The 72089-nt window shown below is 44.4% G+C and overlaps 1 protein-coding gene across 1 annotated transcript; it reads right to left on the bottom strand.

Moving 5' to 3' along the window:
• Nucleotides 1–30593: 30593 nt before the first annotated feature.
• Nucleotides 30594–60910, bottom strand: LOC132890109 (zinc finger C4H2 domain-containing protein). The gene is made up of 5 exons (XM_060926898.1): nucleotides 60682–60910; nucleotides 60059–60230; nucleotides 46416–46588; nucleotides 46137–46299; nucleotides 30594–31256 (listed from the first exon to the last, which is right to left on the bottom strand). Exons 1-5 carry the CDS (start codon nucleotides 60732–60734, stop codon nucleotides 31143–31145), a joined length of 675 nt encoding a protein of 224 aa, XP_060782881.1. The 5' UTR covers nucleotides 60735–60910; the 3' UTR covers nucleotides 30594–31142.
• Nucleotides 60911–72089: the final 11179 nt, after the last annotated feature.

Below are 72089 nucleotides of genomic sequence, written 5' to 3'. Positions count from 1 at the left end.
TACAGTGGTGCTGAAACCCGGGCTTGAGCACAGGAAAAGAACAGCCCCATGGAGTCCTCCCCCTTCACAGACCTGGTCCACGCCCTCGCCATGGCCCAGCAGAGCCAGCACTAGGCGCTAGTCACCCTCTGGAAGGAGAAAGAACACTGGTTCGAGGCCCTGGTGCTGGCGCAGCAGGAAGATCGACAGGCGTTCCGGCACCTCCTCGCGTCAGCGGGGTCCACCATCTCCACCGCTGCGGGCCTTTCTTCCCTCACCCTAACTAAGATGGGCCCACATGATGACCCCAAGGCCTTCCTCACGCTCTTCGAGCAGGCAGCAGAGGCCTCGGGCTGGCCGGTGGAACAGCGCGTGGTGCGCCTCCTCCCCCTGCTAAAGGGCAAGGCGCAGCTGGCCGCACTACAGCTCCCCACCGACCGCCGGCTGGCCTACGCAGACCTTCGCCGGGCCGTCCTCCAGCAGGTGGGTCACACCCCCGAACAACAGTGACAGCGCTTCCGTGCTCTGCATCTTGAGGAAGTCGGCCGGCCATTCGCGTTTGGCCAGCAGCTCCAGGACGCTTGCTGGCGGTGGTTAAGGGCCGAAAACCGCGACGCCGAGGGAATCATCGATCAGGTGGTGCTGGAGCAGTTCATCGGCCGCCTTCCAGAGGGAACCATGGAGTGGGTCCAGTGCCACCGCCCAGAGTCGCTGGATCAGGCCATCGAGTTGGCAGAGGACCATTTGGCGGCTGTTCCGATGGCAGGACAGCGGATATCCTCTTCTCTCCTCTCCTCTCTCTCCCCCTCTCTCCTCCTGTGTCTCGTCCTCGCCCCATTCCCCCATCGCGGAGGCGGGGGCCGGCCCCACCCCAGCCGGCCCATCGTACCCGCGGTGCCCTCCTGTTTTTCCCTTCTGTGTCTGTCTCTCCCCCCCCTCAGGTGAGTGAGCCCCAGAGCACCGGTGCAGAGAGGAAGCCCAGGCCGGTTTGCTGGCGCTGCGGGGAGCCGGGCCACCTCCAACAGCAGTGCTCGGCAATGGAAGTGGGCGCGGTGGTTCAGATCCCCGATGCGCCAGGAGCCACCCTTGATCGGGCCAGAGCGTATCGCATACCGGTGAGTGTCCTTTGTCATATTAGGAAGAGCAGACAGGTTCCCAAGCCTAGCAAAGATGGTGTGACAGTGGCTGTGATTTCGGAAGAAACCCTAGGGATGGAGTCAAAAATCTACAGCAGAACTCCAATGGTTTATCTTGACATCCGGCTCAGTGAGGGCACGAACCATGTGCAGCCAATACCTTTGGGTTGGACTGCTTTTATCTACACACTCTCAGGAATTGTGCATACTGGGCCAGAAGACAATCAGAAGAAAGTCGAACCTCACCACACTGTAGTAGTTCGTAGGAGGGGGAGGAGCACAGAAAGACGGCAGGCCAGAACAAAGTTCAATAACTTTGTTTATTTTGCTCTTTTCAGATGCAAAATCACTCTCTCAGCCATGCACGCACACACGCACGCACACGCACACACGCGCACGCACGCATGCACGCACGCGCGCGCACACACACACACACACACACACACACACACACACACACACACACACACACACACAAGTCGTCTGGCTGGGGAGAGAGCTCACTTCCTCTGCTCTCTCTCTCTTTATATAGGGCGCGGTCACTGGGAAGACACACAAACACAGGTTAATTGACATCAGGTGTAGTGATTCTGCCACTTACCTTCCCTGACTCCGCCCTCCGGTCACAGACCGGCGCTTGACCACACCCCCGCTGCCACAGTAGGCATGGGGAGTCATAAGACCAGAAGTTCACTCAGATACTGTGGCACGAGACCATTCAGTGCTTTTTCACTCAAGAGTAGGATTTTATAATGAATGCAAAATTTGACTGGGAGCCAATGCAGAGTGGATAAGATAGGAGTGATGTGGTTATGTCTTCTCATTCTAGTAAGGACACCTGCTGCTGCATTTTGGACTAGCTGTAGCTTTTTTATATGCCTACTGCAACATCCAGACAGTAACACATTACAATAATCCAACCTAGAGGTAACAAAGGCATGAAATAGGTTTTTCCGCATCATGTACTGACATCATACTTCTCATCTTGGCAATATTTCTTAGATAAAAGAAGGCTATCATTGTAATATTATCGACATGAGTTTCAAATGCAAGACTGGAGTCAATGATCACCCCGAGGTCTTTTACTGCTGCACATGAAGAAACAGAAAAGCCATCTAGAGTTGCTATGTAATCAGAAAACTTGCTTTGTGCTGCATGTGGTCCAAATCCAAGTATTTCTATCTTGTCAGAATTAAGTAAAAGGAAGTTAATAAGCATCCAGCAACTCATGTTGTTTACACGTTCCTCAATTTTATTAAGCTGGTGTCTCTTATCTGGCTTTGCTGAAACATACAACTGTGTGCCATCAGCATAACAGTGGAAGCTAATACCATGCTTATGAATAATATTACCCAGGGGAGCATATATAAAGAAAAAAGTAGTGGACCTAAGACAGAACCTTGTGGAACACCAAACTTTACCTTAGTATGCAAAGAAAAATCAACATTAACATCAACAAACTGATAATGATCAGTTAAATAAGATGTGAGACAGGAGCGGGCCATTCCCTTCAGTCCAGTGGCATTTTCTAGTCTATAAAGGAACATGGTATGATCAATGGTGTCAAAGGCTACACTAAAGTCAAGTAACACAAGCAAAGAGACAGAGCCTTGATCAAAGGCCAATAGGAGGTTATTTACTACTTTAACCAGTGCTGTCTCTATGCTATGATGTCTAAATCCTAACATACATTTCATGGATGTTATTCCTATGTAGATATGAGCATTACTGCTGTGCCACAGCTTTTTCTAGGATCTTGGAGTTTTAGGAGAGGTTTGATATTGGCCATTGGACAGCTGACAGGGGTCGAGGTCAGGTTTTTTAAATCAGGGGTCTGATAACAGCTTGTTTAAAGGACCCATGGCATGGTGGTTTGTTGATGCTTTTAACGGGCTCGTGGAGGTTTCCGGATGTTATATCCGCAGCCTTTCTCAAAATGAACCCTCAGCACGTAGAAATAGCCTCCTGGGAGAAAGCCCCATTTCAGCCCTTTTCCCAGTGCGTCGTTTTGCTAATGAGAAGCATGGAGGCGGGGAAGGGTAGAGGGTGGGGGCGTTCTCCCTCGGACTCCTTTTGTAAACTCAACGTGACACAGAGAACAGAGAGTGAGAGTGTTCGGAGTGGTAGTTTACGAACGTATAATACCCTAGGCTTGAACACGCACTCCATAACCAAAGAGGATAGAAGCAGCAACTACAGCAACATATCGCTTATCCAACAGAAGACATGCATTGCGGAGCAATAGTCAAACATAAGCTCATAAGTTACAGTCAATTTCCAGACTAAACTCAGTTTAACAGAGCATGCTGCATGCTTTTTGGTTTTGTAGCGCAGAGTACCTGGCTAACTGCAGGAAGCGGTTAGCTGCACAGCTAATGTAGCCATTGCAAGGCTAATGCACCGATTTTAAAACACGGCAAAATGACTTAACAGTTATACACTTACTTGTTCGGTGTTTGTGGCTGATGTGGCAGGGATGCTTGGTACAGACCTAGGCTTCAGTGACAGTTGATGTGCAAAACCTGCCCTGTACTGTCCCAAGTTGTGGAAACATTCCTCAGGAAAATGCTTCCGACAAACATACACCGTCTTAGGTAGACTCGACAGCGTATTATTGGAGTAAATAAAATTAAGCCACTGCGTCTTCAGGGGCTCTCCCGTCGGCAGTAAAAACAGACTCCTTTCTGTGTTGTCACATCCATGTACAGTGCAATTTCCATGTTTCGCTCGCTTAGGTGGTGCCATGTTGTTGTGTCCTCTATGGTCTCCTCACTACAAAATTGAAGTGACGTATCTATGGTGGCAACTTTTGAGCTGGGCGGGCAATCCATACAGTGGGTGGGAATCCAGAGGGGGGGCATGGGGATCATCTCCCTTGCTGACGTAGTAAAGGGAAGAGCCTATCAATGCGCCATTTTGACGCGCCATTCTCAAATGTTGACAAAGGGTGGGCATAGTTTGGTTTACACATTATGACATTTCTAGCCACTGGGGTGACTTAAGAAGATCAGAGGAACTGATTTTAACGTTAAAAAACATCAGAAAGTGAAAATTTCATGCCATGAGACCTTTAAACAATTTAGGTGCATAGCCAGTGCTAAGGGAAGAAGTGATTATTTTTAGAAAAGGTTTGGTTGCTTCTCACATCTGTTTGAAGAGTCATGTAGGTAAAGGATCTTGTACTCAAGTTGAAGATTTTGATCAGGAAATTAGTGAAGTTAATTTGATTTCTCTCAGGGAAGGAAAAACATGCTAATTGCTGATCTGATACAGTTATATTGTTATCTTAAGGGTTATTTATCGAATTGTCTGGCTTTAAATTAATAGTTTGAATTACTTTTAGTCATTACTACTATATGTTGAAGGTGTGTATGTTTCTGTGGTGGTCTTATTCCTAGTTAATTTTGCAATAGTATTAAATAATTATCTAGGATTATTTTTGTTATCTTCTATTAGGTTGGAGAGATACATTGATCTCACAGTACTAAGAGCTTTTCTATACTTCAAGAGGCTATCCTTCCATGCTAATTGGAATACTACCAATTATGTTTGACACCATCTTATCTCATCTCATCTCATTATCTCTAGCCACTTTATCCTGTTCTACAGGGTCGCAGGCAAGCTGGAGCCTATCCCAGCTGACTATGGGCGAAAGGCGGGGTACACCCTGGACAAGTCGCCAGGTCATCACAGGGCTGACACATAGACATAGACAACCATTCACACTCACATTCACACCTACGGTTAATTTAGAGTCACCAGTTAACCTAACATGCATGTAGGCACCACTACACCACCGTGCCGCCTGTTTGACACCATTTACATTCTAATTTTTGGGTATCTGTTTTAAGGTGTGTGTGTGTGTGTGTGTGTGTGTGTGTGTGTGTGTGTGTGTGTGTGTGTGTGTGTGTGTGTGTGCGCACAATCATTATACCAGGGTGTTAGGGTTTTTTTGTTGTTTTTTTTTTGTTTCTACTTGTTTTTCTTTTAAGTGAAGCTACATCATCTAATGTTTAGCAGAATATTGACTCAAAGCATTCAATTTCCTGATGAAGTTCTGTGGGGTCTGATGGTGAGCCAATCAAAGTTGATAACTGGGGGACTATTAAAAAAAATTCTGTGCAGTACTTGATGTGTAATAGAGATATTTGTTTGGCATGCTTGAAAATAGTACAGGCTGTTCTGATTGCTACTTGAGGCTTCAAACTGGAACAGGCTTTTCTGATTGCTACTTGTTTTAGCTAGTTAAACCCTTGAGATTTATCTTCGCTTGCAAATTCTGCTCTCTGCTTAATGAAGGTTATGTTGACCAGTAATGTCTTTCTTCTTTCATAAGATTATGATCCTGATGGGTGATGTAATGGTACATAGTGTCTCTCTTCTTTCATAAAGTAGTGTAGTCTAAACCAATGATGTAATGCATCATCACCTATTTATGTTATCCTGTCATAAATTGATAATTTAGCTTCATCAATTAAATCATCATCATCCAATCACATAGCTACAACACACTCTTGAATGTGAACATTTGTTTGTCCTACAATACACTCAGAAACATCTCTGAATAGCTGTCTGTGTCAGTGACTGTTTGCTCCCAGGTATCCATGAGGCAGAATCTCTTAGGGCCTCTGCATGCTCTTGCGACAAGGCTTTCGCAGATACACTGTGTGCACAATTATTAGGCAAGTGAGTACTCTGACCCTACCATTATTTCTATGCATGTTTTGCAGCCGCAAGCTAGATACACTTGAATGCTAATTGGATTTAAGCATTCTCAGGTGGTATTTATTTGTGTAATGAGGGAGGGTGTGACCTAAAGTCATTAATACCCTATATTAAGGTGTGCATAAATATTAGGCAGCTTCTTTATCTCAGTCAAAATGGGCCAAAAAAGAGATTTAACAGACACTGAAAAGACAAAAATTGTAAAATGCCTATCAGAGGGATGCAGCACTCTTGAAATAGCTAAGCTATAGAAATGTGAGCACAGAACAATCAAACGTTTTGTTGCAAATAGTCAACAGGGTCGCAAAAAATGTGTGGAGAAGAAAAGACACAAATTAACCGCAAAAGACTTGAGAAGGATTAAACATGAAGCTACCAGGAACCCATTATCCTCCAGTGCCACAATATTCTAGAACTGCAACCGACCTGGAGTGTCCAGAAGGACAAGGTGTTCGGTGCTCAGAGACATGGCCAAGGTAAGGAAGGCTGAAACACGACCACCACTAAACAAGACTCACAAGTTGAAATGTCAAGATTGGGCCAAGAAATATCTGAAGACAGATTTTCCAAAGGTTTTATGGACGGATGAAATGAGAGTGGCTCTGGATAGACCAGATGGATGGGCCCATAGCTGGATAACTAATGGACACAGGGCACTTTGACTCAGACACCAGCAAGGTGGTGGAGGGGTAATGGCATGGGCTGCTATTATTAAGGATGAGCTAGTTTGACCATTTCAGGTTGAAGATGGACTTAACATCAACTCCCAAACCTACTGCCAGTTTCTAAAAGATACATTCTTCAAGCAGTGGTATGGGAAGAAGTCTGCATCATTCAAGAAGGCCATGATTGTTATGCAGAACAATGCACCATCACATGCACCCTAGTACTCCACTGCTTGGCGAGCCCGCAAAGGCCTTAAAGATGACAAAGTAATGACATGGCCCCCTTCCTCACCTGACTTAAACCCTATTGAGTACTTGTGGCCCCTTCTTAAGCATGAGATTTACAGTGAGGGAAGACAATACACCACTCTGAATAGCATTTGGGAGGCCGTGGTTGCTCCTGCACAAAAAGTTGATCGTCAACAAATAAAAAAACTAACAGACTGGATGGAAGGCTCATGGCAGTTATTGAAAAGAAGGGTGGCTATATTGGTCACTGAATATTTTTGAAATGCTAGAAGTGTTTATTTGTTAATTCTGAGTTGTTTATTTGTTACACTGAAAATTAAAATAAACAAGTGAGATGGGAAACTTTAAGCTTTTCATTTAGTTGCATAATAATTCTGCACACTAAATGTTGCCTAATAATTGTGCACACTTATATATTCCCCTGAGAAGGCCTAAACTCCCCTTTCCTTTGTTAATCATTCTGGTTTTAGGTTTATTAACAATTTGGATTGACTGAGAGCACTGTATTTGTTCAACGATAAAATTAATCATCAGGAATACAACTTGCCTAATAATTGTGCACACAGTGTATTATTGCGAAAATATATTTTGAATGAGATGAGCTATTGATCTGAGGTAGCTTCAGACTGTGGAAGTGTGACAATATATTTAATCCAAATGTTAGTATTAGTTTGAGAGTGTGACCACCATTATGAGATGGTCCTATGATGTTCTGATTAACCCCTAGTGAATCTAGAATGGACACGAATGCTGTTTTCAGAGGGTCTTCCAGGATATCAAAGTGAATCTTAAAGTCAACAACAATGAAAGCTTTGACAAAGGAAACAACCAGGTGTGAGATGAAATCCACAAATTCAAAAAAAAAAAATGTGGCTACGTATGTTAATAGAAGGAACTACAAACATATTGAATATATGACCAGGTTTCTGTGTGATGTCTCAATTATCATTATAAATAACTGCGATGCGGTTAGCGCTGTTGCCTCACAGCAAGAAGGTCCGGGTTCAAGCCCCGTGGCCGGCGAGGGCCTTTCTGTGTGGAGTTTGCATGTTCTCCCTGTGTCCATGTGGGTTTCCTCCAGGTGCTCCGGTTTCCCCCACAGTCCAAAGACATGCAGGTTAGGTTAACTGGTGACTCTAAATTGACCGTAGGTGTGAATGTGAGTGTGAATGGTTGTCTGTGTCTATGTGTCAGCCCTGTGATGACCTGGCGACTTGTCCAGGGTGTACCCCGCCTTTTGCCCATAGTCAGCTGGGATAGGCTCCAGCTTGCCTGCGACCCTGTAGAACAGGATAAAGCGGCTAGAGATAATGAGATGAGATGATAACTGCGATGCCTCATCCTCTGCTCAGCCTCTGCCAGACAAGGCTGGTGTGTGTAACTGTGTGACAATTTTTATGCTGGGGTAAATGGGAGGGTAAACTGGGAGGCACGCTTTAGAATACAGGTGTGTTCTTTTATTTTATTTTGTTATCTTTTCACTTCTCAGTGACATCTACCATGTATAAACACGACACAAACACAGGTGTGGAGACACAGCTCTCTCTTTCTCGTTACTGGCCATCTGCAAGGCACACAGATGCCCCTTTTCCACCAAAGCAGTTCCAGGGCTGGTTCGGGGCCAGTGCTTAGTTTGGAACTAGGTTTTCTGTTTCCACTGACAAAGAACTGGCTCTGGGCCAGAAAAAAACGGTTCCAGGCTAGCACCAACTCTCTGCTGGGCCAGAGGAAAGAACCGCTTGCGTCAGCAGGGGGCGGAGTTGTTAAGACCAACAACAATAACAAGACCATGAAAGATCACCATTTTTAAGCGACGAGAAGCAGCAGCTGTACAAACGCGAAGTCATCCATTATTATTATTATTGTTGTTGCTGCTGCTTCTTCCGTGTTGTTTTTGCTTCAATATTCGCGCCAAGGTTTATGCAAACGTAGCGATGTAACTGACGTATACAGCGATGTAATGACGTATACAACAACGTAACTGACGTATACAGCGACGTAATGACGTGTCTTCCCTTGGCACCGCGAGCTATGGAAAAGCAAACTGGTTCTCAGCTGGCTCGCAAGTTGAACGAGTTGTGAACCAGCACCAGCACTGGCCCCAAACCAGCCCTGGAACTGATTTGGTGGAAAAGGGGTAACTGAGACACCTTAATAGACAGCCAGTAATTAGACACAGGTGTAACTTGTCACATGCTGGTTCTGTCTGACTCCCTGCCATTCACTGAAGTAGGGAATGGTCAGAACAGAGGGTGAAAGGGTGTCATAGCAAGTAGTACCGGAGAGTGAAGACAGCCCAGTTGATGGCCAGATGCTCCTTCTCAATGGTGCTGCATTTTGACTCTTGCATTGAGAGCTTGCTGCTGATGTACAGTACTAGGCACTCCTCACCTTCCACCACCTGGGACAAAAATGCCCCCAGCCCTCTGTCCAACACATTGGTCTGCAAAACAAAAGGGAGAGAAAAATCAGGACAATGCAACAGCAGGCCCGCACACAAAACTGCTTTAACCTGTGCAAAATCCTGTTCACACAGCTCTGTCCACTTGACCAGCTCTGGTGCTCACTTTTTAGTGAGGTCAGCCAGTGGGATGGTGACATCTGAAAAATTAGGCACGAACAGCCTATAATAGCCAGTCAGCCCCAGGAACTGCCTCACCCCCTTTTTGGTCAGTATCTGTATGGTCTTGGGCAAGCCGCAATTGCTGCAGTCTTATCAATCTGGGGACACACCTGCCCATGACCCAAGTGGAAGCCCAGATACCATACTTCCACCTGTCCAACTGAACACTTCAGGTTTGCTGTGAACCCCTCATGCCTCAGCAACTTCAGGACACCCCTTAGATGTTGTAAATGTCACTGCCAATCATTAATATAAATAATAATGTCATCTGATTGGCAGCAGCATACATTACATTACATTAACAGCATTTCGCAGACGCTCTTATCCAGAGTGACATACAACATGCCCAGAGCAGCCTGGGGAGCAGTTGGGGTTAGGTGCCTTGCTTAAGGTCAATTTAGTCATTCCTGCTGGTCTACTAGGTATTCGACCTGGCAACCTTTTGGTCCCAAAGCTCCTTCTCTAACCATTAGGCCATAGCTTCCCCATATGCATTGTGGGGACAGAGGATTCTGTCCATGAGATGCTGAAATGTCGCGGGGGCCCCAAACAACCCAAAATGAAGGGTGACTAATTGGTTTAACCCAAACAGAGTGGATAAGGCTGTTTTTTTTTCCTGGGATACTGGAGTCAAGGTGATCTGCCTTTGTCAAATTCAGTGTCAAATAAAAGTGAACCATGCCTAAATGATCAAGCACTTCATCAATGTAAGGCATTGGATATGCATCAAATTTAGACACTGCCTTGACTTTTCTATAGTCCACACAGAACCAGACCATCCCATCAGTCTTGGGAGCTATGACCACCAGGCTGCTCCAGTCACTGTGCGACTCCTTAATTGGGAAGCCATGGCCTAAAGGTTAGAGAATTTTTAGGACCAAAAGGTCACTGGTTTGATTCCCTGGACCAGCAGGAATGGCTGAAGTGCCCTTGAGCAAGGCACCTAACCCCCAACTGCTCCTGAGGCTGCTCTGGGTATGTTGTATGTTGCTCTGGATAAGAGCATCTGCTAAATACCTGTAATGTAATTACTCCCATGTCAAACACTGCAATGAGGTCATCCTGAACCATGTTTTTCTTGTGCTTGAGGAGCCAGTACAGGGGGCTGTGCACCACCACACCTGAGGGGGTCTCTGTGGTGCTTCATGAGGTCAGTGCAACCAGGGCGGGGCAAAAACACAGCTGGTGATTGTAATACTTATGCGTATATGTATTACGCTATTGTTACACTCATATTTACAACATGATGATATCGTGAGATCACAATTCACTGTTCTGGAGATTGTAATGCTTATGTGCTATTGTAATCCTTATGCGTATGTGCATGCGCAGTGCACAATTGTTACACTCTTACATTCTTACAGCACAATGACATAGTGGCTACCATCTCTATATGAGGTAGTAGCCACAAAAAGGAGGTGAGACAGTTCCTGGGGTTGGCTGGCTATTATTGTAGGTTTGTGCCAAACTATTCAGTTGTCACCAGCCCGCTGACTGATGTCACTCAAAAGGGGGCACCAGATCCAGTCCAGTCCAGTGGACAGAGCCATGCCAATGGGCTTTCACCCAGGTATAGGCTGTACTATGTGGTGGGCCACTATTACACTACCCTGACTTCTCTCTCCCCTTTATTTTGCAGACTGATGCATCAGGTATCTAGCTCTGCAGCCCTTTAAGTTCAAGGTGGTCCACAGGCAGAGGGTGCAGATGGTGGCGGCAGATTACCTCTCCCACCAGGGGGAGTCAGCTACAGGCTGTAAAGCTCCCCGGCCTGAGTCAGGTGGTGGGGGTATGTGGCAGTGGGGTATGTGGCAGCAGGGGCTCGGTTGAGTGCCAGTTTGTGACTGGAGAGTGAGGCCGGGGAAGGTGAGTGGCAACACGATCACACCTTTGTCAAATTAATGGTGAATGTGTGTCTTGCAGTGACAGCTGGGGGCTTCTGTGTTGAGAGGAAACAGAGAGCTTCCCTGCCTGCTGTGTTTGTGTATACGCGCACATATGTGTGTGAGAACAGTTTAAATTTCAAGCTGAAAAGCTCAAATAAAAGCTACCTTAAAGTAACTACCCACCTGTCCCAGTGCTTCAGTGTCCCACCTCTCCTGACTGAGTGCTAAATTCACTTACCCAATCCCCCCACCCAGCAACAATACCACTACTCCACCGCCTATGTGTGTGTTAGTGTATGTGTTAATTTTTTTCAGAATACTGAGTCAGCATTTGTAATTAACTAGAGACAGAGTATTTAGGATCTATAACTATAGTTGACAGCTTGTTGATCATAAGTATATAATTACTTCCTTCAGTGGAACTTGCTAAACATCTGTAGTCAGCAGTAGTTGAATGACTGACATGTTGTTCATTAAAAAAGAACACAAGTTAATATCTGTGTGTGTTAATTGTTTCAGAATGTTAAGTCAGCATTTGCCATTAACTAGAGACAGAGTATTTAGAACCATTCAGCTATCGCTATACAGGACCACTTTCATTCATTAATTCATTTTCTATACTGTTCATCCATTGTGGGTGAGCTAGAGTCAATCTTAATTGACAATGGGAGAGAGGCAGGGTACACCCTGGACAGGTTGCCAATCTATCATGGGGCTTAGAGAACCATTTGTTGAACATAATTTCATACTTATTTTTTGAGTGGAACATTATACCTCATTGACATTTGACCTGTCATTAAGACAATTATGATTATGGCTGACGTTTGACCTAGACCTGTCAAAATAATTATGATTGATGATTGCCTTTGACCGAGACCTGTCAAATTAGACAGTTAATGAAAATCCTCCTCTAAATCTCTGACATCATCACATTGCTTACATTTACAGCATTTAGCAGAAGCCCTTATCCAGAGTGACTTACAAATGTTCTTTTGTAGTCTCTATCAAAAATACAAAAATACATACTCCTGCTACTTTTGGACTAAATCCCTGTTAGGGAGGTTATTACAGTATGATAAGAAAACACAAAACAAAGATTTATTTTAAAATGGAATATAAACAAGTACTAGTTCAAGTGCTTGGTGAAGCGCGAGCTCAGTCCAGTGACTCAGCTATTTATATAGGCAGGGGGTGTTGGTTCCTTCACCTAGGTGTCAGGACAGAGAAGAAAGAGTTTTGATGCATGTCATCCTTGTACCTTGAGAGACTATGGGTCCAATTGAGTCATGCTAGTGTCACACTTCCGGGCTCACCCTCTGTCTGCACCAACCCTCAGGACTCCATTTCCCATAATCCCCCTCACACACCAGTTACTATCACATGTGCCTGTTTTCTGACACCGATTTGTCTTGCCCACATTACTGTTCTGGTTATTCTCGGTTTTGACCTGGCTTGACTTTTGTACACTGACTTCGGATTACCCTTCTCATATTAAAGCCTTGATTTTATTGAAAATCTGCGAGCATCTGGTTCGTCACAGCCACATTACAGAATACTGTGCCGCCATGCAGACAGCAGATTACACTGAGCTACAGGTAGCGATTAGCAGCCAAGGACAACATCACCAGTGTTCTGATTCTGTGACTCAGTCCATCAATACTCTCATGAAACAGCATGGTGAGCAGCAGAAACAGTTAGCACAAATTGTTGAAAGCATGAGAAAAATCACCACCCAACTCCAACTACTCAGCTCCTCTGGCTCTCCGGTGGTTTCTACCCATGCTGCTCCCTCTATGGCTGTTACCAGTACGTTTGTTGTAAGTAAGCCGGATAAATTTGATGGCACGCCTAATCAGTGTAGAGGGTTTTTGTTACAATGTTCTATATTTTTTGCTAATTCCCCTCTGAGCTCTGATAAGGCTCGTATTTCCTTTCTGATATCTCGCCTTATGGGCAAGGCATTAAATTGGGCTCCAGCAGTTTGGCTCACAGTCCAATCCAATACATATGATCAATTCGTTAAAGAATTTAAAGCAGTGTTCGATCACCCCAAATGAGGGCTGCTCTCAGAGGGAATTACTCACCCAACTGCATCAAGGTAATTGCTCAGTTTCCAATTACACCTTAGAATTTCGCACTCTGGGAGTGGTTGGAATGAGCCTGCATTATTAGTGACATTTTGCAACAGACTGAGCTCTGACATCCTGTCTGAAATGGCTTGTAAGGACGATGGTCTTTTGCTAGAGGAGCTGATTTCATTGGCCATTTGCCTAGACCAACTGAAACATGAGAGGTCCACGTAAATCTCCTACTGCTCCATCTGCTGTGTTAACCCTTCCGCACTCAAATCCACAAATGACCTGGACTTGTGAGGATCCAGAACCCCCAGAACCTATGCAGTGTGACACATTTCATCTGTCTGCGGAGGAAAGGCACCAACGTCTCCATAGTGGTTTGTGTCTCTATTGCGGAACTGTTGGTCACGTTTTACATGACTGTCAAATCCGTCAACACAGAACTCCAATGCCACGCGCTAATGTGGTGAGTACACCCACTAAGGGGTTGGTCTCCAAGTCCTTTCTCCTACCCATAACAGTTAACTGCCCGCAGTCTGTCTCTGTGTTTTCAGCTTTAATTGATTCTGGAGCAGAAGGAGATTTTATTCACATTGAGTTGGTAGAGCAACTTCAGATTCCTGTGGAGCCTCTGGAAACACTGCTGAGACTGACTGCTATCGATGGGGATCCTGTTGGAGAGGGAGTTGTTAACCGGGTCACAAAACCTATCAATATGACTGTTAGTGCTTTACATTCAGAGGAGATAAGTTTTTTTGTATTAAACTCTTCAGAGTATGTTATCATCTTAGGTTTGCCCTGGCTTAGAAAACATAATCCAGTTATATCTTGGTCTGATAAAGAAATACTCTCTTGGGGATAGTTACTGTTATGACACCTGTCTTGCATTCCCCACTGTAACAGTAACTTCAACTACTATTGAAAGCCCCAATACTAATGTTGCAGTCTCTGTTCCCCCTGAATACAGAGATCTGATAGAAGTGTTTAGCAAGAAAAGTGCTACTAAACTTCCTCCTCACAGAGAATATGACTGTTCCATTGAGTTGATAGATGATGCTATTCCACCTAAATCCAGAATTTATCCACTCACTCAAGCAGAGAAGAAAGCAATGGAAGAGTATGTTCAGGAAGCTTTAGAACAGGGTTTTATCTGTCCTTCTACATCTCGCGCAGCTGCAGGATTCTTTTGTGTAAATAAGAAGGATGGGGGGCTTAGGCCCTGCATTGATTATCGTGGTCTTAATCTAATTACTAAACCCTACTCTTACCCCTTGCCTTTGGTCCCCGTAGCTCTAGAACAACTTCATGGAGCATACATTTTCACTAAACTAGACTTAAGAAGCGCATACAATCTAGTCTGTATAAAGGAAGGTGATGAGTGGAAAACTGCATTCCTCACCACAAGGGGGCACTACGAGTATTTAGTAATGCCCTTTGGGTTGCGTAATGCTCCATCAGTGTTCCAAGCATTCATAAATGATGTCCTAAGGGATATGCTTGGTCATTATGTTATTGCCTACATTGACGATATCCTGATTTATTCCCCCAATCTTGAAACTCACATTCAACATGTTCATTCTGTCCTTACTCGTCTGCTTGAGAATCAGTTATATGTGAAGGGGGAGAGGTGCGAATTTCATCTCCCTTCTACTTCTTTTTTAGGTTATGTCATCAGTCCGGAGGGTGTTGTTATGGATGATAGGAAGGTGGAAGCTGTAGCTAACTGGCCCATCCTTACTTCCATAAAGGAATTCCAATGATTTCTTGGGTTTGCTAACTTCTATCACCAGTTCATTCGTAATTTCAGTCGCATAGCATAGCAGCCCCTCTTACCACTTTGTTGAAGGGAAATGCCAGAAAACTAACATGGAACCCTCAGGCACAGGAGGCGTTTGAAACCCTCAAAATAGCTTTCACCTCAGCCCCCGTTCTGAAGCATCCTGATCCCACTCAGCCTTTCGTAGTAGAGGTGGATGCCTCTAAGGTAGGCACTGGAGCTGTGTTGTCCCAGTGCGTAGGTAATCCCTGTAAATTACATCCGATAGCCTTCTACTCCCATAAACTAACCCCTGCTGAACGCAATTATGGTATAGGAGATAGAGAATTCCTGGCCATGAAGCTGGCTTTTGAAGAATGGTGCCATTGGCTAGAGGGATCTACATATCCTTTCTTAGTTTCGACAGATCACAAAAACCTTGAATATTTACTGTCGGCTAAACGGCTCAACCCCAGTCAGGCTCAGTGGCCCTTATTTTTCTCACGTTTCAATTTTTCCATTACATATCGTCCTAGTTCCTGTAATACTAAAGCAGACGCCCTTTCACGTATATATCCCAAGCCCAAGTCCTCTACTGAGGTTTACAATGTGTTACCTCCGTCACTTGTGGTTGCCCCCATTAGATGGGAAATAGATGAAGAAATTGATCAGGAATTAACTGTCACTCCTGCCCCTAAACAATGCCCCCATCTGAAAGAAGTATGTGCCTATCCAATGCAGGGACAAATTAATTACGTGGGCTCACTCCTCGTTAACTTCTGGCCACCCGGGGGAGATATGTACACACCAGTTATTGCCTGGAAGATATTGGTGGGAGAATATGCTGTCAGATATTCATAGGTTTGTTTCCTCATGTACCACTTGATTGAAATGCAAAACACCCAAGACTCTCCCTGCTGGTAAACTAATGCCCTTGCCTATCCCTTCTTGTCCATGGTCTCATTTAGCTATAGACTTTGTCACTGATTTGCCCCCCTCACACACCTACATGGTCATCCTGACCATTGTTGATAGGTTCTCATGAGGAGTTAGATTTATTCCCTTCGTTAGCCTACCTACAGCCTTTCAGACAGCCGAAGCTATTTTCAACTATGTGTTCCATATATTTGGTGTTCCTGAGGATATAGTGTCAGATCGAGGGCCTCAATTCACCTCTCATGTGTGGACAGCATCTTTGAGAGACTGGGAGTTAATGTAAGTCTCATGTCCAGTTACCATCCTCAGTCTAATGGTCAATGCGAAAGAGTGAACCAAGAAATAGGAAAATTTTTGAGAATTTATTGTTACGATAATCAAGCTGACTGATCAAAATATTTTAAATGGCTCAAAATTCATTAATTAGCTCTGCTACGGGTTTAATGTCTTTTCAATGTGTGCTGGGTTTTCAACCACCATTAATGCCATGGTCTGCCATGCCCTCTGACAATCCTGCCATTGACAGTTGGATGCAGCGGAGTGAGCAGGTCTGGGAGCAGACGCACCAGTGGATTGAGAACATCCTCCGCTGACACAAGAGGCTGGCAGTTCATCACAGAGGTGACACACCTACCTACCTCCCTGGGGACCGAGTGTGGCTGTCGACCTGGAACTTCAGGTTTCCTGAGGGAAGTAGAAAATTATTGCCCAAGTACATTTGTCCGTTTAAGATTCTCCAGAGAATCAATGAAGTTAATTACAAAATAGATGTGCCTGTGCATTACTGTGTTTCTAACTTGTTTCATGTATCTCTCCTGAAACCTGTTGTCTCAGGTCCATTGGACGAGGCCACACCCAATGTTGCACCCCCACTTCCGGTGTACATGGAAGGCACCCTGGTGTATGCTGTTCATCAGGTGCTAGACTCCAGGAGGAGAGGATGGACTCTGCAGTATCTAGTGGACTGGGTGGGCTATGGGTCCAAGGAGCGTTGCTGGGTTCATGCACAAGATGTCCTGGATCCGGGGTTGGTGGAGGAGTTCCATCAGCATTATCCAGAGAAGCCTGAGCCTTGGCCTAGGGGCCATCCCAGGCACCGTGTGTCCAGCCCTCCTGGTAGTCTGCGTGACAGTGGTTCCAGAGGTTATCCGCGGCGACAGCAGCAGTTCTGGTAGCTCACTCAAGAGTGTTCCCAGCAGCGTGGGCGGCGGTCATCGTGGTTGTCCTCATCCCTTGGCCTCCTTGGACTCTGGGGGGGTGGCGGGGGATGTACTGTCACGCTTCCGGGCTCACCCTCTGTCTGTACCAGCCCTCAGGACTCCATTTCCCATAATCCCCCTAACACACAAGTTACTATCACATGTACTCCATCAACCAATCCAGAACCACAACTTAGAAGCGCATCACCTGAATTCTAATTGCAATCACCTGTACCTATTTGTCTGTGTTTGTATTTATACCCCTTTATCTTTCTTGTCGGGCGGCTGTGTCTGCGTGGGTTTCCTCCGGGTGCTCTGGTTTCTTCCACAGTCCAAAGACACGCAGGTTGGGCAAGTTGGTGGCTCTAAACTGACCATAGGTGAGAATGTGAATGGTTGTTTGTCTCTATATGTAAGCCCTGCGATGACCTGGCGAATTGTCCAGGGTGTACCCTGCCTCTCGCCCATAGTCAGCTGGGATAGGCTGCAGCTTGCCTGTGACCCTGCACCGGATAAGCGGTAATGGATGGATGGATGGATGGATGGATGTACTGAAATGTCATTACGGCCATGTGTTTAAATGGGGGTTAGTTAAATCTGAATGAAAATAATTGTTATTTTTAATTTTATTTTCACTTTTCTTTCTGGGTGGCACGGTGGTGTAGTGGTTAGCGCTGTCGCCTCACAGCAAGAAGGTCCGGGTTCGAGCCCCGTGGCCGGCGAGGGCCTTTCTGTGTGGAGTTTGCATGTTCTCCCCGTGTCCGTGTGGGTTTCCTCCGGGTGCTCCGGTTTCCCCCACAGTCCAAAGACATGCAGGTTAGGTTAACTGGTGACTCTAAATTGACCATAGGTGTGAATGTGAGTGTGAATGGTTGTCTGTGTCTATGTGTCAGCCCTGTGATGACCTGGCGACTTGTCCAGGGTGTACCCCGCCTTTCGCCTGTAGTCAGCTGGGATAGGCTCCAGCTTGCCTGCGACCCTGTAGAACAGGATAAAGCGGCTAGAGATAATGAGATGAGAATGAGATCTTTTTTGTCTATTGCACAGTATTGTCTTCTATCCTCATAAGCGTACTGAGCGTTCTTATATGGTTTGTTTCTATGTGTATGACCCTTTTTGCCTTCTGGTTTTTCCCTCTTTCCTAGCCCTTTTCTTTTGGTCGCCTGTATCTCTTGATTCCTGGTTTTTCGACTACTGCCTGTTTTCTGACACCGATTTGCCTTGCCCACGTTACTGTTCTGGTTATTCTTGGTTTTGACCTGGCTTGACTTTTGTACATTGATTTTGGATTACCCTTCTCATATTAAAGCCTTGATTTTATTGAAAATCCATGAGCATCTGGTTCGTCACAGCTGCATTACAGCTAGACACTTAAAGGGGGCGTGGTGCAAAGTGGGGTATGAGAGGTACTCAGTGGCGGCTCCTGAATTTTTTTTCAGGGGGGGCAATTTTCCCCCATTATGTCTACACGGACCATAAATGTCCACAGGACTGAAGTAAAGTGACCTAGGTAGCAAGTCAATAGTCAACCAAACCCAGAAAAACACCACGGTGACTGGAGCCCTCAGTTTCGTCTTTGCCTCGTAGAGCTAACTCGAACACTCCACAAAATTTCACGCATTGGGTGAGCCGGTTTAATCATAGACATATAAACATAGACGCCGCATTGAGCTGGTGGCCCCGTTGCTGGGATACATCAAAGTGTCCGCCATATTTGATGTGGCAAATCTTCCCCGTAAACCAATGCAAGTAAATGGACTGAACTTCATAAAGCCCCTTTCTACAATAATATTTAACTCGATGCCTTTTATTCACCCATTAAGACACACACGTATATATTTGGGAAACAAACAGGCATCAAAACAACACATAACTTTTAATGTGATGGTTATAAATAGTGTGCAAAATACCCTGTACACTGCAAACTAGCGACAGATACGCGATAGATAGCTCAGGTAAGCTAATCAGTCAGCATACCGTAGCAAGCTACCAAAACCTGAGGCCAAAATAACCAACCTACAAGACTGAATATGATAAATGATGGAAATAGTGGAAAAACTGGAAATAGTGAATGAAAATAAAAAGTTACTGTTTTATTTATTGAGTCACCACACAGACCTACTCTCGTTGAATAAAGTGAGATGAATGACCGCCAAACTGAGTTCGGCCAGGTTCTAACGTCATACCAAAACAAAATACATCACTGATTCCTTCACATTCAGAAAGGTTAAAAACATTCATCATATGTTCAAAAACGTTCATCATAGTGTGGCACTGTATTATCTAATTCTCACTGCTTATAACTATACACCTACCTGGTGGAGATGAGCTGGGAAACTGAAGACTGAAGGAACAGCTCCCTCTCTGATCCTGACTGTCTGACCTGTTCTGTCAAAATCCTTCATATTAGCCACAAAGTCAGAAAAATCTGTTCATAAAATTACGTTATAATGACCAAATACAATGAAAAGTATTTTTCCAGTCTCACCTGTGAAAGGTAATCCCATGTGATCTCGTTTGGACAGTAAACCTGTTGGTACAGTTAAACGCAGCACATGAATGAGGCATCTTTATTCTCGGCTACTGTCTAGATGCTATACTAGAGACAGGTGAAGAATCTCCCCTTTGCCACATCCAATATGGCGGCGAGGATGACGTATGATTCTACGCAGAATGCGGCGTCTATGTTTATATGTCTATGGGTTTAATATGTGCCTGTTCTTGCTCACCTCATCGTTGTGGCGGCGAACTGCTAGCCTGTAGCCCTCATCCGGTTGTGTAGCGATGTTCACTCTCCCAAAAGCCAAAAATTTCAGGCAGCTGCCCATGTGAATCTTTGATGACTCATGTTTTTTTATTTTCTCCGACAAATGATGCATGTCCGAAAATCCAGTGACCGTCCAAGCAGTGTTGTCCGTGGAGCCGCCTCTAGGGTGGAAAAGTAAGCAGGGGTAGCAGAAAACCGCTGAGGCGTCCTCGCAGCCAGCTCACCAGGATTTGCGCTGGGACCATGTTGAAGTAAAACCTCGAGTATATGATTTCCCCCCCTTGTCGAAATTTGTTTTATGTTTAGATTTGGTCGAGGGGGGTCCAGCTTGTTTTGTTGCCAATTTAGCTCAATTTGATCGCTGACTAAATGGAACTTCTTTTAAAGACCGCACTGAATTGCTTTCCGCATCCATCTCACCTCAGAAACTGAGCGGATCGAACGCAACTTTGCCATGCTTCGCAGTGACGTAAGCACGTTAGGGCAAGCCCCCCCGGAACTCATAGAGATTGCATTGAAGTGTCAGTCAGGAGAAAAAAAATACATTAACATGGGACTCTATCAGTGAACTCTTGGGCGATTTTCAGTGTGACTGAAATCGCCCCAAAAGGGGCGGTACTCTAGAAGCAAGACCACCCTGATTGGACAATGATACCGAGACAGATTAAAACAGCCTCAAGCAGCACTGGTGAAAGTTTGTTTTAAAAAAAGAAAAAAAACTTTCTTTTTTTTTTTTCGTTTTGGCAGTGCGTCGCCCAATCGCCCTTATGCACCAGCCGCCCTTGGAGGTACTTTAAGGTTGATGGGTGCTTATCCATTTTTGGCTTTGCAGATAAGCATCAGAATTTTTTATATTAAGTGGGTAGCTACAAGCCAGAGGAAGCCAGTGGGGGGATCAACATTTATAAATAAAATCCCTGCCATGTTCTAGTACAGCATCATGCTGTAATTGAGCAGTTGTGCTGACATTCTCCAGTTGGATTTTCTTTCTTTGGTGAATTAAATCAAAAGCTCATTCACATTTTTAAACTATATATTATATTGCTCTATTTGTGTTCAACAATGTTTCTTTATCAAATTGTGTTTAATTTAAAAAATATGGTTCCTTAAATTTGGTGAATAACAGGATTAAATCATCTCATCTCATCTCATTATCTCTAGCCGCTTTATCCTTCTACAGGGTCGCAGGCAAGCTGGAGCCTATCCCAGCTGACTACGGGCGAAAGGCGGGGTACACCCTGGACAAGTCGCCAGGTCATCACAGGGCTGACACATAGACACAGACAACCATTCACACTCACATTCACACCTATGGTCAATTTAGAGTCACCAGTTAACCTAACCTGCATGTCTTTGGACTGTGGGGGAAACCGGAGCACCCGGAGGAAACCCACGCGGACACGGGGAGAACATGCAAACTCCACACAGAAAGGCCCTCGCCGGCCCCGGGGCTCGAACCCAGGACCTTCTTGCTGTGAGGCGACAGCGCTAACCACTACACCACCGTGCCGCCCCGGATTAAATCATTCTAATTTAAATATTGAATAAAATAATTAATATCATAATTATTACATTTTAGTACTATTTTAGCAGTTGGTGAGTACGAGTGTGACATGAAGTTTTACTTTCTGTTACTGAGAAAGAGTTTGTTTTGTATTTTTCAGATACCAAAGACCAGCAAGTAGTAGAGGCACAAGCACTGAGAATGTATTATGAGACTGAGCACATAAAGACACAAAGTCATTTATCTAAGTATAAAGGAAAGCAGAGTAAATGTGTATCCATCAAACCTATTGAAGGCATAACTGTTCAGCGTGTACCTTAATGGTTTATATGGACATTAACACTGAGGACCTTCAAAGCAAAGAGTACATGGGTAAGAAAGTTGAAGTTTCAATGTTAGACATATTCTATTCATTTCTGCTGAACCATGAACTAACCTGATTTTCAAGCCAATATAATATAATTTTCAAGACAAGATAATGTCCCAAAGTAATACCACAATATTGGCAATTATGTATGCAGGCTTGCCATGGAAATTCAAGTTTTGTTTGGGATGTACACCAATCAGTCATAACATTAAAACCATTGTGCAAGTCCCTCTTGTGCCACCAAAACAGCTCTGACCCACTGAGGCATGGACTCCACAAGGCCTTTGAAGGTGTGCAGTGGTATCTGGCACCAAATAGCACAAAGATAATAGCAGCAGATCCTTTAAGTCCTGTTAATTGCATAAACACATTCCACAGGTGCTCAAGTGGATTGAGATTTGGAGACCAATTCAGCACTTTGAACTTTTTGTCATGTTCCTGTTCCTCAAATCATTCCTGAACATTTTTTTCAGTGTGGCAGGTCGCATTAGGAAATATCATTGCTATGAGGGGCTGTACTTGGGCTGCAACAATGTTTAGGTCGGCGGTACGTGTCAAAATAACATTCACATAAATGTCAAGACTCAAGGTTTCCCAGCAGAACACTGCCCAGTGTATCACACTGTCGCTGCTGGCTTACCTTCTTCCCACAGTGCATCCTGGTGCTATCTCTTCCCTAGGTAAGTGATGCATACATACCTGTCATTCATCCATTATCTATACTGCTTATCCATCAGGGTTGCAATGGAAGCTGGAGCCAATCCCAGCTGATTTCGGGCGAGAGGCAGGGCACACTCTCGGCAGGTCGCCAACCTATCGCAGGGCTACCTGGCCATCCACATGATGTAAAAGAAAACATGATTCATCAGATCAGGCCACCTTCTTCGATTACTCCATGGTCCAATTCTGATACTCACGTGCCCATTGTAGGTGCTTTCAGTGTTGGACAAGGGTCAGCATGGGCACTCTGACCAGTCTGCGTTGACGCCGAACCATGTGTTCTGACACCTTTCTATTATAGCCAGCATTAACTTTTTCAGCAATTTGTGCTACAGTAGCTCTTCTGTAGACAAGCTAGCCTTCACTCCCTATGCATATCAGTGAGCTTTGGACACCCATGACCTTGATGCCAGTTTATTGGTTGTCCTTCCTTGAACCACTTTTGTTAGGTATTAACCATTGCATACCAGGGGCACCCTACAAGATTTGCAATTTGGCCCTGATCAGAGTCCCTGAGATCCTTATGCTTGCCCATTTTTCCTGCTTCCAACATATCAACTTCAAGAACTGACTGTTCACTTGCTGCTAATATATCCCACCCCAAGATAGGTGCCATTGTAATGAGATAATCAATTTTAATCACTTCACCTGCAAGTAGTTTTAATGTTGTAGCTCTTTGATGCATAGTCCCTCCAAAAGTATTGGAATAGCAAGGCTAATTCTGTTGTTTTAGATACTGATAACATTTGGGCTTGAGATCCAAAGATGAATATGAAACAATCAAAATTTCAGCTTTCGTTTCCTGACATTTACATCTAGATGTGTTAAACAACTTGAACATGGCACATTTTGTTTGGAAACCCCCCCCCCCAATTTTTCAACTGAATTTATTGAAACATAGGCATTGCATGCTGCCCAGGTGTTAGGTTAGGTACCTTGTTGACCTGATTGTTGAAACATTTAATAGCTTTGAATGTCTACTCTTGGTTTTAGCCCTGGGTTTCAGCTGTGAAGACTGCATTTATTGTTCAATGGCTCTTATTGATTTTCCTTCTTTTCCCAGCTTCAAAATGGCTTACTTTTCTCCCATAGTTTCTCCCATACTTTTCTCTGGTCTTTTTTAATTTTACTAATCCTCTTTTTTGCTAACCCTACCACCATGTCCTGTAAACCCTTGAAAACATGGTTAATCAGGGCTGCTGGAAAAAGCAGATGTTTTTATCTAATATTTTACCAGATTTACTTTGGTTTTCAGCATTTCTTGATAATGAAAGTATGATTTTCTGAGATTTTCATTTAATAACAATAGAGAATGATCAATTAAGAATGACAAAAACACTCAATGAAAATGTAGCTACCTTTTCCTTTGCCCGAATATCTTGGACTAGTTTCATATCTTTTTGTGTGGGTTTTAAGTTATAGTTGGGACAGGAATTTTGCAGAAACCTAGCAAGTGTCCACACCAAACTTCCATGAGCAGCCCTGTCAGTAACTTTTGGAGTAGGAGGCATTTGGAAAAGGGTAAGAGGCAGACCCAAAGCCACTGTGATGTGAAAAAATGCAGGGGGTCCAGGGGTTCTTCCCTGAACAATTCTTAAAATATAGATGTAAAATAGTGCATTCTGAGTCATCCAGAATGCAACATTTTGCATCTCAGAATAAATAAAATGTTGTTCTTGATCTCATGATGTAGGTGGGTAGTATGTGAAAAAATATCAAATTAATGAAAATGAAAGTACATCCTCTCTAATGATTTCATGCACATTTGACCCATTTTCAAGTATTATGGGTCAATCATGGGACAACTTGTAATATATGTGGGATTGTTCGTTAGCCATATGATTTCCCCTCTCTCTCCTGTGGGATATGTACCATTTCTTGATGTTAGCCATGGTGTCAAAAGTATAGTCTTCTGTAGGAAAGGGAAGACTCTTCCAGATCACACCAGTCTGGCAAGGAAAAGAGCCGTCCACCAGAACAAGGCATTGGAGGTGCAATTGGTCCAGCAAAGATATACTTCAGTTCAGCATCAGCCTCATTCTTCATGTCAGGGTAGGGGAGAGCGGGGAGACTTGGGACAAGTTTTCAGCTCCTGTAGATTGTGTGAAATTCTTTGCAGGTAACAGTCACATTCATATTGCATTAAAGAGTATTTATGATACCCTCTTGCCACAAAATTCATTGCACATATACTGGCATAGCTTGTCACATATACTGGTATAGCTTGTCACATATACTGGCCTTCAGGCTATACTTTTTCTCTTTTTTTTGCAGGGAAACATGAGACATTATGTTGGGAGACTTGGGACATAGTGGGGAGACATGGAACAAAAATAAAATACCTAGGTCAACAGGTTTGATTTTTATTTATTATCAAAACTGGTAGGGTGGCACGGTGGTGTAGTGGTTAGCACTGTCGCCTCACAGCAAGAAGGTCTTGGGTTCGAGCCCAGCGGCTGGCGAGGGCCTTTCTGTGTGGAGTTTGCATGCTCTCCCCGTGTCTGCGTGGGTTTCCTCTGGGTGCTCCAGTTTCCCCCACAGTCCAAAGGCATGCAGGTTAGGCTAATTGGTGGCTTTAAATTGACCATAGGTGTGAATGTGAGTGTAAATGGTTGTCTGTGTCTATGTGTTAGCCCTGCAATGACCTGGCGACTTGTCCAGGGTGTACCCCCCTCTCGCCCATAGTCAGCTGGGATAGGCTCCAGCTTGCCTGCGACCCTGTAGGACAGGATAAGCGGCTACAGATAATGGATGGATCAAAACTGGTAATATATGAACTGTATGTACACACAATACTGGTACAGCTATAGAAAAATGTCAGCTTACCCAAATCTGAAGAGACAAAACACTTCCATTTTCAAGAAGGAATGAAATAAGCTTAATCCTCATGCTGGTACATGCCCACATTTTAACAAAAAATTTAAGAAAAAAAAAACTGTAACATGAACTGTCCCAACTCTCCCCATCTCACAATTTTGAAAAAAAAAATCCTTAAATTTTTCCCCCCAGAACTTAAGTATAATAAATAATATGATTTAGTATAAATATGCAGATGATTATAGAAAATCACGCACGCTGATTGGTCAAGAAATTTGGACTGTTTCTCAAGACTGTCTTGTAAAAGTATTCATCCCCTTTGGTGTTTGTCCTGTTTTGTCGCATTACAAACTGGAATTAAAATGGATTTTTGGGGGTTAGCACCATTTGATTTACACAACATGCCTACCAATTTAAAGGTGCAAATTGTTGTTTTTGTTGTGACACAAACAATAATTAAGATAAAAAAAAGGGAAATCTCGAGCGTGCATAGGTATTCACCCCCTTTTGTATGAAACTCTTAAATAAGAGCTGGTCCAATCAATTCACTTCTTAAGTCACATAATTAGTTGATTAAGATCCACCTGTGTGCAAAGTGTCATATGCTCTATCACATGATGCCTGTATAAATTAACCTGTTCTGGAAGGACCCTGACTCTGCAACACTCCTAAGCAAGCAACAAAAAATCAAGGAGCACTCCAAACAGGTCAAAGTTGTGGAGAAGTATAGGTCAGGGTTGGGGTTATAAAAAAAAAATCCCAAACTTTGAATATCCCATGGAGCGCCATTAAATCCATTATAGCAAAATGGAAAGAATATGGCACCACTACAAACCTGACAAGAGAAGGCTGCCCACCAAAACTCTCAGAACAGGCAAGGAGGCTATTAATCAGAGATGCAACAAAAGACACCAAAGAGAACACTGAAGGGGCTGCAAAGATCGACAACAGAGATGGGAGTATCTGTCCATAGAACCAATTAAACCATACACTCCACAGAGTGGGGCTTTATGGAAGAGCGGCCAGAAAAAAAGGCATTGCTTAAAGCAGGGCTTTTCAAAGTGTGGGGCGCGCCCCCCCTGGGGGGCGCTAGAGTTCTTCAGGGGGGGCGCAATGTGAGAGACAAAATGGATCGATTTTTAGTACCTAAAGCTACAGTGAGTGAGGAGACAAAGTCTGGGTCAAGCAAAAAAACAAGAGCCTCCAGGATGTTGCGATTTGCAACTTCAGCGCAAATTCAACCAATCCCCGCGAATTCAGGGCGGTGTTGCAATTATATCCAATCACCGCAACTTTCCCGCAAATTTGACCAATCATTGGCGTCGTCTTGAGGTGACGTCGACAAACTACCTTCCGCCTTACTTCTGTGTGTTCAAGAGAAGCAGCATGCGCACAGTGTTGCCAGATTGGAAGGTTTCAAGTGCATTTTGGCGGGTTTTGAACATATTTTGGACTGGAAAACGTCAGCAGTATCTGGCAACACTGAAAGTGTGTTATGTTTACAGTGAAGGACTGTGTGCACTTTTTTTTTTTACTTAATACAAGAAATTAATGGATGCCAACATTTTTGCCAAAATGGTATTTTATTTTCCATTGTTTAGGCAGCTTCCGCATCATACTGTGAGATTCTGTTCAAATTGTTTTTTTTCTTCTATGAAGCCTGAGCCATTTATTTTATTAGTTTATAATTATTGTTTAATTTAGTCTTCAGGAGAGACTGCCTGCACACAGTACTAGTATTAATAGTTTTTTTTTCTTACATGAAAGCTGAGGCATTTATATTATATTTGAAGGTAACTTCATGTTGTGCTGTGAGGTTCTCTGCACTTTAACTTTAGAACCAACAGGTGCATTTGGATAAGTAAAGCCTATTTTTCTGCATTTTTGTAGTCCTGGTAATCTTTTATATTGGTAAAGTTGTTTATAGGACCATTTCTCAGTGTCTTTGTTTTTTTAATCAATAGTTTTTCAGTAATAACTTAATATTTAACATATCACTCAATTTTAATCACAAAAAGAGAAAATCGCAACAATTTCTCGCAACTTTCACTTCCTCCCGCAATGTAATCGCAACAAAAACCTAAAAAACACCGCAACTTTCATCGCCATTTTTTTTTGGAAAACCCCCGCAACATCAGACATTTTAGCCCGCAACAATCACAAAAAAGGCCCGCGGAATCCTGGGGGACTGGAAAAAGAAGGAAGTATGACCACGATTATTTAAAGTCTGGATTTTCATGGACTGGATCTGAAGATGCTCCACTGCCACAGTGTGTTGTCTGCCAAGAGGTGCTAGCTAACGATGCTATGAGATGTTTAAAATGTGTAAAACAAGATGTTTTAAAAAGCACAGATGTTTAAAATGTGAAAAAGAAAAAAATAATGTGTACAACAACCATTTTTTAAAAATACGAATGGAACATTAAGTATAGCAACAACAAAAATTGTAAGGGGGGGCACGGTTATTTATTTGCTCTCCGAGGGGGGGCTGACTCTCCCACACTTTGAAAACCCCTGGCTTAAAGGAAAAAACAAACAGACAAAAAAAAACCCCATGTTTGGAGTTTGCCCAACACCATGTGGCAGACTCCCCAAACCCATGGAAGAAGATTCTCTGGTCAGATGAGATTAAAATTTAACTTTTTGGCCATCATGGGAAATGCCATGTGTGGCGCGCAAACACAACACTTCCCATCACCCTGACAGCATCATTCCGACAGTAATGCATGGTGGTGGCATCATGATGCTGTGGGGATGTTTTTCATGTGGAGGGACAGGAAAACTGGTCAGGACTGAAGGAAAGATGGATGGCACTAAATACGGGGCAATTCTGGAGGAAAACCTGGAGTCAGCCAGAGGTTTGAGACTAGGACAAAGGTTCACATTACAGCAGGACAATGACCCTAAACATACTGCTAAAGCTACACTGGAATGCTTTAAAGAGAACCATTTAAATGTCTTGAAATGGCCTAGTAAAAGCCCAGACCTCAATCCAATTGAAAATCTGTGGCATAACTTAAAGACTGCTGTACACCAACACAACCCATCTAACTTGAAGGAGTTGGAGCAGTTTTGCCTTGAGGAATGGGCAAAAATCCCAGTGGCTGAGTGTGCTAAGCTAATAGGGCCATACCCCAAGAGACTTGCAGCTGTAATTGCAGCAAAAGGTGGCTCTACAAAGTATTGACTTTTACGAAAGGGCGTGAATACCTATGCACATTACAGATTTCTGTTTTTTTCCCATCTTAATTATTGTTTGTGTCACAATAAAAAAACAACTTGCACGTTTAAAGTGGTAGGCATGTTGTGTAAATCAAATGGTGCTAACTCCTAAAAAAATCCATTTTAATTCCAGCTTGTAATGTGACAAAACAGGACAAACACCAAGGAGGGTGAATACTTCTGCAAGACGCTGTAATCACCTACAGCGACTCGACAAAATGGTGGCTAATTGCTTTGTCACCGTGAGGAAGAATTACAGATTATGAAAGAAAATGCTGTTCCTAAAAGCACTAAAGATGCTAGGAAGTTTGGTTTAAAACTATTCAAAGGTAAGGTGTGATTGTGATTTATCCATTTCAAAACAAAGTATTCTTTGTGAGTCAGCATAGATAAGTGACAAGTCTGTGCGCGTTACATTTGAATGCCGTGTTTGAAGTTTGATAAAATTTAATCATATTAAAATTTTGTTTTAAATAACCACCTATGTATTTATACTGAAAAAATTATCTGCCTCAGGCTCAGTGAATATCGGTGAATAATAACCTCAACTTTGTCTCCATTATTATTCACCGATACTCACTTCATCTTTGACGAATAATTATTAAATCTGGTAAGTCTAGGCTACATACTTTAATTCCTAACAAATCCCAAATTCACCAGCATCCATTCCGCCATAAAATGGAGGTGAACTGCGAAGTTTCTTCAAGTTTTGGTTGACAAAAATTTTTAACTGCACATACCTTGCTGTAGTGTCCAGCTTTGTCTCCAAAAGAAGTAGATTACTCTAAGGGGTAACATCTAATTGAAATTAATTTATAGGAATACAAACTGTTCCAAGTCTCCCCGTCCCAAGTTTCCCTGCTCTCCTCTATTATACTTGCCAGCTCATATTATATAGAAAAGCATTGCTTGTTTGCCCATTATTGCTCTAAAACTTTTTTTCGTGCATAATTTATGTGCTAATAGCAGTTACTGCAAGACTTGTCCAGTGTTAATTACCTTGCATTTTGGATCTTTTTGCAACATTAGATTTGTTAAAGAAGTCAGCAATATGTTCACCTGCCACTTCATCATACTGGCTGGCATGAGCACAATGTGTGCAGCTGCTTTCGTTTTCTGTAGAATTTTACCCACGTAACAAAACCTTGATAACTCAATTATGGGACCACCATGGAATAAGTTTATAACTTACTGATGCTATCCTGTTGTCACGTTTTACTTGTCTATTAACTTTGTACTTCACTAATGTCATATCTCAATTAAACCATGTGATTTTTACTGGCAACAAAATACGTGAATCAACAGACTTCATTTTTATCCCCTTCGGTTATGATATAGACATTATATTACTGTAGAAAATGATGTACACAACTGTGTACACAGCGACCGAAGGGGTGAAGTGTAAATCTAACTTGGCTAGATAACACATGCGCAGTGCTGATGGATACTAGTAAACAATGGATGATGTCATTGCACAAACACAATTCTTGCCGTCTAAAAAAAAATCACTTTTCTCAGTGAATAAAACAAAGCATGTCGCATAAAAATACAATGACCCCCCCCCCCCCCCCCAAAAAAAAAAAAAAACACTGTGAGTAGCTGATGATGGAGCACTTATAGGCAGTAAAATCACCAGCTGGAAAGTAAAAAACTTTCATCCTGCTGGATCTTGATGTACCCATATATTCTGAAGCTTTCTGGCAAGCTTTCTAAAATATGTCTTTAAAAATGATTACCATCCATATCTGTATTTGGTTACACCTGTAATGCATACACATGGTCATCTCAGTCTCGGGATTTGAACCCAGAAGACCTGCGGTCTGAAATTAAGAGGACAATCCGCATGTGCAAATCAAATAATATAAAGTCGCTTGAACTGCTGTGCATGGATGTGTGGTCCAAGATCTGAACACCAGTGTTCCATCGAAAAGAGATCCAACAAAACATTTCATTTATTTCATGTCATCTTTTACTGAACAACCTAGTTTGTCAATTAAACTGCACAATACACCATCTGACAAATATTTTAAAAAATGTAAATATAAAAAAACATTCAATATATAACACTTTTCAGTAACAGTTACTAGACATTTTAATCAGGTTGGGTTCACTGAATGGTCAAAGTAGTCACAATTTTAAAGACACCAAACATGCAAGGCTATAATTTTAGCATTTTTAATGTCAAATACAACCACTGCTTTATCATAATTTGCAGATCCCTTTCAAATTGTAAGTTTCTGCCACCAGAAAAAGACAAATACCATTTGTGTTTAATAACAAACAACATACCTATTATATGGTAATACATAAAAATGTGTAAATTAATGTAAAACAGTAGAACAGTAGAAACTATAATGCTAACAATATTCATTATTGCATGGATGACTCCATGGATGGAATTCTTATAGAGTTGAATATATTTAAATCAAGGCGACAACACAAAAGGGACTACAACACAGTTTATACAAGGTTCTAAAGGGGGACTCTTTTACATGTAAAAATAAATTAAATTTTATTTACTCATCAGGCTTCCTCTTGGGTTTCTTGGGATTCCTGGAACGACTCTTTGCTTTACACAGTGGACAGATGGGTGCATTGCGGTGAATTTGCTGGTGACAAGATAGGCATGCCTGCGTGCACAAGATTATGTTAATTAAATAAATGTCCATTCAAATACCATAGTGCATTACAAGTCTTCTGTATTAAATAAGGTGCATCATTTTGGCACTGCGCATCACAGTGCATTGTGGGAGTGTGTTAGTGTGCTAGATATTCTTCACTATGCAACTCGTGTTTTGATACTTAATATAGGTCATGATTCTCCATGAATACGTGCGCGCATCCAGCTGCTCCATGAGTGGCAGTGTTCGCATACTGGCTTGCATATCTTGCATAAATCTGAACATGTGATTAAAAGTGTTCAAATTAAAAGTGGCATCCAGTAAATGGCACATCAGAATCAAAACATCTCAATCCATCTGCTTTCCAAGTCAAACTGTAATGTTCAGCAATTTCATTCACAGCAATGTTAAACAGACTGACAAGCTCCATTTTAAAATTTCTGCTGTGGGTATGACTGCTGTCATGATTTGCTCCTAACAGAAGTCCTGATCTGTTCACGGTGCGAATGCATATGTTCACTGCTTGCAGTGCATGTGTGTGTTCACTGCTTCAGATGGGTTAAATGCAGAGGACAAATTTAACTGTGCATGTGACAAATAAATAAGCCGCCTTCTTCACAATCGCAAACTATGTAAGGACTCTACACACAAACACAATGTTTTGTATGTGCATTGTGTTAATTTTGCCAGCCTTTTGATCTTGTGTGCATTCCTGGTTTTGACTTTACCTTGATTCACTGATATTTTGTCCTTTGCCTGCAATAGCATATTTGCTAATCACCTGACTCTGTGCCTGTTTCCTGAGTATAATCCGCCACCCCCACATTTTCTCCCTAATATAGATGCGGCCAATTCCCACCGACCAGATAAGTCTCCCTTTCAGATAGGAAAGCGCCCACCCACTTCCATATGCATGAGCTTAGAGACACCCATGATTGGCTAGCACTGGTGTAATTGACAGGAGAGAGAGATTATGCCATCTCTCCCTCCCTGAGAACACAGGCCAATTTTGCTCTCTTTAGGTCCCCCCAAGGATAACTGTAGCACCACTGGAATTCAAACTATCAATTTCCCAATGATAGGGTGAACACTTTTCTGTTGCATCACTCAGAGCATAGCTAAGTATGCGCTAGAGTTCCACACACACATAGTCAGAAGTGGATGGAACAAACTCATGCAAAAGTAGGTTTTCACCAAGGTCTCAACTCAGAGGTGCTCAACGAATTGGTGTGCCACAACTACCACGAAGTTCCATGCCCCCTCTCGACCATTATGAACCCATGCAGCTCAGACGAACCAAGCCCCAATGAATCCAAGAAATGTAGGAGGGAGGCCCTATGCCTGTACTGCAGTAACCCCAATCCCTTCGTGGTTCAGTGTCCCAGTTGCACCAAGAAAACCCCTACTCCCTTTCAGAATGAGAGGACACCCATATCCCCAAAATCTCCCATGGAGAGTTCATCTCAGTTTCTATATCAATCATTCATTCGTTTTAAAGGTCCAGATAAAACACTCAGGATGTTTCTTTCCTTTCAGCCCTGATCAACTTTGAAGCCGTAGACAACTTCATGGACCACAACACTGTCATGCAACTCAACATCCACTAACCCACACAGCCATTGCAGCACCCTGTTAATAACAAAGCCATCAAATGAGGGCCCACTGGCTCTAGCACTGTCACGCTATGCACCAAGCCTCTCCTTCTCCTAGTTAGTGCCATTCACCAGGAGTCCATCTTTCTGATCACAGTCACTACAAACAACCACCCAATAATCCCTAGATTCCCCTGGATGCACCTTCATGATATCCAGATTTCCTGGCTAGACAAAGATATCACCAAATGGTCTGAACACTGCTTCCACAGCTTCCTCCCACATCTGTATGTGTGACTTAAGTATGTGTGCAAGTAGGAACAAGTCCCAACAGACCTGTCCTGACCCCCATCCCGGAAGTGCATCATGACCTCAGTGTTTGAAGATGGCGGCATGCAGCAGTGCAGTGGCTTCTCTAGCTCCCGGTGGTGATGTTAAAGTTAGCACTACTACTGCCAGTAAAACGGCAATTAAGTACAGCTTAGCAAAGCTAAAGGAGGTAAACAGCGGTCTCCATGCTCCTTTTTCTCCGGAGCGCAAAGCAATGCTCGGTAGGCTTCAGATATTATGAACAATGGTACGTAATGGCCGGCGGAGCTGGCTCGGAGTTAAGAAGAGGAGGTGTGCGCGGAAGCAGAAGAGGGGCAAGTGGGCCAGCCTGCTAACCAGGCTAAGAGCTAATGCGAGCAGACCAGCTATTCCATTGCTCTTTTTATGCAATGTCTGGGCTTTGGATAATAAAATGGATCTGCTACAACTGAGACTGTGCCAAGGGGAGCTGCAGAGCTGCAGTGTGTTTGTTCTGACGGAGATGTGGCTTAATAACAACATGCTGGACTCAGTCTTCGAGCTTCACGGGTAGCTACTATTCCGCTTGGACAGGGACCGGCAGCTCTCCGGAAAAACGAGAGGAGGGGGTCTCTGCATCTATGTCAACAAAGGTTGGTGCACAAACTGTCCTGTGGTGGGCAGACACTGCTCTGACGCTGTGGAATATTTAATAGTGAAATGCCGTCCTCACTATTTGCCGCGGGAATTCACAGCAATGATCATAGTGGCTGTTTACGTACTTCCGCGAGCTACCGCTAAAGACGCTATGCGGGAGTTGCATGACAGTGTCAGTGCACTTCAAAACAAACATACAGAAACACTGTATGTGGTGGCAGGGGATTTCAACCACGTGAATCTGTGGGACACTCTCCCCATGTTCCACCAGCATGTTAACATCATCACTCGGGGTGAAAATACTTTGGACAAAAGTGTTTACCAATGTATGAGGAGCGTACAGGGCAGCTCCCTGCCCCCACCTCAGTGCCTCAGACCACATCTCCCTCCTGATGGCTCCTGCATACTGCCCAGTGTCAAGGAGCAGGAACGCAGTAACAAAGGCCATCTCCGTGTGGCCTTAAGGTGCTGTGTCCATGCTCCAGGACTGCTTTGAGACCACAGACTGGCAGATGTTCAGGGAGGCTGTGACATCAGGGAGCAGTGTGGACTTGGAGAAGTACATGTCTTCTGTCCTGCACTACATCAGGAAGTGTATGGAGGATGTGACCACCTCCAAGACCATCTTCATCCGGCCGAACCAGAAACCTTGGCTGAATGCAGAGGTGCACTCCTTGCTGAGAACCCACGATGCCGCATTCAGGGACACTGATGCAGCAGCACTCAGAGCAGCGAGAAGGAACTTGTCGGTGGGCATAAGGAAAGCAAAGTCCACATATGCTCTCAAGATCCAGGGCCATTTCAACTCAACTGACCCACAGAGCATGTGGAAGGGCATCAGGTGCATCACCGACTACAAGAAGAATGACGCACAGTGCCCTGAGGACCCAGTGCTCCCTGACACCCTGAATGCCTTCTATGCTCGCTTCGAGGCCTCCAACACCACCACTCTCTCCCAGCTCACCCCCTCCCCCGATGAGCCCCCAGCCATCAGTATAACAGCGACAGAGGTGAGGAAAACACTGCAGGGGGTCAATCCCCGTAAAGCCCCAGGCCCTGATGGGATTCCAGGCAGGGTTCTGAGGGACTGTGCTCACCAGCTGTTTGAGGTTCTGACGGACATATTCAGCATCTCGCTGACACAGGCCAGAGTCCCATCATGCCTCAAGAGAGCCATGATCATCCCTGTGCTGAAGACCTCTGTAGTGTCATGCCTCAATGACTACTGACCCGTTACACTCACCCCGGTCACCATGAAGTGCTTTGAGAGGCTGGTGATGAGGCACTTGAAGCAGACCATTGATGTGACAGAGGACTCACACCAGTATGCTTACAGGCAGAACCAGTCCACAGCTGATGCCATCTCTGCTGTGACCCACCAGGCCCTCTCTCACCTGGAGTACAAGGACTCCTATGTGAGGCTGCTGTTTCTGGACTTTATTTTTGCATTTAATATCATCATCCCGCAGAAACTGGTGACCAAGCTGGCAACCTCCTCATCCCTGTGCAACTGGGTCCTGGATTTCCTGACCTGCAGGCCACAGTGTGTCAGAATTAACAACAACACTTCCTCCACCATCACCCTCAACACCGGCTCTCCCCAGGGCTGTGTGCTCAGCCCTCGACTGTACACACTGATGACCTTCGACTGCAGGACTCACTACGAGAACAATCTTGTGGTGAAGTTCGCTGATGACACAGTAGTGGTTGGACTCAGGATGGAGGTGGAGGACTTGACAAGGTGGTGTGGGGACAACAACCTCATCCTCAACATCAAGAAGACCAAGGAGATGGTTGTGGATTTCCACAGGACTGGCACCATCCCCTCTCCTCTCTACATCGATGGAGCAGCTGTGGAGGTGGTTCCCTCTGTCAGGTACCTCGGAGTTCACCTGACCAACATGCTCACCTGGAACACCAACACCACGGCAGTCATAAAGAAAGCCCACCAGTGCCTCTACTTCCTGAGGAAACTGAAGAGGACAGGACTGGGGGCTGAACAACTTTAAGCTGTTGCCACAGCAGTACATTGGCAATATTTCACTGTCTTTTGAATTTTAATGTGATCCTAGATAGCTTTTATTTTAGTTTATTCTATTTTTAAATCCAAACTTAGTTTATTTTATTCTATTTGTTATTTAACTATTTTACTTATTTAGTTAATTTAGTTACTTATTCATGCTGCACACACCGAGACCTGGGTAATTGCGTTTCGTTCTTATCATGTCACATGGTTGAATGACAATAAATCTGAGTGAGCTGTTCAGTAAAATTAAGGCCAGCAGCCTGCCATCTCACAGACCATACAACTGTGTCATTGACCTCCTGCACCCCCACAACTGTATTTATCCACTGTCCCTCACTGAGCAACATGGAGGACTACTGCATGTCCAAGATGCCCTTCAACAGGGTTATATTCCATCCACCTCTTGCGTCTCAACTGGGTTATTTTTTGTGGACAAGACAGGCGGGGGGCTTCGTGCTTGCACTGATTACTGAGGGTTGAACCAGATCATGGTCAAGTACCCTCATCTTTTACTGTATCCACTACCATTGGTCCCCTCAGCCCTGGAACAACTGAGGACTGTCAAGATTTTCACAAAACTAGACCTACATCGTGCCTCCACATCAGACAAGACGATGAGTGGAAGATGACCTTTAGCACCATCTCTGGCTACTACAAGTACTGTGTAATACCATATTGGGCTCTCTTGCTCCCCCTGGGTGTTCCCAACTTTGATCAATGATGTTGAAAGATTAGCCACACTGGCCTTCATGCCTTCAATAATTCACCAATACAAAGCAGATACAGTCCAACTCACAATCTCAAGAGGCTCAACTCAAGAGGGCCCAAATTGCTGTTTCAAAGACATCTTTGTTTTAAATATCACACAGGTCTATGTAGAGATGTTATCCATACAACAAGCCAACTTACATGAGTGTGGCAGTGGGGCCGTGGCCGAGCGTCGGTTTGTGAATGGAGGGCAGAGTCGGGGAAGGTAAGTGGCCAAATTGCTACATCTGTTGTCAATTAATGTGTGTCTGTGTGTCTCTTGCAGTGACGGCGCTCCATAAAAGGCATAAGAGAGCAGAGGAGGAGAGATTGGGACCAGAACACGATGGTGTGTGTGTGTGTGTGTGTGTGTGTGTGTATGTGTGTGTGACTGTCCCAATTGGGAAAGTATTGTGTTGAAAAGCCAAATAAAAAGAATCTGAACGCTAACAACAGCCTGCCGTACTTCTGTGCTCCACCCACATCCGGGCAGCTTCTACAGTGGTGCTGAAATCCGGGAGTGCAGAAGGGAGCCCCCCTCATGGCCCACAAAGATAAATTCCACACCGCCTGCACAGCCACTGCAATACTGCCGAGCAACATCAATCGGAACACCACACCATGGATCCACAAAACAAGCACAGAAACACCACCACACAGAGCGCCAGTATATCCCAAACCACCTGCACAGCCACTGGGCAACATCACTCGGAACACCACACCAAGCACAAAAGCACCACCACACAGAGTGCTGGACAACCCTAATGTTAAAAAGAGCAACGAGCTTACTGCAGTCCATAGCAAAGAGCACAGGCATCACCCACGGTGCACCAAGGCCTGAAGGAAACTGAAAACTGGGTCCGGTGCTACACCACAACTGGCAGACAAAACACTCAAAAAACAAACATCGAACTACACAAACACAAATAGAGATGTTATTTGTTCGGGAAGTCACTTTTCAACTCAAAAATCAAGTTCTGACAAGATCAAACAAACCCATAAATCGTTCCTATTGACCACACACAAACAGGAGTTGTAGAATTTTCTTTGTGATTTAGTGAGAAAATACCAAGTTCTCCAGAAATCTGCAAACCTGTGCAGTCAGCAGCAACACTATCTCCAGCCATATGACATTATGATAATGATACAATGTTTAAAAGTGTGAATATTATTTGGACTGTGAACAGATTTGCTGTGAATAATAGGTTGTTACTTGTTTCTCTTTTTTCAACTCCATTAACAATTCAAGAGGATATTTAAAATAAATGTTACAGCTCATAACATGAAGTAAGACAGCTTTTAACATTAGCTAACTAAATTCCCGAGATGAATCTTCTTCATCCAGTGAGCTGATGTGCTTCGTCTTCAGATGCTCCAACATAGAGGATGTGCTTCCAGGCCAGCTAAGGTCAGCTTTACAAATTGTGCAATTCACAACCTTTTTTCCCCCCCAGAGTTCAGTGTGAAATGCTCCCACACTTTGGAGGTTTTTGTTTTGAAGCTGCCATACCACTTTTGTTAACTTTTCTCCAGTAAGTGGTAATATCATATGGAATCAATTTTGTGCCAAAATGTTCATACAATACTTTTGAAATATCAAACAAAAACGACATCAAAATACAAAAAAAAGAAAAAAAGTCAATTTTTTTAGACTGGCAAACAAATTATTTGTGTAATCGTGCAAAATATCAGTCTATTACTCTTCAGAAACCTTTTATTTTTGTTCCGTGTCTTTCTCAGTTTTGTTTGACGTAATTTATTTTGGTTGCGATTCCAGCTTTCTCGTTTGCGCTCCCTGACTTTTTGCTTGTAGTTTTGGCACAAACTTGACGTGTGGGTGGGCTGTCCAGGAATGCATTCCCATTGGCTAACTTGTGTTTGACTGACAGCTACGCTCAGCCATTCCCTACTCGGATTCTGGCGGACTGTTTGACGAGTGACCGATCCAGTAAGACGGTCCCTTCGGAGACACCAGAACAATAGAAGAAGTAAGGACGCATGCGCATAAACTGTTATGCGCGAGACTTCATATTAGCCACAAAGTCAGGAAAATCTGTTTGTAAAATTACATTATAATGACCAAATACAATGAAAAGTATTTTTCCAGTCTCACCTGTGAAAGGTAATCCCATGTGATCTCGTTTGGACGGCAAACCTGTTGGTACAGTTAAACGCAGCTAATCTTTATTCCCCGCTTTGACCTATCCAAAATGGCGGCGAGGATGACGTATGATTCTACGCGGAAGGCGGCGTCTTTAATGGTCCGGAATAAATTGAATGATACACGTTGATGGATTAATTTGTTGTTTCTCACCTGTGAAAGGTAATCCCATATGATCTCATTTGGACGGTAAACCTGTTGGTACAGTTAAACGCAGCTAATCTTTATTCTCCGCTTTGACCTCTCCAAAATGGCGGCGAGGATGACGTATGATTCTACGCGGAAGGCGGCGTCTTTAATGGTCCGGAATAAATTGAATGCTACACGTTGATGGATTAATTTGTTGTTTCTCACCTGTGAAAGGTAATCCCATGTGATCTCGTTTGGACGGTAAACCTGTTGGTACAGTTAAACACAGCACATGAATCTTTATTCTCCGCTTTGACCTATCCAATATGGCGACGAGGATGACGTATGATTCTATGTGGAAGGCAGCGTCTTTAATGGTCCGGAATAAATTGAATGATACACGTTGATGGATTAATTTCTTCTACGCCCTTTTTGAGGAATGTATTGTAGGACTTAAACCCACATCTGAAGAGGTGAGATCGCTCCTTTTTTTTCCCTATTTTTGCTGGCGGAATTGACTCTGCCGTAAGGGCAGAGTCTCTCTCTCTCTCTCACTTTGCACCATTACACAATAAATATTCACAGTGAAAATATTTTGTAAGCGCGTTTCATGAACCAAGTTATAGGATTTGTTGACAACTCGCATCGAGTTCGTTACACTTCTACCCGGCGTGAAGCACTCACAGTCATGTGGTTGTGACGTCATCGTAAACAAATCCGTTCTACTCATCCAGACGACTTCGCAACGGCGCCGTTGCCAGATCTTTCCACTCTGGAACCCGTTCTCAAAAAGATTGCGTTTTGGGCACCCAAAACGCCGGTGCCGTGTGGACGCCAGGCCTAAACGATAAGCAATTGTATCGGAGTCACCTGAATCCGTTGCCGTGTGGACAGGGCCTAATACTGAACCTTTTAAACCCTCATTCACAATGCAAATGTGTCACATCACTGTTAATTATCCTAGCTGGCTAATTTACATCCATCAACTGATGTGATCTGTAATAGTGTAAATAGGTACACTGCAACCCCACAATCACAAACTCTTACTACAAACTTTTGCATATCACAAACTAAGTTCGTGTACCCCACCTTCAATCAGTCGGAGTCTTCAAAAAACATCACTGTCACGTCCATGCACACTGGCATTCAGCGCATGCAGCATGCACACACACGTGTGCAGTGCCATTAGGACTAATTGCAGTACTATGCACCTATTCCGGATAAGAGCACAATCACAGCGCATGCTTATAAGGACTCTCCAAAATACACAGACTCGGCAAAGTATACACACTGTACCTACTGTCTCCTTGTTACCAAGCCTTGTATCTGTGTATTGCCTTTGCAGTTTTGATTTTGTTTTGCGTATTTGGACTCTACCTTTCATCTTTACTGCCACCATTCTGTTTGTGCCTCACGTGACCATTGCTCATTTCACGACCCTGCCTTTGTCTTACGTTTTTAAACTGTTTGCCTGTAAAAATAATTAAAAAAAACCACCCACACCTCCCTGCAATCACATCCATCATTTGCCTGCTTACAGGACACACTGAAGGCCAATTTATGCTGACAACCCAGTCCTCGCAGACGGCACCGCAGATAGCGTCTGCATAGCCCCCCCCCCACCTTCACAGACGCTCTGCGCGCACCTCCCAAAAATTGTGACCACCGCAGAAGCCTCGCAGACAGCGTCGCAGACAAGAGGGCTCTGATTGGTCCACTCTACATCCGCTGTACACGCACTTCCGCTTCCCTACTTTCCCGGTTTGGTTTGTTTTCACGACCACCATTTTTAAAAACACAAGCGAAGATGGAGCAGCACGAAGAGCGGTTGATTGAGGAAGTGAGGAAGTACGTACATCTATACGACTCCAGTTCTAGTCATTATAAAAAAAAAAAGTTCTAGTCATTATAATTAACCGGAGAATAAACACTCCACTAACCACACCCACCAACTACTCCTAGCGATTTCACGACTTCGCGCCCCCTTGCGTTGTGCCGGTGAATAACATCACGCACGCCTATTACTCCCCGCTCAACGATAAATTACAACTGTCTGCGAAAAGCTATCTGTGAAAGCCTTGTCGCAAGAGCATGCAGAGGCCTTGAGCTATGTGTTCCTCCTTCCACCAGAAACAAACAAACAATAAGTAATCAAGTCTGCAGTCAACTTAACGTGTTAATGCCATTAAACAAAGGCTTAACTAGCCTAGCTTAGGTGTCAATCACTAACAATTAATGAGAACGGTGATCAAGGGATCGATAAAAGGACATTATGACTGGTGATACCACGAAACTTAACACCTAGTTAAAGCGTACCAGCAGCATTTTTATACCCTCCACACAACCCCGCAGTGCGGCATAGATGACCTTATTTGTGATTTGTAACACATTAATGCAGCCTCTCTCAACCAGGGTGCTGCAGCACCCTGGGGTGCCGTCTGGCTTTGTTAGGGGTGCTGTCAAAATTATATATCCTAACATTGAAATAAATAAAATGAATTAAAATTCCAAAAACCAATAGTTACACTAATGCAGATCATCGCCGCCTCATGCATCATCTAAATTTGTCTCACGGCCCCCTTTCCCATGTCACAACGTCACTGCCGGGGTCAGGGTATGGTCAGTGTGACTGCGTATATTTTATATGCTGGTGCCTTGAGAATTTGCATACTTCTGAAGGGTGCCATGACTGAAAAAAGGTTGAGAAACGCTGCATTAATGAACTAATGGTAAAAATTTAGAAAACATAGTGAGACAATGAGTGGACATTGACAACTATACACCAATAACCACCATCATTTCCATAACAAATGAAGAAATCACCACCTCCATTCATGATCCTTTAACTCCGTTAATGAACTGCAATAGTGACTCAGGCCCTGTCCACACGGCAACGGATTCAGGTGAATCTGATAAAATTTTTTATCGTTTAGGCCTGGCATCCACACGGCACCGGCGTTTTGGGTGCCCCACAACGATATTTTTTGAGAACGGGTTCCAGAGTGGAAAAATCTGGCAACGGCGCCGTTGCGAAGTCGTCTGGATGAGTAGAACGGATTTGTTTACGATGACGTCACAACCACATGACTAGAACAAGCAGCACTCTCGCTGTTTTGTATGAACCACTGCATTGCATTCACTTTTGTATACAGCTTTTCTTTTAAATAATAGAGATGGGATTTATGGCTCTTTGATGGGATCCGCATCTTTGTGATCCGTTTTTTGAAAAGAGCCGTTCAAAAGACTGGCTCATTTGGCTCTTTTTAAATATTTATTCAGTTTTAAGAAGACAGGGTCTAAAGAAGCCAGATCCCTCTGCTTAGACAGTGACATCAATATTTCTGGACATACCTTTTATATAAAGCAACCTAGACTTACATTATTGTAACCCCTAAACGCTCATAAATAACCATTAAAAAACAATGAGGGCACAGAAGGCACAATTTCCTCGCGTAGTCGCAGCCATCTTCTTCTTGTTGTGTGTTTGTTCCTGACAGTGCTTCACACCGGGTAGAAGAAGGGGTTTATGCGCATGCGTCTACTTCTTCTATTGTTCTGGTGTCTCTGATGGGACCGTCTTACAGCACCCCTAGAGGTGTGGCATGTGTATTGCATCGTTTTCAGCAAGCGTTGCGTTGCCATATGTACCTGATATTTTACTGATCCATTGCCCATGTGGACGCGATATTTTTTTAATAAAATCTCGTTGCTGTTGTCGTGTGGATGTAGCCTCAGAAGCAGAAATTCATGACAAGGACAATGTGCCTATAATGCACATACTGTGCATGTTTGGTGTGACAAGTAGGGATGCAACGGTACAGTGTGACCACGGTTCGGTTCGGTTCACGGTTTATGGGCCACGGTTTCGGTTCGGTATGTCAATATTGTCTCTGCTCTAACATGCAGTAGTTTTTTTTTTGCTTTTTCTATTTGAAAAACAAGGTACAATATTAAGTGTAAAATGTCAAATAATTAAAGCCATTGATGAAATCAAAGGGGTTTTATTATAAACATGGAGTTCCTTATCATACTTGCCCTCATAAATAGGTAATAAACATAAAATACAGTAAAGGGCAGCAATGTAGTAAAGTCACCTGAATACTGTCACCCACACAACTTAAGACAACTTAAGTCATACTTAACACTGAAGCCAAAATGACTCTACACTGTGGATTTGAACGAAGATGGTGCCTTTTCAAAGTTTAATCTCTCGTCTTCTTGTCCACTCGCCATGATTCTAAGTGCTACTAGAACACACGCATTCCTCTTTTACTTCCCCGGCGTATGTTTCGGAGTGCTGATAGGCTCAACTGAAAATTCTGAAAATCTGATTGGCTCTTGTTTCTTTGTGGGCAGGGCTTAAAGGGAGAAACCGCTTCCCCGGGGTCCTAAGCACTCTTGTGTATTGTACGCTACACAGAATACATGAGCAATGACTTTGTATTAAAAATTAAAGTTTAATGTCGCGCTTACCGAAATACCGCGGTTTGCCTACGCGTACCGAACCGTGCTGGGCGTACCGAACGGTATGAATACAATAAAAAAAACCGTTGCATCCCTAGTGACAAGTGGGTCCATTTCAGTATTACAAACTTTCCAGTATAGCAAACAATTTGGACATCCCCCAAGGAGTTCGTTATAGCAGGGTTGCAGTGTATCATGTCACCGTATTCTTGTATGTTTCTCAGTGCAATATTCAACTTATCATTTAACCTTGAATATAGTAGAGGACCTGTGTTAGATATGTATGCACATAATTTAGGAGAGGATAACTCAACTATTATAAACTAACCTGAACCCAAGGAACAACTTGGGATGTGTGCCAAAATCGCTATCCGGGGCGAACAGGCCGAAAATTACCAATCCAAGATGGCTGCCTGTAGCTATACTGAAAATATCAATTTTTGAGCCACTCATCAAAGAAGTATGTGCAATACCTCATTTTATGGGTTTTTGGGTATGGGGAATCCATTAGTGACATCATTTTCATGATTGAAGGAAAAGGGAACAAGCTATGGTCAAGGGCAAGGTTTAAAAATAATTAAGTAAATAAACAGGCGGCGGCATGGTGGTGCAGTGGTTAGCGCTGTCGCCTCACAGCAAGAAGGTCCTGGGTTCGAGCCCCGGGGCCGGCGAGGGCCTTTCTGTGTGGAGTTTGCATGTTCTCCCTGTGTCCGCGTGGGTTTCCTCCGGGTACTCCGGTTTCCCCCACAGTCCAAAGACATGCAGGTTAGGTTAACTGGTGACTCTAAATTGATCGTAGGTGTGAATGTGAGTGTGAATGGTTGTTTGTGTCTATGTGTCAGCCCTGTGATGACCTGGCGACTTGTCCAGGGTGTACCCCGCCTTTCGCCCGTAGTCAGCTGGGATAGGCTCCAGCTTGCCTGCGACCCTGTAGAAGGATAAAGCGGCTAGAGATAATGAGATGAGATGAGAAATAAACAGGCCAAAATTGCAGTTTCACGGAAAACATGAGAAAAACAGAATAACCCTGCCTCGAACATGGAATTGGGAGACCTATGCCAGGGCTCAAAATTCGCGGTGGTCCGGTCGCCCGAGGCGACTTAATTTGTCATTTGGCGGGTAATTCCTGTCACTAGGCAGCCCGGCTGGCTAGTTGAAAATAAAAAATATATATGAAGCGAAGACTCAGACTAGGGCTGTGCGATATCTCGAATATACTCGATATATCTCCGAAAATTCTGTGTGAGATGCATATAATTATTATATCGTAACTATCAAGTATTTTATGGTCATCTGCCGACTTGTGTTTGTTGCGTTTGTTTAAAACCTTTTCCGGTGTTTTTCTCCCTGTCCCTCAGGCAGTAACGTGAGAGGCTGCCTAAGGGTAAAGAAAACAATAACGTCACACACTCACCAACCAATCCCGGGCAACATCTCGGTGCTGAAAGGAACTTCCGGGAAGATTTTCTAGTTTCGGTTGTGTTGCCAGATTGGGCGGTTTCCCGCCTAATTGGGCAGTTTTAAGTGCATTTTGGCGGGTTTTGAACATATTTTGGGCTGGAAAATGTCAGCAGTATCTGACAATACTGCTTGCGGGAAGATTTCCTAGTTTCGGTTTACAGTGCTGACTCAGTTTGTGCAATCGCTGGTGTTGCATAGGCTACCATGTAAGCTCTGTCAATTTCAGCAACAAATTAAAAATGGAAGCGGATGAATTGGTTCCTAAAAGAACTAGTAAGGGGTCAGTCATCTGGCATTTTTTTGGATATCACGAGGAGGACATGGAACAGCAAATGCCAGTTTGTAAAGTGTGCAAAAAAAAAAGTATCAAAATACTCGGGTCTTGAAATAAATGCACATTAGTCATGAACAATGGTAACTACTCACTTTTGTGTTATTTTTGACAGAAGTAAAATTCATACATGAACAAATTTTGGCGAGTTGATTTTCTGTTTGGCTAGTTACTTTGGAAGGTCACTAGTCCGGCTGGCTGGTGAAAAAATATATGAATTTCGAGCCCTGTATGCACATAATTTAGGAGAGTATAAGAAAGCAAGCCTTTGATTAATATAAAGAAATTGTATTTTCAATAATACTATTATGATCAACGGAATGTTAACTTAGTGAAAAATACAAAACTTCCTATTTTAGTAGGCAGCAATATCTTGAGAGCCTAAATGTTTAACAGTCAACAACACAACTTTTAACATCACATTATTACAGTTTGTGTGTCACATAAACCAGGGTCGACCTGGCGATTTGTTCAGGGTGTACCCCGCCTCTCGCCCATAGCCATCTGGGATAGGCTCCAGCTTGCCTGCAACCCTGTAGAACAGGATAAGCGGCTACAGATAATAGATGGATAAACCAGGGTCAGGAACATGAAGAGTAACACAATAATGCCATAATACCAGCGGCCATCCTGGATTGGTCATTTTCAGGCTGTTCACCCTGGATAGTGATTTTGGCACACATCAAGTTATTCCTTGGGGTCAAATTAGCCTATCACAGTTATCCTCCAAATTATGTGCATACATGTCTAAGCAGGTCCTAGACTAATAGGAGTATTTGGTATATTTCTTAGTGCACTGTTTCTAAGTGCAATTCTGTCCTGATTCAATAAGCACATAATACATGCTGCTTTGTAATATATATTTTGCACTTACCTTCCGTTTTATTTTGTACTTAATTTTTGCTCTTTTTACTTTTTAACTGTGCCAAATCTAAAAAGTTTCTGAAATGGATGTATCTTAAATATGATTATAACATAGTAACTACACTAAACATCATTTGTATACCAACCGGGTGTGCGATTTATTTCTGACCTTCATAGGCGGAGGCTGCTGTCTGAAAGTGGCTGGCTGTCGTGGGTCTTGTTTTCTTGAGACCTGAAGCTGTTGAGCAGCAGCTGCAGCTGCTGCTAAAGATTCAGGAATGATGGGCTCGTGTGGCTCTTTCTGCCATTCAGCCTTCTGCTTCTCAAAGTAACTAGATGGGAAAATAAGAACCAGACTCTACATGATAGTTTCTTGGTAGAACACATGCAGCAGAATAGATTTTACCCTGCCATTGAAAAGGCACCCGATTCAGCTTGAGACACTCACTCTAGTGAAAGTCTCTCCTCTTCCTCATTAAGGTTGGGCAGCCGATTCAGACCAAGAGTCATTCTCAGAGCATCAACATGCTCCTTCAGGGGTTTGTATTCATCATGGAGGCGTCGTGTGGTCTCCAACAGTTTGTTCAAATCATTTTCCGATTGCTTGATGGTGCTCTCCATCTGCAAACATCAAAATATACAAAAGAAACTTTAGCTTCCATACCTGTCAGAGAAGCAATCCAAAGTGTATGAGCCGGCATATACAGTGTTTAGAAAAAAAACCTTTAACTTCTACAAAGATTAGATCTTTGGAACCACATTCTAATGCTATGTTTGACGAAAGCTCATACATCTTAATTTCCAACCTGAGTCGGAAAAACCAATGAAAATACTCAATTCCTAATCAGAAAAAAGTGAAGGGGCCATCAGAGTTCAGCATATAATTTCAAGTCAGCATGGCTGCGCATACCATTAACAACAAAGAATTACTGCTTCTCTATGTTTAGATTGAGATGGATATGTATAACATGGAGCATACTGCTTGCTGTTTTGAGAAGGTACATATTTTGCAAATGCTATTACTTATATAAAACTTACTACTCGTGTCACTAATGCTAGTTGGCTTGTCGCTAAGTCATGTCACTGATGTACAGACAGAGCAATTTTTGGAATGTGCAAAAGGTTTTTTTAAATAATCAACTGTGGCAGCAAGGGTGTTCGAGTAATGACAGAGAAAGCATAGTTCCCCAACATGTGTGTGTTTTCCATAATTCACTGAAAAGTGAAAATTAGAATAAAGTACAGTTCCTTATTTTTTTGCACATAAAAAGTCATTACGCTGGTGCCAAAACCCGGGACTCAAGGAACAAATGCCGCCATGGAGTCCAAACCAGTCAGGGAGCTCCTCCAGACCTTCAATGTCAACCTCCAATGCCAGCACCAAGAGCTGTTCACGCTGTCCTTCGAGCAGGAGCAGCACTTCCAGGCCCTGTGTGAGGCGCAGGACTGGCAGGTGTTGTGGAGCTTGGTCCAACCAGTGGGTACTCCATCGTTCACTCCTGCAGCCAGCATTCCTGGTCAGCTGGTCAATATGGGGCTGCAGAATGACCCAGAAGCCTTCCTCAAACTGTGAGTGTATGGCCAACCTCACAGTGGGCAGCTCCCCTATTGCTACTCCTGTCTGGGGAAGCACACCTTGCGGCTCAGCAGCTCCCAGACCAGAAGTAGGCTAGACTGCAACAGGTCAGTTGCAGCCCCAAAGAACATTTGCCAGACACACTGATAGGGGCAATGCATGTCAAATTTTACCAAATTTTCCACCTCAATCTCCTGAAAAGGTTGCGAGAGGAGGTTCCTGTGGCTCTGGCAACGGTAGTTACGGAGAAGTCAGACACCTTTGTCCACAGTTATTGACACCGTTCCACAATTAGACATCCAGATTATTTTTTAAAATAAATGGTAAAACCCCAATTCCAAAAAAGTTGGGACAAAGTACAAATTGTAAATAAAAATGGAATGCAATGATGTGGAAGTTTCCATATTTTATTCAGAATAGAACATAGATGACATATCAAATGTTTAAACTGAGAAAATGTATCATTTAAAGAGAAAAATTAGGTGATTTTAAATTTCATGACAACAACACATCTCAAAAAAGTTGGGACAAGGCCATGTTTACCACTGTGAGACATCCCCTTTTCTCTTTACAACAGTCTGTAAACGTCTGGGGACTGAGGAGACAAGTTGCTCAAGTGGAGGGATAGGAATGTTAACCCATTCTTGTCTAATGTAGGATTCTAGTTGCTCAACTGTCTTAGGTCTTTTTTGTCGTATCTTCCATTTTATGATGCGCCAAATGTTTTCTATGGGTGAAAGATCTGGACTGCAGGCTGGCCAGTTCAATACCCGGACCCTTCTTCTACGCAGCCATGATGCTGTAATTGATGCAGTATGTGGTTTGTCATTGTCATGCTGGAAAATGCAAGGTCTTTCCTGAAAGAGACGTCGTCTGGATGGGAGCATATGTTGCTCTAGAACCTGGATATACCTTTCAGCATTGATGGTGTCTTTCCAGATGTGTAAGCTGCCCATGCCACACGCACTAATGCAACCCCATACTATCAGAGATGCAGGCTTCTGAACTGAGCGCTGATAACAACTTGGGTCGTCCTTCTCCTCTTTAGTCCGAATGACACGGCGTCCCTGATTTCCATAAAGAACTTCAAATTTTGATTTGTCTGACCACAGAACAGTTTTCCACTTTGCCACAGTCCATTTTAAATGAGCCTTGGCCCAGAGAAGACGTCTGCGCTTCTGGATCATGTTTAGATACAGCTTTTTCTTTGAACTATAGAGTTTTAGCTGGCAACGGCGGATGGCACGGTGAATTGTGTTCACAGATAATGTTCTCTGGAAATATTCCTGAGCCCATTTTGTGATTTCCAATACAGAAGCATGCCTGTATGTGATGCAGTGCCATCTAAGGGCCCGAAGATCACGGGCACCCAGTATGGTTTTCTGGCCTTGACCCTTACGCGCAGAGATTCATCCAGATTCTCTGAATCTTTTGATGATATTATGCACTGTATATGATATGTTCAAACTCTTTGCAATTTTACACTGTCGAACTCCTTTCTGATATTGCTCCACTATTTGTCGGCGCAGAATTAGGGGTATTGGTGATCCTCTTCCCATCTTTACTTCTGAGAGCTGCTGCCACTCCAAGATGCTCTTTTTATACCCAGTCATGTTAATGACCTATTGCCAATTGACCTAATGAGTTGCAATTTGGTCCTCCAGCTGTTCCTTTTTTGTACCTTTAACTTTTCCAGCCTCTTATTGCCTCTATCCCAACTTTTTTTGAGATGTGTTGTGGTAATGAAATTTCAAATGAGCCAATATTTGGCATGAAATTTCAAAATGTCTCACTTTCAACATTTGATATGTTGTCTATGTTCTATTGTGAATACAATATCAGTTTGAGACTTGTAAATTATTGCATTCCATTTTTATTTACAATTTGTACTTTGTCCCAACTTTTTTGGAATCGGGGTTGTATGTGGTACTAACAATTTATTTAAAATTTGTTAGACAGACTTATATCTTGTATTAAATATATCTTTTATATAACAATGTCGGTGCTTACGTAAATGAGGAAGTAATTCTCATCTCATTATCTCTAGCCACTTTATCCTGTTCTTCAGGGTCGCAGGCAAGCTAAACAAATGAACTGACAATGTTTAACCTGTGTCAGAAAATCTTTGTTCCACTTTCTAATTATTTTCATGGATCAGATTGTTATTCACTTGTCATTGTTTGTATTAATTTCTAGTTTACCAATAAATGTCAAGAGGCAATTTGTCAGAATGCTTGCACTTCCAGATGTCTGTGCAGGAAGAAGCGGCGAACAAACAGTACAAAGCCAAATCATGAAGCAGAAATCGTAGTCAATAGGTGAGCGAGGGTCGGTCGATGGGCAAACAGAGTGATGTAGACAAAACCAGGAACAGTAAACACAGAAAGGATAGCGAGAGTCAATAAATGGAAACCAAGCAGCGATAACAAAGGCTCGGTATGGACTGAGAAAGCAGAACGATACTTCGCAATGAAGCAGGAGTCTGAGAGGGGTTAAAGTAGCATGGTACTGATTAACCAAATGAGCAACAGCTGAGTTCAATACTCTGGTGACGGGGCGCTGTGAATCTTGGTCATTGTAGTCTTGGGCGGCCATGTTTGTAGTCTGGTTAGCACTGTTGGTTTCAGTGCTCCTACTGACAGAACACCCCCTGAGGAGCTCCCTCCGGGAACTATATTCTTCTTGGGGCGTCCTCTGCCCCAGGTGCAGGTTTGTCAGGATTTTGAGCGTGAGACTCTTGTTTCATCAAGGGATCAAGGACATCTTTGGCACATACCCAGCTTCATTCTTCAGGCCCATAGCCTTCCCAATCTACCAGATATTTAATTTGACCTCTTATGCGTCTGGAGTTGAATAGTTGATTTATCTGGTAGATCGGTTCACCCTCCAGACTCAGTGGTTGGGGTTCTTGGACGAGAGGGTTCTCGACTAGTGGGCCTGGAATGGCAGGCTTGAGACAGGAAACATGAAACGTTGGGGATATCCGACTATGAGGGGGAGTTCTAACCTGTAGGAAACCTCGTTAATTCTCTTCAGAACCTTGAATGAACCAATGTACCAGGCTTGAAGTTTTCAGCAGGTGTTAGATGGTCTGAAACTCTTGGTAGCGACCCATACCCTGTCCCAGGAGCGACGTTTGGGTTCTTACCCCATGTTTGTTGGTCTGTTTTTTGTATTTAGCATTAACTGTTTTGATGCGTTGATGTACTTCTTCCCAGATGGCTTGGCTGCGTGAGAACTAGTCCTCAATGGCTTGGACTTGTGTTGGCGTATCATCCCAGGGGAAAAGGGGGACTGGTAGCAGAGTATGCACTGGAAAGGGGTCAGCTGCATAGCAGAGTGTTCAAAGAGTTTTGTGCATACTCAGCCCATGGAATGAAACGTGCCCAGTCCCCTGGGTTCCTCACGCAAAAGATTCTTAGGAAGCATCCGATTTCTTGGTTGGCCCTCTCCACTTGTCCGTTTGATTGAAGGTGATAACCTGATGTGAGACTGACTGATATTCCAAGTCATTCCATGAAACATGACCATAGACGAGAAATGAACTGTGGACCTCTATTGAGGTATTTCACCTGACGTCACAGGGTCACGTGACGCCCCGGTGTCCGCCATTTTGAAGGTCAAGCTAGCTAATGTCAACAACATAGTAGCTAGTATGTTACTGTAGCAATGTTTACGTTCAGTCATTTGGATGACTGTTAAAACCTTTCAGTCTCAAGTTTTTCCTTTACTGTATTTACTAGTTTACTGTAATTATGATCCGGCAGCTATTTACACCGGATCCAGTGTAAATAGCTGCCGGAGCGCGCTCCGGCTTGTTCCCCCTCAAATTAAGCAGCACGCTACGGCTTGCTCCCGGAGTGCTCCGGCCGAGGTTCCGGAGCGCGCTCCGGCAGCTATTTACACTGGATCTAGTGTAAATAGCTGCCGGATCATAATTACAGTAAACTAGTAAATACAGTAAAGGAAAAACTTGAGACTGAAAGGTTTTAACAGTCATCCAAATGACTGAACGTAAACATTGCTACAGTAACATACTAGCTACTATGTTGTTGACATTAGCTAGTGCTAACAGCTAGCTGCTAGTACACTGCTACAACACAGACACCAACCCTAATAATACAGTTCTTGGTCATTGCCTGGTAACAGCAAATTTATAATGGGCCATGTCTCAACAGACTAAGAAGTTATTTCAATGACATTTAATAACATTTTGTTTATCCTGAGGACCGAAAGTAAATGAAAATGTGAACAAACCTTAGCTGTAATAAGATGGCGACCACCGGCTCCAGGGACGACCCCCTGATATAGGCATGTTACCCAGCCTGACACAAAATATTTGTAGGCATCCAAACTCTTATACGCTTTCAGATCAATACCTGTGTATGGCGATGGGTTTTTAACGACATGGGTATACAGATCATGTGGGCCGAAATCAGGTAAAGACGAGGGCTTCGTGTACTTCCGTACGTCAGTGAACAATCCTGGTGGAAGCAGGTAAACGTCGTTCTCTAAGCCTGCTAACCTCAATTTTTGCAAATACCTCTCCCTCTGCTCGCCCTGTAAATGCCCTACGTCGCTGGATAGTGAAGGTGTTTTCTGCATCTTGCTCCTTTTTCTTTTATGTTTTTCGTTTGTCGCCTTCCTCGCATTCAAACTGATTCGAGCCGTGACGTCCAAAATGGCAGCCTAATGATGCATCACATGACTTGGTCACGTGGGTGAAAAACCTCAATTGCTGACTATGTCCTCGGGAATGCCAAAGTACCTGAATATATGTTGAAACAGAAGTTCAGCGGTCTGGAGTGCAGTCGGGATGCCCAGTAACGGAAAGAGTTTTAGTTCCTTGGAGAACCTGTCTATGATCACAATGATGGTGCTGTTTCCTATGCGAGGCGGCAGATCTGTGATAAAGTCAAGGGCCATGTGTGACCATGGTTTCTGTGGTAGAGGGAATAGACAAAGCTTACCTGCTGGTGGAGTACGAGGCACCTCAGCCTGGGCACATTCAGAGCAAGATGCAATGAACTGACTGACCTTTGTGAGCATGTTTTCCCACCAGTATTTGTTGCTTAATAACTGGTTGGCTACCTGGATGTCCTATGGCAGGAGACGTGTGGGCCCAGGTGAAGAGTTGCCCTCTAAACTGCTTAGGGAGGTAGAGTAGACCAAGTGGAAAGCTTGCAGGAGTTGTTCTGGGCTGAGCATTTCTTATTTGCTGGTCTAAGCCCCAAGTGATGAATTGCACAAGCAGTTGGGTGGAAGAATTGCATGAGTGGTGGATTCTTGCTGTGAGGAGACAAAAGTGTGTAACAGAGTATCTGCCTTTGTGTTCCTTGATCCTAGGTGGAGTGAGATGGTGAAATTGAACAGGGTAAAAAAGATGGCCCATCTGGCTTGGTGTGGATTGAGATGCTTAGCTTTCTTGAGGTATTCCAAGTTGTTGTGGTCAGTGAGTATTGTGAAGGGATGAGTGGTTCCCTCCAGCCAGTGTCACCACTCCTCAAGTGCGAGTTTGATGACTAATAGTTCATGGTTACCTACATCATAGTTTATTACTGCAGATGTGAGCTTCTTTGAAAAATAAGCCATGGGATGAAGTTTATGCTTCTCTCCACAACACTGGGACAAGATCCCTCCAACACCTGTGTCAGATGCGTTGACTTCTACGACGAAAGGTTTGGTTGGGTCTGGATGCTGCACCAGGGCTGAGGTGAACATTTTCTTAAGCCGGTTGAAGGCTTCTTCTGCAGAGGGATTCCACTGCAGCTGTTTGGGTCCCTTCTTAAGCAAGGCAGTTAGCGGTGCTGCAATTGAGCTGAAACCTCGAATGAAGAAGTGTCAAGAGAAATTTGTGAACCCCAAACAACACTGAAGTTCCTTGATCGAGGTGGGTACTGGACAAGACATGACTGCGGACACCTTTGAGGAATCCATGCTGACTCCTTCTGCACTGATGACATATCCTAAGAATGAGATATGCTTCTTGTGGAATTCACACTTTTCAGCTTTGACATAGAGGTGGTTCTCCAGTAAATGCTGGAGAACTGCTCTGACACATCCTTGATGGCTTTCTTCATCGGGGGAATATATCAAAATGTTGTCAATGTACGCTATGACGTAGCGCTCCCAGCATGTCCCTTAGTACGTCACTGTTCAGACACTGGAAAACACTGGGAGCCGAAGAAAGGCCATATGGCATTGCCCAGGATTCAAAGTGACCAGTGGTGGTGCTAAATGCGGTCTTCCACTCATCACCCTTCTTGATTCTTATCAAGTTGTAGGTGTTGTGTAAGTCAAGCTTTAGAGAACACGTTTGCTGAGCGAAGCTGCTCTAGAGCAGATGAAACAAGAGGCAAGGGATAAGGATATTTTACTGTAACCTGATTAAGCCGTCTATAGTCAATACAAGGCCGAAGGCTGCCACCTCGCTTTTCAACAAAAAAGAAGCCTGCTGAGGCTGGTGACTTGGAGGGATGGATGTATCCCTGATTGATGGCTTCTTGAATGTATTCCTCCATAGCCACGTGTTCCTTCTGGGAGGGAGGATAAATACGACCACAGGGAGGTGACATACCTGATATAAGGTCGATGGCACAATCATATGGTCTGTGAAGCGGTAGCCCACAAGCTGTCCCCTTGCTAAAGACTTCTTGCAGGTCTAGGTAACACTTAGGGATGTCCTCGATGGAGTCTGGCTAGGGGCTCTCCACCGATGTGGAAATGATACAGAGTTGTGGGTACGCAAGATAGTGTTGGAAGCAAGTAGGTGACCACTGCAGACTTTCTTTGTTATGCCAGGAGAACAAAGGGTCATGAAGTTGTAGCCAAGGATACCCCAGAATGATATTGTGATGTTCAGTAGGGGTTATGTAGAGAGAAATTTGCTCAGGGTGGAGTGCCGCCAGCTGAATGAGAATGGGAACGGTTCTGGTGGTTACCTGGCCATCACCTACGGGTCCTCCATCAATAGTTCGGATGCTGATTCGACTTTGCTGAAGAATTGTGGGTAGGTTGTACTTCTGGATGATTGTGCTGTTGATGAAATTCCCCTCTGACTCCGAGTCTATGAAGGCAGACAAGACGTGTGTGGAGGATACCAACTTTAACAAGACAGGCAATTTAAATGATTGTGCATTAAATTTTCGATCTGGACTCACCACCTGGGTAGTGGGTTCCACAGGCTTGGAGCGTGCAGGACAGATTGGACATTGATTTATCTTATGCGCTGAACTTCTGCAGTAGAAACAGAGACCCTCTTTCTTCCTCCTTTCTTGTTCCAATCTCTTCAGGTGAGTGTGAGACACTTCCATGGGTGCACTTTCTTCAGTGCGTGGAGCAGACTTGGAGGTTTCCTTGATGGAGGATTAGGTGGTGGGCAAATGATCCAGCCAGATGGCTAGGTCAATAAGGGAGTCCAATGTCATGTTAACATCCCTACATGCCATTTTGCTAAGTATCTCAGGGCGGAGGGCGGCACGGTGGTGTAGTGGTTAGCGCTGTCGCCTCACAGCAAGAAGGTCCTGGGTTCGAGCCCCAGGGCCGGCGAGGGCCTTTCTGTGTGGAGTTTGCATGTTCTCCCCGTGTCCGCGTGGGTTTCCTCCGGGTGCTCCGGTTTCCCCCACAGTCCAAAGACATGCAGGTTAGGTTAACTGGTGACTCTAAATTGACCGTAGGTGTGAATGTGAGTGTGAATGGTTGTCTGTGTCTATGTGTACCTGGCGACTTGTCCAGGGTGTACCCCGCCTTTCGCCCGTAGTCAGCTGGGATAGGCTCCAGCTTGCCTGCGACCCTGTAGAAGGATAAAGCGGCTAGAGATAATGAGATGAGATGAGATGAGATCTCAGGGCGGAGGCCCTGACGAAAAACGGCTTTCAACGCTGGTTCATTCCATCCACTGGCTGCAGCAAGCAACCGAAAGTCCAGGGCGTATTCTGCAACTTTTCTAGAGCCTTGCTTCATATTGAGGAGACTTTCTCCAATTTCGATGCCCTCAGGTTCATGATCAAATACTCGTTTGAAACACTTGAGAAAACGCTCATACGAAGTCAAATGTTCACCTCCTTTGCTCCATACAGCTCTAGCCCATTGTAGTGCCTTACCAGTGAGGAAGGACAAAAATTTGGCTATCTTGTGTTTATCCAAAAGACGGGACATAGTAGAGAAATACAGGGAGCACTGAAGCAGAAACCCTTTACTGGTGGAAATATCTCCAGCATACTGCTCAGGAACAGGAAGCTGTAGCATGGCACTCAAAGCTGTCTCAGGGTGTGGAAGGAGGGCCTGCGACATCACAGTTGCTAGTTGTGGTCATCCGCGTGTTGAGATCAGCAAGCATCTGTTGATGTTCTCCTAACAACCTTCCCTGGGCATTCAGAGCGGTTTGTTTAGCCTCCTCCGCTACATCCATGCTAGGGCGAAGTATCCTGTCAGAATGTAGGCACTTACAGATGTATTTGCAGGAAGAAGTGGCAAACAAACAGTACAAAGCCAAATCATGAAGCAGAAATCGTAGTCAGTAGGCGGGCAAGGGCCGGTTGATGGGCAAACAGAGTGATGTAGACAAAACCAGGAAGAGTAAATGTAGAAAGGATAACGAGAGTCAATAAACAGGAACCCAGGCAGAGATAACAAAGGCTCAGTATAGACTGAGAAAACAGAACGATACTTTACAATGAAGCAGAGTCTGAGAGGGGTTAAAGTAGTGTGGTAGTGATTAACCAAATGAGCAACAGCTGAGTTCAATAGATAGTTTTCACATGACGTCACAGAGTCGGGGATTCCCTAGTGGCGGCCATCTTGTGGGTCAAGCTTACCGTACGGGTGACTGTACACACATTGTAACGCGCGAGTACAAAGTCTTCAAAAGAACCCAAGCAGGCTATTTAAAGCTAGCAATGGTGCACACCTGTTGTATTCACGGCTGTTGTAATAGGTCAAATGATGAAGTCAAGCGGAGCTTTTATGGAATTCCCACTGTACGGGAGCATGAAGGCGAGCAAACAAACTCAGCATACAAAGGAGAAATCTATGGCTTGCGAGAATCAACCGCAAGGATTATCAGCCTTCCAAACACAGCAAAGTCTGCTCCGATCATTTTATAAGTGGTAAGTTGTTTAAATAAACTATCAATTGTGTTTAAGTTTGCTTTTGGAAACCAAAACATCATGTAAACAATCTCTGAAGAATGCCTAACTGGAACCGCTGAGTGTACGTTTACATTGTAATGTACAATTAATATCACTCGTTTGTCACATTTCTATTTGAAACTTGTCACTTCACTCACGCAAGGGTCATTTTTGAAAAACATTTTAGGTCTATTCTGTATGATTTGATTTGTGTTTGGGATGCAAACAGCGCGCCTTTTGGCGGATGCCGCCTGAATCGCGCAGATCCGATTTTTTTTTTTTTAGGGGGGGCGTTGGAGTGTCTGATTATAATTTCAAAGTAAATTCTGTATTAAAATTACTAAATAAGCAAATCCTTTACAGTCCATGAAACAGGAAGTATAAGGATGAGAAAAAAACAGTTTAAATCGGAAAGCCACGCACTTAAACTGTTTTTTTCTCATCCTTATACTTCCTGTTTCATGGACTGTAAAGGATTTGCTTATTTAGTAATTTTAATACAGAATTTACTTTGAAATTATAATCAGACACTCCAACGCCCCCCCTAAAAAAAAAAAAATCGGATCTGCGCGATTCAGGCGGCATCCGCCAAAAGGCGCGCTGTGAATATATAAAGTTGTATATATCAGACAGCCTTTAAAGTTTGATGAAGTCAGTTTCAGGCTTTGGAGCAGGCTTTGGCAGTTTCAGGCTTTGGCAGCCCTGCATAGTCACTTGAAAATGCATCTTTGTCCACTTCGTAGGGGTCAATTCCCCCAATCAAGGCCAGTCTGGCTGCATACCATTGTCGTGAGATGTCATCTAATGTATCTCTATACTTCTGTTTGCTTGATTTTGCCGACATTGATCTTTATTTTAGAAAACTGACTATATAACTTCATAAATTCGTCTGAGATAACATAGCCGGTAGTGGCGATGGTCCGTTTTGTTTGCCCCGCAAGATGGCGGCTGAGGGGCGTTCCCCAGAATGCCGTGACGTCAGTGAAAACTAAAGGCCAATTTATGCTGACAACCCAGTCCTCGCAGATAGCGTCGCAGACAGTGTCTGCGTAGCCCCCCCACCTTCGCAGACGCTCTGTGTGCACCTCCCAAAAATTGTGACCACCACAGAAGCCTCGCAGACAAGAGGGCTCTGATTGGTCCACTCTACATCCGCTGTACATGCACTTCCGTTTCCCTACTTTCCCGGTTTGGTTTGTTTTCACGACCGGCATTTTTAAAAACACGAGCAAAGATGGAACAGCATGAAGAGCGGTTAATTGAGGAAGTACGTACATCTATACGACTCCAGTTCTAGTCATTATAAAAAAAAAAAGTTCTAGTCATTATAAGTAACCGGAGGATAAACACTCCACTAACCACACCCACCAACTACTCCTAGCGACTTCGCGCCCCCTTGCGTTGTGCCGGTAAATAACATCGCGCACGCCTATACTCACCCCTCAACGATAAATTACAACTGTCTGCAAAAAGCTATCTGCCAAAGCCTTGTCGCAAGAGCATGCAGAGGCCTTATCTATTGAGGTATTTCACCTGACGTCACAGGATCACATGACGCCCCGGTGTCCGCCATTTTGGACGGCAAGCTAGCTAATGTCAACATCACAGTACCTAGTATGTTGCTGTAGCAACGTTTACGTTCAGTCATTTGGATGACTGTTAAAACCTTTCAGTCTCAAGTTTTTCCTTTGCTGTATTTACTAGTTTACTGAGCCAGCCAGCCCCGGAGCGCTAGCTAGCCCCGGCCAGCCCCGGAGCGCTAGCTAGCGCCGGCCAGCCCCGGAGCGCTAGCTAGCCCCGGCCAGCCCCGGAGCGCTAGCTAGCCCCGGCCAGCCCCGGAGCGCTAGCTAGTGCCAGCCAGCCCCGGAGCGCTAGCTAGCCCCGGCCAGCCCCGGAGTGCTAGCTAGCCCCGGCCAGCCCCGGAGCGCTAGCTAGCTAGCCCGCCCCGGCCAGCCCCGGAGCGCGCTCAGTAAACTAGTAAATACAGTAAAGGAAAAACTTATAACGGGCCATGTCTCAACAGACTAAGAAATTATTTCAATGACATTTAATAACATTTTGTTTATCCTGAGGACCGAATGTAAATGAAAATGTGAACAAATCTTAGCTGTCAGTGAACAGTCCTGGTGGAAGCAGGTAAACGTCGTTCTCTAAGCCTGCTAACCTCAATTTTTGCAAATATCTCTCCCTCTGCTCGCCCTGTAAATGCCCTACTTCGCTGGATAGTGAAGGTGTTTTCTGCATCTCGCTCCTTTTTCTTTTATGTTTTTCGTTTGTCGCCTTCCTCGCATTCAAACTGATTCGAGCCGTACCGTCCAAAATGGCAGCATCACATGACTTGGTCACGTGAGTGAAATACCTCAATACTCTGGTGACAGGGGGAGCTGGGAATCTTGGTCGTTGTAGTCTTGGGCGGCCATGTTTGTAGTCTGGTTAGCACTGTTGGTTTCAGTGCTCCTTCTGACACAATTGACATTGTAACCACATGAAAATCCAGGTCAAAGGTCGCATGTCATTCCTGGAACCAAAACTTTATATTTTTACATCTAAAAATATAAAATGTCTACTGATATTGTAATATGTGGTAGATATTTAGAACAAACTGCAAAAATATTTTCTGAATGGGATAGAAAAATCTGAATATTTCAACCATGTCATTTTTTTATATGCTAAGAAGTTAATTCTGGTTTAATTCTATTTATTGCAGTCGGATTCCAAATACTCTATAAACATTCCATTCTTTATGAATCATAAAAAAAATTATAAATCACAGCACTTTTATTTTTTTTTTTAAAGTACTTCATCTATTTCAATAATGTTACACAAAGAGCGATACATAACAGTTGTAAATATCACTTAATTCAACAGGGTGTCGATAATGGTGGACACTGGGTGAAAGTGATCACTATTATCGACACCTCACGTGACTTCTCAAACGCACATTTAGATACAAAATGTCGACTGTCAAATGAAAGAGTAAGAAACAAAGTAGGTTTCGACAAGTATATCATGAAATATCAGTGAACTTGATAAGTAAAAACATGTCCATGATCTTTCCATCATGCTTACCTGCGATGATAATGGACAAGTTTTCCTTGAATTGCTGATCATGCTAAAAAAAATCCATCTCAGGTAATGAGCTGTGTCATCAGACAAGCTCAAAGGGTGAGGGGGTTGATTAATTAACCAGTAATAACTGTTGTAACTGAAACTCACCTTTGTAAAATTGTTTTTTATTGATAGATCTGAAAAGGTGTCGATAATTATGGATAATTGTAGCCACCGCTCTAGTCAACCCACATACAGATAAGTGAATTTATATTTGGTAACCATACCATACTTTCTGGTGATGTTGCTATAAATGGAGCCCTCTGATTTGATACACACCACATTGATATCAGCATGGATCAGGCGCAGTTCCTCAACATGGGCCATCTTCTCCTGAAGGAGCAGGTCCATCTCCTGTTTATATTCTCTCAGGTGTTTCTCTTCGGCTTCAAGGGCTTCAAACTCGCACTTCAGCCTGGATTTGATCTTCTGCAGCTGGAGAGTTTTATTCCTAAAGTACATGTCAAAACAAAAAATACACATCAAATAGAAGGATAGAAAACACGCAACTCTAAGTTACTTGCACCATGTCTATAAATTAAAAAGAGTTTTAGATAAGCGGTGTCCTTGCAATATTCCCAACACAAACTATCTGTTGCTAATGTTAGCCATTTATCTTGGCTTGCACCTTTGTTCGGCAAACAATTACACACCGTCTTACCATCAAGACTGTATCTACCACAACATCTTTAAAAAAAAAAAAAAGATATACATGAATTCAGTGCGGGCAAAACAACTCATGCATTAACGTAAAGGGGAAAAATACACCGCATCTATTAATTGTACGCGTAACGTTGGTAAACCCAACCGATAATCCAAATAAGCAAAGCAGAGATACACTAGCCAAACAGTCAGGCGCTAGCCACCGGCTACCATTGAATGAAGACGAGGGCATTTTTTACCTTATTTCCAAAATATTTTCTAATTTGCACATTATGTCTTGCTCATCTGTCATGGTCTCGGTTTTTATGTTCCAGCGTCGAGAATTCAGCGCTAATATTAACGAATTATTTAAAAATCCGTATGTAAATGAATACAACGCAGTTACAAGCACCAGCAGCTAACTGTACACGATAGCGCATGCGCAGATAACTTTACTGCTGCTGACGCGTGCTGCTGTTGAAATGCCTTCCATCACGGTGAATTGTCTGAAGCAAAAACTCTATGTAGCTGAATCAGAGACGTTACGTTTGGCATTGGAATAAAAATCGGCATTGATTAAAACAATGTAAATAAAAAAAGAACATTGGCACTGAAACAAAATTAACTTTACTCATTAGGGATAAATTAGGGATAAAATTAGCTCATGTTTAAACTCTTTAATTTTCTGTAAAGCTGCTTTGCGACAATGTTTGTTGATTAAAACGCTATACAAATAAATTTCCTAAAACCGATTATTGGCACATGCCTAGCTGACACGATTATTATTCAAGCTCGAGTTGCCAGAATGCGAAGAGGCGTTAGCCGTATTGTTCCACAAGACTACAACCAGCAACAGTTCAGGGAGCAGAGAGAGAGATTTTTAGATGTGTATATAATCAGGAGACGTTGACAGCCACAGATTCTGAGTAATACGCTTCGTCCAGATGTTCGAGTCGTAGTGGAGTCTTAAAGCAGCACACCGAGGTCCGAGTCGGGGTTCAGCTCTCCCCAGCGCTCACATCCATTCCGAGAACTTCGAAGAATGACCTTCAACCTCTCCTTCTGCTCCGTGATGAAGTCCGAGACACGGATGAGCCAGTGCAAAACCAATAAACTCAACCCCTCCCCCCACCAAGTCACCTCAACCCGCCCCTAAACCCCTCCCCCCACCACAAAAAGGTGCCGTTTGAACCTCACAGAGATGCAACGTTCGTCATACGTCTTGGAAAGAGTCACACTCCCCTTTTTCTGCTTTTTCTCCTCCTCTCCTCCTCTCCTCCTCTCCACCTCTCCAGCATCTTTATGAGTTGGGACACGAAGCACACGGAGGACGTCAGGCACACCAGGAAAAGCAGATCCAGAATGCTGTGGCTCTCAGTCTGAAAGACTTTCTGCAGTGGAGGGAAATAGATAACGAGCAGCTGCCCCATGATGGAGGTGAGTACAGCGAAGCAGAACGTCCTGTTACTGCGCAAGCCCATCTCATGGACCATACGGGTCTGTGAGCGAGAGCTGAGGGCATTAAACATATCAAAGAAGACGAAGCAGGTGAAAGTCATGGTGGTGTCTCGTGGTGTGATCCCGTTGTCCCACAGCTCCCTCCAGAAGACAAAGAGCGTGCCACAGATGATGATGAAGGACGAGACGAGCACCTTGACGATCAGGCTGCGTGTGAGGATGCTGTCTCACACATTCCACGGAGGTTTACGGATCACGTCGCCGTCCACAGGCTGCACACCCAAACTCTGAGCTGGAGGTCCATCCAATGATGATGTTGATCCAGAGGATCTGCATGGCGTTCAGAGGAGATGGGAAATTCATCAGTGTGGCCAGAGAGATGAGTATCAGAGCCGCGATACTCATGCTGAGCTGAAAGCTCACAAAGTTCTTGATAGATGGATAGATGGTATCTATCTTGGTAGATAGATGGATAACAATCTATCAAGGACCGTGACGTCACCCAGTATGGCACAGCCGGGGCCCCACCCTGGAGCCAGGCCCGGCGTTGGGGCTCGTATGCGAGCGTTTGGTGGCCGGGCCTTTGCCCACAGGGCCCGGCCGGGCTCAGCCCGAAGCAGTGACGTGGGCCCGACCTCCTGTGGGTTCACCACTCACAGAGGTAGCCGTAGGGGGCTGGTGCAGTGCGGATTGGGCAGCAGTCGAAGGCAGGGGCCTCGATGACCTGATCCCCGAACACAGCGGCTAGCTGTTGGGACATGGAATGTCACTTCGCTGGGGGGGAAAGAGCCTGAGCTTTCGCGGGAGGTTGAGAGGTACCGGCAAGAGATAGTCGGGCTCACCTCCACCCACAGCTTGGGCTCCAGAACCCAGCTCCTCGAGAGGGGCTGGATTCTCCACTTCTCTGGAGTCGCCCATGATGAATGGTGGCGGGCTGGTGTGGGCTTGCTTATAGCTCCCCAGCTCAGCCGCCATGTGTTGGACTTTACCCCAGTGAATGAGAGGGTTGCCTCTCTGCGCCTTAGGATTGGGGAGAGGGCTCTTGCTGTTGTTTGTGCCTATGGGCCGAATAGCAGTATAGAGTATCCGGCCTTCTTGGAGTCCCTGGGAGAGGTACTGAGAGGTGCTCAGACTGGGGACTCCATTGTTCTACTGGGGGACTTCAACGCTCACGTGGGCGACGACAGTGACACCTGGAGGGGCGTGATTGGGAGGAATGGCCTCCCCGATCTGAGCCCGAGTGGTGTTTTGTTATTGGACTTCTATGCTAGTCATGGTTTGTCCATAACGAACACCATGTTCGAGCATAGGGGTGTCCATAAGTGCACGTGGCACCAGGACACCTTAGGTCGGAGGTCGATGATCGACTTTGTTGTCATTTCATCGGCTCTCTGGCCCTATGTCTTGGACACTCGGGTGAAGAGAGGGACTGAGCTGTCAACTGATCACCACCTGGTGGTGAGTTGGATCTGCTGGCGGAGGAGGAAGCCGGACAGACCTGGCAGGCCCAAACATATGGTGAGGGTCTGCTGGGAACGTCTGGCCGAGCACTCTGTCAGGGGGGTCTTTAACTCCCACCTCCGGGAGAGCTTCTCCCAGCTTCCGAGGGAAATGGGGGTCATTGGGTCTGAGTGGACCATGTTCTCTGCCTCCATTGTCGACACGGCTGTTGGGAGCTGTGGCCGCAAGGTCTCCAGTGCCTGTTGTGGCAGCAATCCCCGAACCCAGTGGTAGACACCAGAAGTAAGGGACGCCGTCAAGCTGAAGAAGGAGTCCTATCAGGCCATGTTGGCCTCCGGGACTCCTGATGCAGCTGATGGGTATCGGCAGGCCAGGCGTGCCACAGCTCGGGCAGTTGTGGAGGCAAAAACTCGGAACTGGGAGGAGTTCGGTGAGGCCATGGAGGAGGACTATCAGTTGGCCTCGAAGAAATTCTGGCAAACTGTCCGGCGCCTCAGGAGGGGGAAGCAGCACTCTGCCAACACTGTTTACAGTGCGGGTGGGGAGCTGTTGACCTCGACTGAGGACATTGTTGGGCGGTGGAAGGAATACTTTGAGGATCTCCTCAATCCCACTGTCACGTCTTCCATTGAGGAAGCGGAGGCTGACGACTCAGAGGTGGACTCATCCATTACCCAAACCGAAGTCACTGAGGTGGTTAGCAAGCTCCTCAGTGGCAAGGCACCGGGGGTGGAGATCCCAGGGCTCGAAATTAACTTTTTTTCTTTGTGTCCCCCAGTGGTCCCGAATTCTGTGTTGTATTGTCCCGAATGGAAGCAATAGTGTCCCCATTTTTTTCCTTTCTGAAATAACCAGTGGTTAATATTATCATATGAAGTTACTATTATATTTGTAACTATGCAATTTTGAACCCTTTATATCATTTTTACAATAAGTCACAAGACACAAGCGACACATGTCCTATACATCATCTACTTCAAAATTACAGTTATTGCATTTTCAGTTTATTAAACTTTGGCGATCTCACTGTATGAATAGATACCCGTTTATTTAAAGGGGCCAACTAGCTCATTCAGAAAATGTTTCAACTCCCTACATCTGCAGTACACTTTAGTTGAAAATAAGACCCCTTTTATGTTCATTTCATCTACTTATACCTTGAATATCTGTTGGCACTTATAAGGCCAACTTATCATTTTCACCATTACCGTTATCCATTTTTATGAACTTTCCGTTATCCATTACCGTTATCCATTTTTATGAACTTTCCGTTATCCATTTTATGAACTTTCGCTGCCGAAACGTGGGTACAAATGTTAGCAACATCAACATAGTGCCAGGTCCTAGCCTAGTTGTGCTGCTGACTGACTAAACTTTCTGAACTAGAAAGACACCAAGAAAACTCACTTATTCTGTTGAACGGTATCTTCCGTCAATATCATCCACATCATTCCTGTTGTATTTTATAACGTGTCTAACAGTGTTCATTAAGTTCATTCAGTTGCTAGCGTTGCCTGCAGACCAGGCGATGACACTTTGGATCCTGAAGGTCCCGGAGACGTTATGTCTGGGCTTTCAGTTTCTTCCCCACGGTCGGTCCGCTTCAACCACTTAAGCATTTTTGTTCTGGCAAGAGTCGGCGCAGCATGTGCGGTAGCAATTCCATTCCAAGTCCATATAATGCGGACACCAGCCGAAGATTCTAGAACAGAATGCGCTGCTCTGTAGCCTACGGATGCAGGTGCATCGAAAGTGTAGCTACTATGTATTTTTCGCTGTTAACGTTTTAAAATTAAAATTGACAAATTAGGTGAATGTCTACGTATGTGTTACGGCTTTGTAAATAATATTAATGTAGAACTTTTTTTCTAGATCTATTTTTTTCCATTGTCCCGGGATTGTCCCAGATATGATAATTTTGTGTCCCGATGACATTTTTTATGGTCCCCGGGACGTCGGGACACCGTTAGTTTCAAGCGCTGGGAGATCCGCCCCGAGTATCTCAAGTCTCTGGATGTTGTGGGGCTGTCTTGGCTGACACGCCTCTGCAACATCGTGTGGCGGTCGTGGACAGTGCCTCTGGAGTGGCAGACTGGGGTGGTGGTCCCTCTTTTTAAAAAAGGGGACCGGAGAGTGTGCTCCAATTACAGGGGAATCACACTTCTCAGCCTCCCAGGGAAGGTTTACACCAGGGTACTGGAGAGGAGAATTCGGCCGATAGTCGAACCTCGGATCCAGGAGGAACAATGCGGTTTTCGTCCTGGTCGTGGAACACTGGACCAGCTCTATACCCTTCATAGGGTGCTCGAGGGTTCATGGGAGTTTGCCCAAGCAGTCCACATGTGCTTTGTGGATTTGGAGAAGGCATTCAACCGTGTCCCTCATGGTATTCTGTGGGGGTGCTTCGGGAGTATGGGGTTCGGGGCTCTTTGCTCAGGGCTGTCCGGTCCCTGTACGAACGGAGCAGGAGTCTGGTTCGCATTGCCGGCAGTAAGTCAGACCTGTTCCCAGTGCATGTTGGACTCCGGCAGGGCTGCCCTTTGTCACTGGTTCTGTTCATAATATTTATGGACAGAATTTCTAGGTGCAGCCAGGGGCCGGAAGGAATCCTGTTTGGGAACCACAGGATTTCATCTTTGCTTTTCGCAGATGATGATGTCCTGTTGGCTTCTTCAAACCAAGATCTTCAGCATGCACTGGGGCGGTTTGCAGTTGAGTGTGAAGCGGCTGGGATGAGAATCAGCACCTCCAAGTCAGAGGCCATGGTTCTCAACCGGAAAAGGGTGGCTTGCCCTCTCCAGGTTGGTGGAGAAGTCCTGCCTCAAGTGGAGGAGTTTAAGTATCTCGGGATCTTGTTCACGAGTGAGGGAAAGATAGAGCATGAGATCGACAGGTGGATCGGTGTGGCCTCCGCAGTGATGCGGTCACTTTACCGGTCCGTCGTGGTGAAGAAGGAGCTGAGCTAAAAGGCAAAGCTCTCGATAGCTCTCGGGACCGGACAGCCATGAGCAAAGAGCCCTGAACCCCATACTCCCGAAGCACCCCCACAGAATACCATGAGGGACACGGTTGAATGCCTTCTCCAAATCCACAAAGCACATGTGGACTGCTTGGGCAAACTCCCATGAACCCTCGAGCACCCTATGAAGGGTATAGAGCTGGTCCAGTGTTCCACGACCAGGACGAAAACCGCATTGTTCCTCCTGGATCCGAGGTTCGACTATCGGCCGAATTCTCCTCTCCAGTACCCTGGTGTAAACCTTCCCTGGGAGGCTGAGAAGTGTGATTCCCCTGTAATTGGAGCACACTCTCCGGTCCCCTTTTTTAAAAAGAGGGACCACCACCCCAGTCTGCCACTCCAGAGGCACTGTCCACGACCGCCACACGATGTTGCAGAGGCGTGTCAGCCAAGACAGCCCCACAACATCCAGAGACTTGAGATACTCGGGGCGGATCTCCCAGCGCTTGAAACTAACGGTGTCCCGACGTCCCGGGGACCATAAAAAATGTCATCGGGACACAAAATTATCATATCTGGGACAATCCCGGGACAATGGAAAAAAATAGATCTAGAAAAAAAGTTCTACATTAATATTATTTACAAAGCCGTAACACATACATAGACATTCACCTAATTTGTCAATTTTAATTTTAAAACGTTAACAGCGAAAAATACATAGTAGCTACACTTTCGATGCACCTGCATCCATAGGCTACAGAGCAGCGCATTCTGTTCTAGAATCTTCGGCCGGTGTCCGCATTATATGGACTTGGAATGGAATTGCTACCGCACACGCTGCGCCGACTCTTGCCAGAACAAAAATGCTTAAGTGGTTGAAGCGGACCGACCGCGGGGAAGAAACTGAAAGCCCAGACATAACGTCTCCGGGACCTTCAGGATCCAAAGTGTCATCGCCTGGTCTGCAGGCAACGCTAGCAACTGAATGAACTTAATGAACACTGTTAGACACGTTATAAAATACAACAGGAATGATGTGGATGATATTGACGGAAGATACCGTTCAACAGAATAAGTGAGTTTTCTTGGTGTCTTTCTAGTTCAGAAAGTTTAGTCAGTCAGCAGCACAACTAGGCTAGGACCTGGCACTATGTTGATGTTGCTAACATTTGTACCCACGTTTCGGCAGCGAAAGTTCATAAAATGGATAACGGAAAGTTCATAAAAATGGATAACGGTAATGGATAACGGAAAGTTCATAAAAATGGATAACGGTAATGGTGAAAATGATAAGTTGGCCTTATAAGTGCCAACAGATATTCAAGGTATAAGCAGATGAAATGAACATAAAAGGGGTCTTATTTTCAACTAAAGTGTACTGCAGATGTAGGGAGTTGAAACATTTTCTGAATGAGCTAGTTGGCCCCTTTAAATAAACGGGTATCTATTCATACAGTGAGATCGCCAAAGTTTAATAAACTGAAAATGCAATAACTGTAATTTTGAAGTAGATGATGTATAGGACATGTGTCGCTTGTGTCTTGTGACTTATTGTAAAAATGATATAAAGGGTTCAAAATCGCATAGTTACAAATATAATAGTAACTTCATATGATAATATTAACCACTGGTTATTTCAGAGAGGAAAAAAATGGGGACACTATTGCTTCCATTCGGGACAATACAACACAGAATTCGGGACCACTGGGGGACACAAAGAAAAAAAGTTAATTTCGAGCCCTGGGATCTCCACCCCCGGTGCCTTGCCACTGAGGAGCTTGCTAACCACCTCAGTGACTTCGGTTTGGGTAATGGATGAGTCCACCTCTGAGTCGTCAGCCTCCGCTTCCTCAATGGAAGACGTGACAGTGGGATTGAGGAGATCCTCAAAGTATTCCTTCCACCGCCCAACAATGTCCTCAGTCGAGGTCAACAGCTCCCCACCCGCACTGTAAACAGTGTTGGCAGAGTGCTGCTTCCCCCTCCTGAGGCACCGGACAGTTTGCCAGAATTTCTTCGAGGCCAACCGATAGTCCTCCTCCATGGCCTCACCGAACTCCTCCCAGTTCCGAGTTTTTGCCTCCACAACTGCCCGAGCTGTGGCACGCCTGGCCTGCCGATACCCATCAGCTGCATCAGGAGTCCCGGAGGCCAACATGGCCTGATAGGACTCCTTCTTCAGCTTGACGGCGTCCCTTACTTCTGGTGTCTACCACTGGGTTCGGGGATTGCTGCCACAACAGGCACTGGAGACCTTGCGGCCACAGCTCCCAACAGCCGTGTCGACAATGGAGGCAGAGAACATGGTCCACTCAGACCCAATGACCCCCATCTCCCTCGGAAGCTGGGAGAAGCTCTCCCGGAGGTGGGAGTTAAAGACCCCCCTGACAGAGTGCTCGGCCAGACGTTCCCAGCAGACCCTCACCATATGTTTGGGCCTGCCAGGTCTGTCCGGCTTCCTCCTCCGCCAGCGGATCCAACTCACCACCAGGTGGTGATCAGTTGACAGCTCAGTCCCTCTCTTCACCCGAGTGTCCAAGACATAGGGCCAGAGAGCCGATGAAATGACAACAAAGTCGATCATTGACCTCCGACCTAAGGTGTCCTGGTGCCACGTGCACTTATGGACACCCCTATGCTCGAACATGGTGTTCGTTATGGACAAACCATGACTAGCACAGAAGTCCAATAACAAAACACCACTCGGGCTCAGATCGGGGAGGCCATTCCTCCCAATCACGCCCCTCCAGGTGTCACTGTCGTCGCCCACGTGAGCGTTAAAGTCCCCCAGTAGAACAATGGAGTCCCCAGTCTGAGCACCTCTCAGTACCTCTCCCAGGGACTCCAAGAAGGCCGGATACTCTATACTGCTATTCGGCCCATAGGCACAAACAACAGCAAGAGCCCTCTCCCCAATCCTAAGGTGCAGAGAGGCAACCCTCTCGTTCACTGGGGTAAAGTCCAACACATGGCGGCTGAGCTGGGGAGCTATAAGCAAGCCCACACCAGCCCGCCACCATTCACCATGGGCGACTCCAGAGAAGTGGAGAATCCAGCCCCTCTCGAGGAGCTGGGTTCTGGAGCCCAAGCTGTGGGTGGAGGTGAGCCCGACTATCTCTTGCCGGTACCTCTCAACCTCCCGCGAAAGCTCAGGCTCTTTCCCCCCCAGCGAAGTGACATTCCATGTCCCAACAGCTAGCCACTGTGTTCGGGGATCAGGTCATCGAGGCCCCTGCCTTCGACTGCTGCCCAATCCGCACTGCACCAGCCCCCTACGGCTACCTCTGTGAGTGGTGAACCCACAGGAGGTCGGGCCCACGTCACTGCTTCGGGCTGAGCCCGGCCGGGCCCTGTGGGCAAAGGCCCGGCCACCAAACGCTCGCATACGAGCCCCAACCAAAACTTGCAGCTATATCTGGGTCTTCTGATACACCACGGATTGCTGTCTTCATCATCTGTGAGCCTGCTTTTGTTTGATCTACACATTCAGGCAAGGCCGTAAATTGATAGCAATTTAAACAGAGACTACAGATGCAGTGAAAGACTTTGGTTAACAACATATCACCAAAATGAACTGAACTATTAACAGGATCATTCTAAGATGAACTGAATTGCTGCATGGTGATATTTTGATTGAGTTAAGCCATATTTTTGCTCAAATATTTGTGAATAAAACTTGGTCTTAAATGCTGAGATTTTATGCATGAAATGAGAATGATTAACTGCAATGTTGAGGATTTGTGTCAAATCAAATGCTGAAAGGTTTAAGCTGGAATTGTAGTCTATGGTATAAGCCTTATTTGAATTTTGAATAATTATGCTCAATTGCTTGGTTCTGCCAAAGCTATTTTGATTAGGCTATTTTAAACTGCTAAAATATTTCATTGGGTTTGATATTCAGTGTTTGAAGTGTAGCCAGTTGTACAGCACTCTTAGGGTAGTATCTCACTGGGCTGCGACAGCTTGCGACAAATTGCAAACGTCATTCACGAGAGAGTTTCAAAAGTGTCTTGAAATATTTGTGGGGCTTCTCAATTTCCTCACATGAGTCGCAAAGTGTCGCTCCTTCATCACTGAAATTTTGAACATGTTAAAAAAAATTTGTGCGCCAAAATTTTCTCAAAATAGACGCAAATGCATCACTGGTGTCGAAAAGCCATCACGGACCCTTCTCAAGTCAGTTTCCGTGACACAGGAAGTGCAAGTTGAGACAGGAAGTGCGAGCCAGTTTCTCACTGGGCTGTGACAGCCTACAACTAGTTGGAGACACAACAATTGCGGTAAAATATGGGAATATCAATTCAGTGTGATTCCAAGTGAAAATTGTTGCTAATTTGCATATTTTATCACAATTGTTGTGTCTCCAACTAGTCGCAGGCTGTCGCAGCCCAGTGAGATACTGGCTTTAACAATCACAGCTATTTTTAGTTTACACAGTCAAATCCAGTCAAAACATTTAAATTAATTTGTATAACAATATCTGCATCAAGAGCAAAGGGAAACTCCTCAGATGAGAAAGACTTAAGTCCTGTAGAAGAACCTTAATTAGAAAAGGAGAATGAAAAGCCTATTGGCATGTAAGAAACAGTCCCTACTCGCGAATAGCGGCTCACAAAGAAAGGGAAACAAATGCGGGAAGAAGCAGCTAAAAGGCACTTAAAGGCATTTTTGAGGGCTTATGAATCCTGGAAGAAGATAGCCAGAGAATCTAGAACAAGACTTAAGAAATTCTGTCTGAAGGAGGATCTGGATAAAATAAATAAACAAATTCAAAGTGGATATGATTGTGTAAATCAAAATTATGAGCCACTCCAACGTAATTCTCTTCACACTACTGATGTTGTACAGAAAATGGATGCTTGTAATACACTCACTACAGAAATATGTGATCTTGTGAGTGAACGACTGGAAGTAGGTCTAGATCAAAAGACCTTTAAAGCAGAAGCTGAGAAAGAGAGAGTGTGAATGATTTTAAACTATGATGAATATGTATCAATTTTTGGTGGCACAAACACAAAGTGCCCTGTCTGAGAATTTGGACAACTTGTCAGTCATCTCCAAACCTTTAAGTAAGCGAGTAGATGCAGAAGCAGATCTTGCAGCTAAATGAGAACAAGTAAAGTCTGTGCAGGAGATACAAGCTCAGCAAGCTAAGCTTAGTAAACTTGAAAGTGAATGGAAACTTCATGAGTCACAAATGATGGTGCAATTGAAGCAAAGGCAAGTCAAAGTTGATTTTAAATTAGAGGAGGAGAAAACAAGGCTTAAAATGATGCAAGCAGAAATGAATGTTAAAGTGGCTGCAGCTCGTGTCCGAACATCTCATCTCATTATCTCTAGCCGCTTTATCCTGTTCTACAGGGTCGCAGGCAAGCTGGAGCCTATCCCAGCTGACTATGGGCAAAAGGCGGGGTACACCCTGGACAAGGCGCCAGGTTATCACAGGGCTGTGTCCGAACATATTATCAAATTGAAGGTGATGCAGTTGGCGAGTGTAACAACCCAACCCCTGTTGTCAAAATGACTCCAGTTATGAATTTAAATAGACAATTAGGCAACAGTTACATTATCCCAATTGCATGATTGTTCTCAAAGTAGAGCAGCCAATTTTCCTGAAGCAATTGCAAGTTCACTTATCTTAAATCCTCTGCCTGTTCCTGAACCAACTATGTTTGCTGGTGATCCATTGAAGTTTGTAGACTTTAAGATGTGATTCACAACTCTGATTGATAGAAAACTTTTCCCTGCTAGTGAAAAAATGCTATATCTAAAAAGCTACTTCACAGGTGA

This window comes from Neoarius graeffei, chromosome 8 (genome assembly GCF_027579695.1).
Source record: "Neoarius graeffei isolate fNeoGra1 chromosome 8, fNeoGra1.pri, whole genome shotgun sequence".
In the NCBI taxonomy this organism is placed as follows: Eukaryota; Metazoa; Chordata; class Actinopteri; order Siluriformes; family Ariidae; genus Neoarius; species Neoarius graeffei.
Note: the sequence above shows the minus strand (reverse complement) of the source record. Positions and strands in the feature narration are given on the sequence as shown.

Coding starts and splice junctions, on each gene's coding strand:
- LOC132890109 (XM_060926898.1), bottom strand. CDS start 60,734: ATGACAGATGAGCAAGACATAATGTGCAAATTAGAAAATATTTTGGAA. Junction 46,300..46,415: donor GAGGAGAGACTTTCACTAGA/GTGAGTGTCTCA, acceptor TTTCCCATCTAG/TTACTTTGAGAAGCAGAAGG. Junction 31,257..46,136: donor AGCAGCCTCCGCCTATGAAG/GTCAGAAATAAA, acceptor TTGTGCACGCAG/GCATGCCTATCTTGTCACCA.